At 45.7% G+C, this 72,089-nt stretch overlaps 1 protein-coding gene across 1 annotated transcript; it reads right to left on the bottom strand.

Moving 5' to 3' along the window:
- Positions 1–26,101: 26,101 nt before the first annotated feature.
- On the bottom strand, positions 26,102–53,382 carry DPT (dermatopontin). The gene is made up of 4 exons (XM_006112211.4): positions 53,037–53,382; positions 43,976–44,101; positions 34,210–34,317; positions 26,102–26,403 (listed from the first exon to the last, which is right to left on the bottom strand). Exons 1-4 carry the CDS (start codon positions 53,339–53,341, stop codon positions 26,337–26,339), a joined length of 606 nt encoding a protein of 201 aa, XP_006112273.1. The 5' UTR covers positions 53,342–53,382; the 3' UTR covers positions 26,102–26,336.
- Positions 53,383–72,089: the final 18,707 nt, after the last annotated feature.

The raw sequence follows: 72,089 nt of genomic DNA, 5'->3' as shown, positions 1-72,089 counted from the left end.
GTGTGAGCGTCACACCAGCATTGATCTTAGCCATCGGGCTCAGGACTTTGCAGAGTGGAATTCTTCAGATTGATACAGCTGGCTTTTCAAGGGCAGCTTCTGGACTCACTGACACAAGAAGGCACTTTCAAGTCTTCTCTGCCTCCAGTCCCCTACCCCATCTTGCACCTTCTACTTTTCATTACCAATTCCCACCAATACTCCACTGGAACACCACAGCCTCCTGGTACCAACCTCACATGCCCTCAAGGGTTTTTACTGGTGGACTAGCATGAAAAGACACAATGCCCACAAGCATGATGCACGTACTAGGTAATATGCTAAACCTCATCCATTTACTGCTGGAATTGGATTCAGATGGTGCATCTACACTGCACCCTGACTCGAGATAAGATAAGCAATTTCAGCTACGCAAATTGTGTATCTTATTTCGATGCTATTTCAAAATAGCTTATTTCGCCATTTGGTGCTGTCTACACAGCATCAAATTTCCAACTAGAGCGTTATTCCAAAACGTCCCTTACTCATCTTAGAATGAGGTTTACAGGGGTGTCAGAATAGTGAGCCTGAAATAATGGGCTTGCTGGGAAGACACAAGATAGCTCTTAATAGGGTTGCAATGTACATGTACCCAGAGGCAGTTCACTCACTACTCTTGTGGTCATACAAGCTCCCTTTCTTTTGAGGGCCAGAACAGACTCAGTCCTCAATTTCCTCTCAGAAATGCTTCCTAGGCCAAGGATCTTTCCCATATGGGAGGAGTCCCCCACATGTTGGGAGATGTGGGAGAGTGTGCCATGAAAGGTTCCCCCACCCAACCAACCCTGTTAAGCAAATACCTTTTAAGGACTGTTAAACAGATGATGCATCCCACCCTAGAGGTAGCTGCATTTTAGTGGTGGGTGAAGTGATTTGGATGAAAGTGTCTGTAAAGATCCTATCATCCTTTTGAAAAGATAACTTGTTTTTAAAGCTCCTGTTGTTGCGATCCTTAGCTTTGTGGCTCCCCATGCTCATCCTGTGGCCACCTTTTAGGCACAATGTGTGACTCAGCAGAATTCCTAAGAGTTTTGGCAGGCTTCCAGCATTAATAGATTGATTTAACTTTCAGCCGCACTGTGTTTGTAGCAGACACCTATTGAACAGGAGATCCAGAAAAATATCCTTTCTTGATGGCTGTGCCTGTTCCCCTCTCCTTACTAAAAACTAGTACATATTAGCTCAGCCTGCATTTGTGTAGCATCAATATATACCAACATCAGCGATTCTCAACTCTGAGAATGAGACACTAGATGAGACTGATGAGCAGCCTAAGGAAAATTACAGGTACTTGGGATGATTAGCCACTCCCACCACCGCAGCTACACACTATTTTTAGTGCGCTAATTTGATCATCATTAGGACAGGTTTGATCACGTCCCCAGTGCAAAGACATACCTTTAGAGGACACCCAGTGGCTTCACACTGCTGTCCTTGCAGCTCCTGGCATAAAGGGTGGGGGAAGAAAACAGGGCACGGGCTGCTGCACTCCAGCTACCCTTGTCTGCCACCATGACACCTTGAAGCCACAGAGAGCCACATGTAAGTTAGAGCAGCCCCTATGCGCAGGCTGGGCATGTCCCCAGCTGGCCTTTAGAATACAGAGGCACACAGGTGTCAATGGGCATCTTTCACGGCACTAAATATATCCAAACGAAACACGGGGTTATGGCACGTAAAACATCATTAAAAGAAATGGGCGAGTTCTCGGAGTTAATCTTAGAGGACCTATCACATAAGCAGGGAGCAGTACACAGTGTGACACGTTGCACTGAATACTGAGCTACCTCGTGGCACGGATGCCACCGCATTGCCGGCTCAGCTGCACCATGAACAAAGCCTCAGGAACTTTGCTTGTCCTTCACATTTCAGGCATAAAGTACCGGAGCACTGCCCTGACATGAGAATGTGATGATACGACACAAGCATCATCAGAGCCTCATGTCCCATGTTGGGGCCCACTCATCTACCAGTGCCCATGTTAGGATTTAGTCAGTTGCAGTAACCTCAGACAGCCCAGGGCCCATTGAAGTCAATGGGAGATAGGTGTCTACATCCTTTCGAGGCTCTGGGCCCGGGTCTGTAGCTATTTTCCTGGCTCTTATTCCAAGCCCTGATTTGGAAAAGAGTAAAATCCCAACACAACAGGCTGTAAAGTCCCTTTCTAACCACACTGGGCCCAACGTCAATGGGAACTGCTCTCGTGAGCTAGGAAATCTTAGAGCCTGTTGGAAAACCCCAAAGACTTGGGACAGATGGCAAAACTCAGGTTTATTTACTAACCTCCCTTCACCAGGCCCACCAATGTGTGTGTGTGTGGGGGGGGGGGGGGGGGGAGCGAAGGGACAGTTGCCCTGGGCCCCTTTGGTTCGTTGCTGGAACGCAGCACCGCATGCTCTGAGGTACCATGTGTGCTGTGGGATTCTGAGGGCTAGGGGGAAGGAAGGCCTGGGCATCATGATCTGGGCAGTGCTGAGGACTGGCTGCCCTCAGCTGCATGGCCCTTCCGCCTGAGAGCTCATCCCTTCTTGGGGTGCGGAGCCACTTTCCCCCACACACATCTTACCCTGGGCCCGCACCTTTGGTTTCTTGCCCTTCATATGCCCACACCTCTGGTTTCTTGATGACATGTTCGCCTGGGTAGCCTTCCTGCACACCACCCCAGAAGTTGAGGGACTTATTCTGTCTATCGTCAGCATTTGTACAGCTCCCATTGCCATCGAATCTGAACAGCTCGCAGTGTTAAATGCACTGATCTTTGCAGCTTGCTGGTGAAGACTATCACTTCCATTTTGAGATGGAGGTGCGGGGAGACTAGATGAGCTGCCTAAAGCAGGGGTGGCCAAACTTACTGGCCCTCTGATACAACAGTCTTCAGACGTTTGAGAGTCAGGGGCTTCAGCTAGGTGTGATGCGGGTCTGGGGGGGTTTCATCCCTGTGGGAGCTTGGAGCAGAAGCCCTGCTCCTGTTGAAGCTCGCAAGCCAGGCTTTGCCCACCCATGGCCTACAGTTGCATTGGGTGGCTGTGATAGAGCAAATCATTGCACTGGGATTGGCCAACTGCAGACAAGTGCACTAATCCTTGCAACACCCTTTCCAGTCAGGCTATTAACAAAGGGAAAGGTTTGTTTCCAGGGCAACAATCACCTCTCAGGGCCATTGTGGAAGCCTGCCCTCTAGGAATCCCTGAGGAAGTGGGGAGGATTCCTTTCTGCAGCAATTCTCTACCCTCCCCCCCAACCCGCCCGCAGCACCCTGTGCCCTGTGGCATGACTCACACGGACGTTCTCATCGCTCCTCACATGGAACACAAAATGCCACCTGAACATTGATAATTGCAGGATCCACTGACAGAATAATGGTTCTCTCTGCTAGAGTAAGCCACCAACAGTCCTCAAGCCCAGGCAAAGATTGTAGACATGACCTGGTGCCTCTGCCCTTTGGGTAGCAATAAGTTCTGATTATTTTCACTGGCCTTACTTTACTTTCATCACCCCCACCCACCCAGCTACTCTGTCTTTTGTTCTTAAGCTTCAGACAATTGGAAGCATTGCTAGCCAGGACCTGTGATGCATATGCCTCTGCCGTTTGGTTTTAATGGGACATTTCACTGTCCAGGGGTGAGACCTTTAAAGACAACATTAAATCCCTTCCCGCTGCCACTTTGACCTCATTTACATTTTGTTCCTTGAGGCAGATTTCTCCGCATCCCCACTGGCAGGCTTCCCTCATCCCCCTCAGGCCTCATGCATTTCCCGGAGCACAGGCACTCACGGTATGAGCTAGTTAGGTAACACTGGGAGCAGAGGCACTGACAATCACACAGGCCCTCAGCAAGGAGTTAGCATTTACATCAGTTTCCCTCAGGCACTTGTGTGGCCCCCATCACCACAGCATCTGAGCTCCTCATGCTTTGTATGTGTCCTCCCAGTATGCCTGTGAGGTAAGGCACTGCTGTTGGATGGAGAATGAGGTACAGATGGGCACAGCACTGAGCTCTGGCCATTGGACCTCCCTTCCAGGGTCTGGCCACAAAAAACCACAGGCACATCCTAGGATCTTTTTCTCAGGCTGCTCACCACCCCTTCCCCACTACTCTATCAGCCCTATCGTCATCAGCGTGGCTATATGCCACAGTCTCCAAGGCAGCCCGCAAGGGGGGTGAAATCACTCTTTTTATCCCTTGTTAGAACAGGCCAGGAAGGAGCATATTTTAGTGGCAGTCTCTCTTTTCGGGGGCATCAGAAACGTTAATCCATTCCTGGGTTAAACAGTCATAAAGCCACAGTCACGGTTTCAAGAGCTTTGCATGTATTGATAAAACCCATTATGCAAATTCACGTTATTGTGAGCACACAGTGTCTTTGTGGATCCCCTTGCTAATGAATGGCTGTGGGGACGTCTGGAGGCACAGCTGGCTGCGGCTAACGCATGCAATGAGCTCAGGCATGACAGAGAGCAGAGGCGGGAGGGCCCATCCCATCTGTGACCTGTCCCACAGATGCAGGACATGGCTAAAGTCCTAGGAAGGATGTTTCCCAGCAATATGGAAGAAGTAAGTTTACTTGTGTGCCTTTCAAAATATAGGTGAAGTCAGCATTTATATCCCCTTTAGTGAACGTGCTGAGCTGCCACAGCTTCCTCTGATGGTAGGTGGAGCTGTGGGTGGTCTTCACCTCTGAAAATCAGTACATGCTGTCATGATTATGAGGGTTAGCCAGCAGCCTGGGGATTAAGGGGTTAACTACACCTAGCCAGGTGGAGTGACCAATAAGAATGTAGGTGGGATTTTTCAAACTGGGACAAAGGAATTTGGGTTTTTCCTTTGTCCTTTTGTCTCTCTGAGAGCTCTCTGCAGCTACAGAGAGGGACAAGCATGTCTCTCTCTTTCTCCAAGACACCATTCTTCATTTTCTGTAAGTAGGGTAAAGTTTAGGTAGTTTCGTTAGGTTTTATTGTGTTATGGATTGGGTATGGGATCTGATGTCTGGCACTGCTTAAAAGATGTTTTGGCTTTTCTTTGTAACTAAGTTCTAGGCCCATGGAGTTTCTCCATGAGTATATTTTGTTACCTTCCTCTCTAGTCATTATACTTGCAACCAGAATATTGTTGTAATAATAAAAGTTCTTTCTTTTCTTTTATTAACCTGGCAGTGGTTAATGGTGTGCCCTGATTTTTGTTTTAGGGGGAAGATTTCCCAAATGGTCTTTCCCCTGGTTTCTTTAGCAACATTTGGGTGGTGGCAGCGGAAGTTTTATTCCCAAGATCTAGGTTTTTAAGATCTTGGGGGAAGTTTTATACCAAAGCCTGGTAGATAAGGCTTTGGGGTACACTTGCTGACCCCCACTTCTGCATTTATCATGCCAGAGTGGGGAAGGAGTCATGACATGGTGGCAGCGGTGGGATTATTTGGAGAACCCAGGATTTTTAAAAGGGCACAGTTTCTTTTGAGTTGCAAGCTTTGCAGTTTTCCTTTTGTTTTTCTTTTGTTTTTGGGCTGCCTCAGGGAGGGGCAGACCTTAAGCCAGACACAGACCTACCCAAACAGTTTGTTTTTTTCTAGCTTTCGGAACAACTGGATAGCTAGGCTAGTTAAGACAGGATGTCCAACTCTAGGACAGATTCATTCCCCAAGGGGAGGGCAGGAGCAATGTATAGCAGCGCTTCTCCCCCCTCACCAATGCCTTCTACATGGGAAGTTGCCTGTAAGATCGGCAGGCCTCTAACTGACAAGGAGATGGAGTTTTTCCTACAGCTGGAGGACAGGCGTGCACAACGAGAGGCCGAGGACAGGCGTGCCCAGCAAGAACATCTGGAGAGGCTAGCAGCAATAAAAGCAGAAACAAAGGCAAAGCGTGCACAACGTGAGGCCGAGGAGGAGCGCAACGAACGAGAATACCAGGCGAGGCTAGCAGCAGCACAGGCGAGACTAGCGGAAACAAAGACTGAGACCAGGCGAATCGAAGTGGAAACACAGGAGAGGATTGCTAAAGCGAAGGCCCCATCAACTGACCATCTTGCTCCCATGAATGTTCCAGTCCCTGTTCAATATCCCAGGAAACTCCAGATCCAGGGAGTGGAAGAACAACAGAGACTGTATCCTCATGGGGGTTCAGTGGAGAACCATGTGGGGATGGGGTGTGATTATGGCATGAATAGTATGTATAATCAGGCGGGTACCTTAACCCAGCCCCAGAACATGCATGAGGTTTGGGAAGGGGGTGAGTGTGAATCTGGGAAGTTGTCTGTGGCTAGTCAGGCCTATGGGGAACCAGGTAAAAGTTTTCTTCAGTGTTTGCCTGAGGGAGATAGTTGTGTGTCTGTGAGTGAGGCCTCTACACGTCTGCCTGGAGCCTCAGAGGAGAGGCTAGTGTCAGATTTTTGGGCTCTCCCTGCCCTATTTCAGGAAAGTGCCCCTCTGGTGCAGTCTGGGGTGGCTGGCCAGAGTGAAAGTTTAGTTGGGGAAAAAGATCAAATTCTGGAGGGTGTTCAGTGTGAGCAGCCTCTGTGTGTGGAGCCTGGCAGTTTGGCTGCTGAGGAGGGGGGTATGCATGTGGGGGAAGGGTTTATTCCCAGTTCCTTGTCTACCGGAGGTGCCTGTCAGCCTGGATTGGCTGAGGAGAGTGCTGTGGGCCCAGATTTAGCTCTGGGGGCAGCTGAAGCCCAGAAGGGGGAGGGAGAGGTCTCTGATCTCCCCCCAGAAGAGTCTGTGTGTTTTCCTGAAGGGGGGTTGTGTGAAGACCTGTCTGTTCAGGGAGTTAATGGAATTCCAAGGGAGTTGGTGGAGGTTCAGCTGGGTGATGATGCTGTAGAGACCGGGGAAGATGAGCTTTTGCTTGCGGAAGGTCATAAGGAAGAGGATCCTTATGGTGAGGTGGGCCAGCAGTTTGCTGTGCCTGAGGGGGGTAAAAGTGACTTAGGGTTAGAAAGGTCCAGTGGGGACAAGGGTAAGGAAGTTGCAGAGGGATTGGAGGTTGTTTCAGATGGAGGGGGGATAGCCAGGGAGATGAACCAGCCCTCTGGTGACCAAGTGACTGTGTTTGACCAGCTTGCTGGAGAGTGTGTGGGGCTGAGACATGCATGTTTCCAGTCTGATTCGGTGAAGGGACCAGAGATCCATAAGTCTATCAGGCCAGGACACCTAGGCCCTGTCTCTGGGAAGCAATGGCCCACTTGGAAAACTAGATTGAAAGCAGGGTGCCAGGGTACTGTCTGGACAGATTGCCTCATGACTAGCCGTGGAGAAAAAGAAAATCCCATTGCTATTGTGAGTGGGGGAGGCACACCCAGACAAGCCTTTGTCTTTGGAAGAGGGAGAGTTGAACTTAACCCCACAGGGCAAGGGGGAGGGGCAAGACTTGTGTTCACCAAGGAAGGCTGCAATTTTTTAAATCTAAAAGGCCAGAATTGTCAGTGTACACTTAGGATGTATTTGTTCCTGTTACTGATGTTAACTTTCATGACCACTGTACTGCTGTTACTAAGAATTGTAACAATGTTCAATATGCATGATTTTGTACCAAAACCCTGGAAATTGTTAAGAAATGTACCCAAGGACACACTGTATGTTCAAAAGCCTTGTGACCCTGGTATTTCACTGTTAATACTTGTAATTAGTGTTGGAGCTTCTCACCTGAGAAGGGGCATTCCAGAATTGATATACTGTGTGGGAAGGGAAACTGAGGCACGGCAACATTTTGTGCTAAGGGACCCATTAAGGTGTCTAATGAAAGCTTGTTCACTGTTGACTCTATGTATGAGATGTGTGTACATGTGTGATGTTTATATATGAAGGTTCTCATTAACAATCTTACTCTCGACATTTTCTTTCTTTCATTAATGTATCTTTAGAGTTTAGATTCTAAAGGATTGGCCCAGCGTGATCTTGTGGGTAAGATCTAAAGGGAAATTGGCTTGGGACTGTGGCTGAGTCCTTTGGACCAGGAGGATCTGTTGGAGTTGGTGAGTGGGTTTTGGTAACGTCTCACCTGTGTATGGAGGCCTAAGTCTGGTGATGGCACCGGGAAGCTGGAGTGTCTAAGGGGTTTTGCTGGTGAGGCTTGCGGCTGACCGGGGAGGCAGCTGAAGTGCTCGGTGTAATTTGAGGGGTGCCTAGGGAAGGACCCCAGTTGAGGGCGGTAAGTAGCCCTGGTTTTTAGCAATTCGCCCTGAGCTGACACCCTCAGTGGTGCCAAGACCTGGCCTGGTGTATGACAGTGGTGTATTTCGCAAGAGACACAGAACCTGGTCAATTGAACTTTAGATCAAGACCCCACGCTATTCTAAATTTGATTTTGAGACTGAGAGTTTGATTGGTTAATGAGGCATTTCTGGACTCAACTACTTAATATTCTCTGTATAGCTGTGATGGTACTCTATGGATATGGAAGCCTTTGCTTACTTTTTATATCTTCAAGCGTTTAGTCAAGTGTGCATAATGTATTTACTATGTTTTATCTTAAGACCTACAGGAAGAAATCACAGCCAGTGTGGCCAGAAGCTGTCCAGCACCGTCTGTGATTTGGTGGGCATGTCATGATTATGAGGGTTAGCCAGCAGCCTGGGGATTAAGGGGTTAACTACACCTAGCCAGGTGGAGTGACCAATAAGAATGTAGGTGGGATTTTTCAAACTGGGACAAAGGAATTTGGGTTTTTCCTTTGTCCTTTTGTCTCTCTGAGAGCTCTCTGCAGCTACAGAGAGGGACAAGCATGTCTCTCTCTCTCTCCAAGACACCATTCTTCATTTTCTGTAAGTAGGGTAAAGTTTAGGTAGTTTCGTTAGGTTTTATTGTGTTATGGATTGGGTATGGGATCTGATGTCTGGCACTGCTTAAAAGATGTTTTGGCTTTTCTTTGTAACTAAGTTCTAGGCCCATGGAGTTTCTCCATGAGTATATTTTGTTACCTTCCTCTCTAGTCATTATACTTGCAACCAGAATATTGTTGTAATAATAAAAGTTCTTTCTTTTCTTTTATTAACCTGGCAGTGGTTAATGGTGTGCCCTGATTTTTGTTTTAGGGGGAAGATTTCCCAAATGGTCTTTCCCCTGGTTTCTTTAGCAACATTTGGGTGGTGGCAGCGGAAGTTTTATTCCCAAGATCTAGGTTTTTAAGATCTTGGGGGAAGTTTTCTACCAAAGCCTGGTAGATAAGGCTTTGGGGTACACTTGCTGACCCCCACTTCTGCATTTATCATGCCAGAGTGGGGAAGGAGTCATGACACATGCTTTAGGAAAGTGGTGAGCAAATAACAGTGGCTTGAGTCAGGAAGCTGCTTTGCCTATACAGAGACATCAATATACGGGATCTACAGATCATCCTCCTACCCTCCTCAGGATCGCCACTACACTTTGGTTCCAGTCCTACACCCTCCCAGGTCTAAACAGTGCACTCACTCCAGACCTGCAGCGCCGACGGCTAGTCTAGTCCTGGATCCTTGCTAGCTGGGGAGCTGCTTTGAGATGTGGACAAATGGGAACTAACAGAAAACTCAGAGAGGTCAAGAGGCCAGTCATCAGCTAGGTCAAAACAGGATCGCTTTATTGGCATCAGTGAATGTACATCCACTTACTGTAAGGACTACAGAAGTGAGAGGCGAATGAACTGTGCCATTCGATCCCCGTGGAAATTCAATTCTAAATAAGGATGCTAAGGAGCGGTTATTGGCTAATTGTGTAATCGATACAATTTGTATCGACTACATGATAAGACAATAAGGGCCGCTCTGCAGAGCTGCAGCATGGGTATCTCCCGGAGCTAGCTTGAGCTCTTACTACATTTAAAATGCAGAGGTGCAGTGTCCCAGACCGACACAAGCTGGGACAGCTCGGTCCCAGCTCACACCAGGTCAGCAGCCCCTGTTTGTGGTGACCGGGGCTGGTGGTAGCAGCCCCTGTCCGTGGGGGGGATGGGCTCAGCTCCTCGCTGGAACCTCCACGGACAGGGGCTGCTGCCGGAGCAGCCTCCCCTATCCCCCTTCCCCAGCTGCCTCTGATAGAGGCAGCAAAGAGGGGGAAGCAAGTAGTCGATACTGCATTCGACTACCCAGTAAGCTTATGCTTATCAAATAGTCGACTACTCGCTTGCATCCTTTGTTCTATAACACGGCCCTATAAGTCCTTGGTATTCCTATGAAACAGAGCCCAAAGTACAATCTCAAAGCACATATGTTCCATTCTTCAAAAATGGGACTGGTAAAGACTAATGCCACAGTGATCCAGGCATTTATGCTAGCTGCCAAGTTGCTTTTCATTTCTCCCTGCCTTCCTCCTCCAACCTGCCTTGTACAAAGAACGATAGCGCTTGTTGTTGGATTGATGTTTGAATGCCTTTGTGCACTGTGTGTCAGGCTGGCATATTAAACACAGATTCTGAGGCCATGTTTTAGTCTCTGTCTGCAAGGGCAGATGAGAATTGAATGAGTCTGTGCAGCTGATAACATGGAATCAGATACACCAACGCTGTGGCCAGGGATGCTGCTTTAAACAGTTTCCAAATATATGGGAGGGGGCAGGCTGAATTATGCTGTCTTCCAGTTCTGTGCCTGGGGCATCATAAAAGGAATTAGGCAGGGTAACATATCCAAATCCAGCACCCTGGGATCAATGCTAAAATACAGCAAATAATATCCCTGAAAAAAAATACAGCATTCTTGCTACATATCCAGCCTAAGACCTGCAATAGCTGCAAGTTACTAATGTTCAATGGCTGTTTAGTGGCTTATGTGAAATAAATTTATGATCTCAAGGCAGTTTCTAGTGATAAACCACAACAACTTGCAATAATTGGGCCCTTTGTTATTAGAATCAGTAGAACATGTAGTGAGTGAATGTATCATAGAGACACAACTGTTAGTTTGAATTAAGTAATTCGAACTAACAGCTGTTAGTTCGAATTAACTTTAATAGGGGCTACACATACAAACCGCTAGTTCGAATTTAAATCAAACTAGCGGAGCGCTTAATTTGAACTAGGTAAACCTCATTCTACGAGGAGTAATGCCTAGTTCGAATTAAGTAGTTTGAATTAAGGGCTGTGTAGCCAATTAATTCAAACTAGTTGGAGGCTAGTCCTTCCCAGGTTGCCCTGGTGGCCACTCTGGGCACAACCAGGGAAACACTTCTGCCCCCCTCCCAGCCCCGGAGCCCTTAAAGGGGCATGGTCTGGCTACTGTGCTTGTGCCAGTTGCAAGCCTGCCAGCACCCAGCCGACCCTGCACCTGGCACAGCATGAGCCAGCCACCCACTGCCACCCAGCCCTCTGCCTCTTCCCAGGATCAGGCTGGCGGCTCCCAGGAGCCTGCCCAGGGCCACAAGAGGTGGGCATCCGCCTGGTCTAGTGCGGAGATCGTGGACCTCATCAAGGTTTGGGGGGAGGCCTCCAACGTCCACAATCTCCGCACTAGCCACAGGAAGCGGCTGTCTAAGGCAGGATAGCTGCTAGCCTGGCCACCAAAGGCCACATGCGAACCCAGGAGCAGGTTTGCATGAAAATCAAGTTGGTCCAGTGAGACACCCGACCCTGAGCCCTGAGCTTAGAACATAAGAACATAAGAATGGCCGTACTGGGTCAGACCAAAGGTCCATCTAGCCCAGTAGCCTGTCTGCCAACAGCGACCAGCACCAGGTACCCCGGAGGAGATGGACCGAAGACAATGACCAAGCAATTTGTCTCGTGCCATCTATCTCCAGCCTTCCACAAACAGAGACCAGGGACACCGTTCCTACCCCCTGGCTAATAGCACTCCATGGACCCAACCTCCATGAATTTATCTAACCTCTCCTTAAACTCTGTTATAGTTCTACCCTTCACAGCCTCCTGTGGCAAGGAGTTCCACAGGTTGATTATGTGCTGTGTGAAAAAGAACTTTCGCTTATTAGTTTTAAACCTGCTGCCCATTAATTTCATTTGGTGTCCTCTAGTCCTTATATTATGGGAACTAATGAAGAACTTTTCTGTATTCACCCTCTCCACACCACTCATGATTTTATAGACCTCTATCATATCCCCCCTCAGTCTCCTCTTTTCTAAGCTGAAAAGTCCCAGTCTCTTTTGCCTCTCTTCATATGGGACCTGTTCCAAACCCCTAATCATTTTAGTTGCCCTTTTCTGAACCCTTTCCAAGGCCAAAATATCTTTTTGAGGTGAGGAGACCACATCTGTGCACAGTACTGAAGATATGGCGTACTATAGTGTTATAGTTCCCCTCCTCCTTCTTCCCCTGGATTCCCCCTTCCATCTCCTTCCTCCCAAGTTTCCCCCTCCCTTCTCTCACCCTCTCTCTTCCCCTCTCCCACCTCCTTTTCCCAGTCTCCCCAGAGGTTAATCCCTCCCCCCCCCCCAGTTTTTTTAAATAAAGAGAGTTTCTATTTTTGAACACACGTGTCCTTCATTTTTTATATCAGGAAGGGGGGCTAAGGAGGGGTAAGTGGAAGGAGGTGAGGGAGGAATGGGGCACAAGCCCCCGATGGGGAGGACTGGGGTGGCTCTGCGGGCTCCTCGGGTGGAAGCTCTCCTGCAGGGCCTCCTGGATCCTGACAGCCCCCCGATTGACACCCCTCCCCCGGATGGCAGGCTGTGGCAAGTGCAGCTGGGCTAATGGCCGAGTGCTGTGATGTGCTGAGTGCGGGCACTCAGGGCACTCCAAGACAGGACTGCTTTGCTGTCCCTCATCGAGTTAGACAAACAAGCAGGGAACCCTGAGAACTGCCTGTGGGGTTCGGGTCCCTTTAAGCACAGCCCTCGGCTAGTCTGAGGCAGCAGCTCCACACTCTAAGTCCTAACCTGATGCCCTGCCGGCACTGGTTCCAGCCAGCCTTAACTTCGGTTCAGGGTCCACTCAATGTGGACATGCTATTTCAAATTAGCAAAACGCTAATTCGAATTAGTTTTTAGGTCTAGATGCACTAATTCGAATTAGCTTATTTCGAATTAACTAATTTGAATTAAGTTAGTTTGAATTAGTGCTGTAGTGTAGACGTACCCTAGGTGAGTCTTGAAAGGTATGGCTGGTGGATCATAGGAAAAGCAGACAATGCTACTGCCCACGCTGTACCCATTCTGGGGATAAGACTGCCACGGCTCTCCATCTTGAACTTTTCCCTGGTGCTGAATCACACCAAACATCTAAAATAAAATAAGGAAATGATCTATAGGACCAAACTGATTTGTTTATTATTACGAAAAATATATAGTTGAAGTCAATATCCCAGTGTGTGGTTATGACTGTTCTACTCCAAAACCAAAAAACACCCTAAAGTCTTAGAGGACTGGTGGAGAACTTGGGGCCAGAGTTGATGAGGGGAAGGAAAATTTCTCCACGGCTGGTGGCTCCACTCCCTCATCCAAGGCCCGCTGAAGTCAAGGGAAAGTTCAGTGGACTTTGGGTCAGGCCTTCAGGCAGTGGGGTCATGTAGATAATTGAGTCCCAAATTAGAGGAAACATGACATGCATTTCTGAGGCACTGCCTTTTATTACTTTAGATAGTTTCATAAAGTAGGCGCATGTGGTTCTTGGCAAACAAAGCAAGGGAGACTGGGTCACTGCCCCAGAAACCTTGCAATCAGCATGAGCTAAAATGCAAATAGCGAATGCACTGAGAAAGTAGGTGCATGCATTTCCAGAGCAGAAATTTGTGAAGCTAAATAACAGATGGATATTTTGATGGGAGACAAGGAAGAGGTTGCTTGTCCTTTGGGAAAGGGTCTGGAATGATATTCATTCTCCCAGGTAATGACTCCTGAAAGGAGACCCATACAATTCACATCATCTTTAATGGCCCAGATTCCCTGACTCCCACAATAAATCTGGAGGTAGGGGAAAGAAGGAGGAAATTTCTGGGAGGTTCCCCTTGTGAATACTGCCCTTCATCATTTCATCAGGAGTGTGGGGTTTACATTTCCCCATGAAATCAACTATGGAACCTACTACCACATGCTGGAGCGTAGAGATGATTAATAGTGGATGATTTATGCTTTTATCATATTATTTTGGTTGACTGAACGCATCAGTTTGCTGGGTCAGTGTTTGCTCATCAGGGATGGGATGAACCCAAAACTCAGACCTGGACAACCACTCCAAACTATGAAGATGTTTGAATCTAAGTTTAGGTTTGAATTTTGTAGTTGGCCCAATATACCTCTAGTGGACTGAATCAAGCCCTGGATGCATTCTCTTACAAAAATGGAAGTTCAGATTTGTATCTAATTTTGTAGCTGAGGTCCATTTCTTTTGCTTGCTGGAGATGTTTGGTAAAGGGTTTCATTTTAATTCATTTCTCTATTATCTGTTCATGTGTCCTTTCCTGATTTATGATCATTCTTCCTGCTTCTATGCACACCTCCTTGTTGCCTGGTTCCTTTCTGTTCTTTTTTCTATCCATTTTTCTTTTCTCTGTGGACAAGCACTGTTAACACAGACGAAAATCGACATTACCAGCTGGCTTGGATTCACCAGGTACAGTGCCTGTCTTTCTGGAGGTTTTTGATATACTGTGGTAGCTTTTTTATTTGAAAAGTTACGCGGGATGTTATTGCCAATTTCTTGCCTTGTTTATTGAATTAGTCATCACAGCTTGACTCCGAGCATACAATATTGCACGTGATTTCACATAATTTCACCACCAGATATTTGTAATATTCATAGAATCATAGAATTATAGGACTGGAAGGGACCTCGAGAGGTCATCGAGTCCAGTCCCCTGCCCTCAAGGCAGGACCAAGCTCCGTCTACACCATCCCTGACAGATGTCTATCTAACCTGTTCTTAAATATCTCCAGAGAGGGAGATTCCACCACCTCCCTTGGCAATTTATTCCAATATTTGATCACCCTGACAGTTAGGAATTTTTTCCTAATGTCCAATCTAAACCTCCCCTGCTGCACTTTAAGCCCATTACTCCTTGTCCTGTCCTCAGAAACCAAGAGGAACAAATTTTCTCCTTCCTCCTTGTGACACCCTTTTAGATATTTGAAAACCGCTATCATGTCCCCCCTTAATCTTCTTTTTTCCAAACTAAACAATCCCAGTTCATGAAGCCTGGCTTCATAGGTCATGTTCTCTAGACCTTTAATCATTCTTGTCGCTCTTCTCTGTACCCTTTCCAATTTCTCCACATCTTTCTTGAAATGTGGCGCCCAGAACTGGACACAGTATTCCAGCTGAGGCCTAACTAGTGCAGAGTAGAGCGGCAGAATGACTTCACGAGTTTTGCTTACAACACACCTGTTGATACAACCTAGAACCATATTTGCTTTTTTTGCAACAGCATCACACTGTTGACTCATATTCAACTTGTGGTCCACTATGACCCCTAGATCCCTTTCCGCCATGCTCCTTCCTAGACAGTCGCTTCCCATCTTGTATGTATGGAACTGATTGTTCCTTCCTAAGTGGAGCACTTTGCATTTCTCTTTATTAAAATTCATCCTGTTTACCTCTGACCATTTCTCTAACTTGCTAAGGTCATTTTGAATTATGTCCCTATCCTCCAAAGAAGTTGCAACCCCACCCAGTTTGGTATCATCTGCAAACTTAATAAGCGTACTCTCTATCCCAATATCTACATCATTGATGAAGATATTGAACAGTACGGGTCCCAAAACAGACCCTTGCGGAACTCCACTTGTTATCCCTTTCCAGCAGGATTTAGCACCGTTAACAACAACTCTCTGACTACGGTTATCCAGCCAATTATGCACCCACCTTATCGTGGCCCTATCTAAGTTATATTTGCCTAGTTTATCAATAAGAATATCATGCGAGACCGTATCAAATGCCTTACTAAAGTCTACGTATATGACATCCACCGCTTCTCCCTTATCCACAAGGCTCGTTATCCTATCAAAGAAAGCTATCAGATTAGTTTGGCATGACTTGTTCTTCACAAACCCATGCTGGCTATCCACCATCACTTTATTACCTTCCAAGTGTTTGCATATGATTTCCTTAATTACCTGCTCCATTATCTTCTCTGGGACAGACGTTAAACTGACCGGTCTGTAGTTTCCTGGGTTCTTCTTATTCCCCTTTTTATAGATGGGCACAATATTTGCCCTTTTCCAGTCTTCTGGAATCTCCCGTCTTCCATGATTTTTCAAAGATCATAGTTAAAGGCTCAGATACCTCCTCTATCAGCACCTTGAGTATCCTGGGATGCATTTCATCAGGACCTGGTGACTTGCTGACATCTAACTTTCCTAAGTGATTTTTAACTTGTTCTTTGTGTATCCTATCTTCTAAACTTACCCTCTCTCTGCTTGTATTCACTACGTTAGGCACACCTCCAGACTTCTCGGTGAAGACCGAAACAAAGAAGTCATTGAGCATCTCCACCATTTCCAAGTTTCCTGTTACTGCTTCTCCCTCCTCACTGAGCAGTGGGCCTACCCTGTCCTTGGTCTTCCTCTTGCTTTTAATGTATTTATAAAAGGTCTTCTTGTTTCCCTTTATGCCTGTAGCTAGTTTGATCTCATTTTGTGCCTTTGCCTTTCTAATCTTGCCCCTGCATTCCCATGTTGCTTGCCTATATTCATCCTTTGTTAGTTGTCCTAGTTTCCATTTTTTATAGGACTCCTTTTTTATTTTGAGATCATGCAAGATCTCCTTGTTAAGCCAAGCTGGTCTTTTGCCATATTTTCTATCTTTCCTACACAGCGGAATTGTTTGCTTTTGGGCCCTTAACAACGTCCCTTTGAAATACTTCCAACTCTCCTCAGTTGTTTTTCCCTTCAGTCTTGCTTCCCATGGGACCTTACCTACAAGTTCTCTGAGCTTATCAAAATCTGCCTTCCTGAAATCCATTACCTCAATTGTGCTGGTCTCCCTTCTACCTTTCCTTAAGATCATGAACTCTATTATTTCATGATCACTGTCCCCCATACTGTCTTCCACTTTCAAATTCTCAACTAGTTCCTCCCTATTTGTTAAAATCAAATCCAGAACAGCTTCTCCTCTGGTAGCTTTTTCAACCTTCTGAAACAGAAAGTTGTCTCCAATGCAGTCCAGAAACTTATTGGATAGCCTGTGCCACGCTGTGTTAGTTTCCCAACATATGTCTGGATAGTTGAAGTCCCCCATCACCACCAAATCTTGGGCATTGGATAGTTTTGTTAATTGTTTAAAAAAGACCTCATCCACCTCTTCCACCTGGCTAGGTGGCCTGTAGTAGACTCCTAGCATGACATCACCCTCATTTTTTACCCCTTTTAGCTTAACCCAGAGACTCTCTACACAGCTATCTCCTACGTTCATCTCCACTTCAGTCCAAGTGTGTACATTTTTAATATACAAGGCAACCCCTCCTCCCTTTTTTCCCTGTCTGTCCTTCCTGAGCAAGCCGTACCCTTCCATACCAACATTCCAATCATGCGTCCCATCCCACCAGGTTTCTGTAATAACAATGATATCATAGTTGTATTTATTTGTTAGCAATTCCAGTTCTTCCTGCTTATTACCCATACTTCTCGCATTTGTATATAAGCATCTAAGATACTGATTTGATCTTGCCTCCCTGTTGTGCCCTGACCCTCCTTTCTCCTTGCCATTATAGACCGTAGTCCCCCCCATTTCCAACCCATCTCCCAGTCCCACACATTCAGCACTTACCTGTGGGCTTTGCTCACCTGTCCCCGTCGAACCTAGTTTAAAGCCCTCCTCACAAGGTTAGCCAGTCTGTGTCCAAACAAGGCCTTCCCGCTCCTGGAAAGGTGAACTCCATCTCTGCCAAGCAGTCCTTCCTGGAAGAGCACCCCGTGGTCAAGGAAGCCGAAGCCCTCCTGGCGACACCATCTTCGCAGCCAGGCATTCACCTCCAGGATGCACCTCTCTCTGCCCGGGCCCCTACCTTTGACAGGAAGGATCGAAGAGAATACCACCTGCGCTCCGAACTCCTTCACCCGTACTCCCAAAGCCCTGTAGTCACACTTGATCCGCTCAGTGTCACACCTGGCAGTATCATTTGTGCCCACATGGATGAGTAGCATGGGGTAGTAGTCAGAGGGCCGGATAATCCTCGACAATGCTTCCGTAACATCTCGGATACGGGCCCCTGGCAGACAGCATACCTCTCGAGATGAACTGTCAGGGCGACAGATGGGCGCCTCCGTTCCCCTCAGAAGAGAGTCTCCAACCTCCACTACCCTACGTTTCTTCCTCGCAGTGGTGGCAGGAGACTGCTCAACCTTGGTGGTGCAAGGCTTGGTCTCCTCCACTGTGGGGGGTGACTCCTTGTCTCCTGCAGAAAGTAAAGTGTAACGGTTATGTAACAACACAGTGGGAGGGTTAGGAGCAGGGGTGGAACACTGCCTGCTGCCAGAAGTAACCAGCTGCCAGTGCTCACCCTGCACCACCTCCTCCTCCATAAGTGGCGGGTCAGCAGTCCCACATCCTAGGACAGTGACCTCAGTGGACTCCACAGGAATACTGTCCAGGAATTCCTTATGGCCTCGAATGCTCCTCAGCCTGGCCACCTCCTCCTGTAGCTCTCCCACCTGCTGCCTGAGAGATTCCACCAGCAGGCACCTTTCACAATGGTTGTCTCCCCCAGCCTGGATATCAGTCACTGGGAATTGCAAGCCACAAATACTGCAACACCACACCAGGACCTGGGTAGAGGCATCCATGCTCAGGTTCTCTGTCTGGATACAGGCACAGGTGGAGGAGACAGGAGAAGTACTGGCACAAGCGCTTCGGGTCTTCATCACCATCAGACACTCCCTCTGCTCAACTCCCTCTTCAATTCCCCTGTCCGCTTCGCTCCGTGGTCGCTCTGCTCTGGCTTTTTAAAGCCTGCTTGCCTAGGTCAGGCCTGCCCCCTTCTGAGTCACACAGGGGAAGGCTGAGCCTGAGGCTAATCAGAGGCAATCAAGGGAACAATGGCAGGCTCTCAGTCCCAACTGCCACGGAAGCTGAAACTGAAACTGCTAGCACTCACCTGGAATCAGACTCACAATTCACACTTCAAACTTTAAAATTCAAACAGTCAGGCGCACACACACACTCACACCACAGCTAGTACTCTCACCAGGTAGCCTCTTCAGTGGTGGGGTCGCTTTGCTCTCCCTCTTCAACTCCCCTGTCTGCAGTCCCCTGTCCGCTTCGCTTGATAGTTCTCTTCGCTCCTGTTCTTAGCATTCCATAAGCAAGAAAAATGCTGAGTTAACTCAGGGAGCTGGTAGGTAAGATCCCATGGGAAGCAAGATTAAGAGGAAAAACAATTGAAGACAGTTGGCAGTTTTTCAAAGGGGCACTATTAAAGGTGCAAGAGCACACTATTCCACAGTGTAGAAAAGATAGGAAGTATAGCAAGAGACCTCCTGGCTTAACCCAGAGATCTTGCATGATTTAAAAATCAAAAAGGGGTCATATAAAAAATGGAAACTAGGTCAAAGTAGAATGGATGAATATAAACAAATAGCACAAGTAGGTTGTGGCAAAATTGGAAAGCCACAGGCACAAAATGAGTTCAATCTAGCAGAAACATAAAGGGTAACAAGAAAACATTCTACAAATATATTAGAAGCAAGAAGACCAAGGACTGGGTAGGCCCATTGCTCAACGAAGAGGGAGAAACAATATCAGAACATGTGGAAATGGCAGACACATTTAACAATTTCTTTGTTTTGATTTTCACCAAGAAGGTTGGTGGTGACTGGATGCCTAACACAGTAAATGCTACTGAAAATGGCGTAAGTTCAGAAGCAAAAATAGGAAAAGATCTTCTTATCAATAAACTGGAGAATTACAACCTAGATGGGGCTACTATAAGGTCGGTGCATAATTGGTTGGATAACCATTCTCAGAGAGTAGTTATCAATTGTTCACAGTCTTGCTGGAAGGGTAAAACAAGTGGGGTTCTGCTGGGATCAGTTCTGGGACAAGTTCTGTTCAATATTTTCATCAACTATTTAGATGATGGCATAGAGAGTACTCTTATAAATTTGTGGATGATGCCAAGCTGGGAGGGGTTTCAAATGTTTTGGAGGATAGGGTCATAATTCAAAATGATCTGGACAAACTAGAGAAATTGACAGAGGCTAAAAGGGTAAAGTTCAAATGCAAAGAGCTCCATTTAGGGAGGCACAATCAGTTTCATACATATGAAATGGGAAGTGACTGTCTAGGAAAGAGTCCTGCAGAAAGGGATCTAGGGGTCATGTGGACGACAAGTTAAATATCAATCAACACTGTTACACTGTTACAAGAAAAGCAAACATCATTCTGGGATGTGTTAACAGGAGTGTTGTGAGCAAAACGGAAGAAGTCATTCTTCTGCTCTACTCTGTGCTGATTAGGCCTCAGTTGGAGTGTGGTGTCCAGTTCTGGGTACCACGTTTCAGGAAAAATGTGGAGAAATTGGAGAATGTCCAGAGAAGAGCAACAGAAATGATTAAAGGTCTAGAAAACATGAGCTATGAGGGAAGACTGAAAGAATTGGGCTTGTTTAGTTTAGAAAAGAGAAGACTGAGAGGGGACATGATAGCGGTTTTCAAGTATCTAAAAGGGTGTTACAAACTAACTAACTGTCAGGGTGGTCAAACACTGGAATAAATTGCCCAGGGAGGTTGTGGAATCCCCATCTCAGGAGATATTTAAGAGTAGGTTAGATAAATGTCTATCAGGGATGGTCTAGACAGTATTTGGTCCTGCCATGAGGGCAGGGGACTGGACTCGATGACCTCTCAAGGTCCCTTCCAGTCCTAGTATTCTATGATCCTATGATTCTAAGAGGAGGGAGAAAAATTGTTCTCCTTGGCCTCTGAGGATAGGACAAGAAGCAATAGTCTTAAATTGCAGCAAGGAAGGTTTGGGTTAGACATTTAGTAAAAACTTCCTGTCAGAGTGGTTAAACACTGGAATAAATTGCCTACGGCGGTTGTAGAATCTCCATCACTGAAGATTACTCCATTTAAGAGCAGGTTGGATAGACATCTGTCAGGGATGATCTAGATGGTGCTTGGTCCTGTCGTGAGGGCAGGGGACTGGACTTGATGATTTCTTCAGGTCCCTTCCAGTTCTAGTATTTTATGATTCTATGATTTGGGGATTGGCAATACTGTTCATATCCTCTTCAATCACCCTGCTATCTTTCTTGTCTATATCTTCATGAGGACAACACCAGAACATAAGAATAGCCATACTGGGTCAGACCAATTGTCCATCCAGCCCAGTATCTTGTGTGCTGACAGTAGCCAATACCAGATGCCTCAGAGGGAGGGAACACAACAGGTACTTCTCATGTGATCTCTCTCCTGTCGCCCATTTCCAGACAGAGGCTAGGGACACCTTTCCTACCCATCCTGGCTAATAGCCATTGATGGACCTAACTTCAACGAATCTATCTAGCTCTTTTTTGAACCCTGTTAAAGTCCTAGCCTTGACCACATCCTCTGGCAAGGAGTCCCACAGGTTTACTGTGCATTGAGTGAAGAAAAACTTCCTTTTGTTTGCTTTAAACCTGCTGCCTACTAATTTCATTTGGTGACCCTTAGTTCTTATATTGTGGGAACAAGTAAATAACTTTTCCTTATTCACTTTTTCTACACCAGTCATGATTTTATAGACCTCTATCATATCCCCCCGTAGTCTCCTCTTTTCTAAGCTGAAAAGTCCCAGTCTCTTTAATCTCTCTTCATAAAATATCACAGGCCATGAACAATGCTTCATTACAACGGAATTTAGTCTGAATTAGGGCTGAGTTTGACATAGCTTCACTGACATCAATGGAATGACTCCTGATTACGATGAGTGTTGGCGAGAGGAGAATGAGCCTGGGGTGGACACAGTCAGAGTGAGCTAAGCAGCTGTGATTGTGACAGTAAAAGCTCTTCTTTTCCGAAACAGCCACCCAGAGCACCCAGCAATTCTGATCAGTTTCTGATGTCAGGATGACATTTGTTTGTGCACAGTTTCCATGTCTCTCTATGCTCACTGATTCTAGCAGGGTGCAAAGCTTTGAAATCTCTAGTTTCCAGCTGCAGCTAGAAGTAGCAGGCGTAAGTTGTTCAGATAACACTCCATTAAACCTCAAGCACTTATTTGAACCAAACTTCTGCACCTTTTGAAGTGTGTCTTTAGCAAGCCCATCATCTTGTTATGCATGGATTTGACATTGCATGTACCACAATCTATTTGCTGCCACCGTTTCTTCTGTCAGAGGGAGGATTGCAGTGTGTACAGAAATACCCAAAGAGACCTGGTAGCAAGGTACCCTTCTCCATAACAATCTTCCCATCTCTCCTGCCAAGAAGGCCTCTCCCCCAGTAGGGTGTATGAGCTAAATATGGAGTGTGGTGGCTAGGACTTAGTGCTGGAATGGGTTCTATTCCAAGTTCTCGGTGCGATATTGGTAAAGTCATTACACCTCTGCCTCAATTTCCTCTCTAGGTATCATGGCTGCTGCCTTTGAGACCTGCTGCCAATTAGGAGGGCTAAGCATTATTATAAAGAGATGGGACCAAATGGAAAATGCACCTTAAAATGTAAATGGACCCCAGGATAATAAAAAATAAAGGGGTAAGATATGATACAATGTGATTTTCTGTTTTCTGCAGGAGCTTCCATTTTCAATCCCTTTGCCATACATTACATAGAGTTAGAACCACATTGGTGGAACAGGGCAGTAGCCATCATGGAATAGAACACGGTAGGGGCTACTGAACTAAGAAAAATCTCTTCGGCCTTTTATACCACTCCAGCAGCAAAAGGGAACCATCAAGTAATATGGTATCAGGTTTAAAACAATAGGCACCAAGTTTAAAATAAAAGGAAATCTTTCTTCACCCAGCGCACAGTCAATCCGTGGAACTCCATGCCAGGGGACGTTGTGAAGACTAGAACTTTAACTGGGTTCAAAAAAGAACTAGATACATTTTTGGAGGTTAGGTTCATCGATGCTTTTTAGCCAAGATGGGTAGGAATGGTGTCCCTTGCCTCTGTCGGAGTCTGGAAATGGGTGACAGGGGCTGGATCACTTGATGATTACCTGTTCTCTTCACTCCCTCTGGGGCACCAGGCATGGGCCACTGTCAGAAGACAGGATACTGGGCAAGATGGACCTTTGGTCCATTCTTATGTTCTTAAGTTCTTACGTGTGTGAAAATAGCTCCTGTGCAGGTGGTTTGCTTAGCCAGTGTAAAACTAGCAAGAGAGTCTGCTGCCTTCCCCCAGCCCCTGGCAGATCAGGACTATGTCAGGAAGGTGCCTGCAATGTACTGTACTAAGCTATTCTCTTCTTCCCATGACCTATACTGGAAAGTAGAGGGTAAGTTAGAGTATCTGTAAGGCTATTCAGTGGTGTCCCCCAGTGTCCCTCCCCATTAAATATATTCATAATGATCTGAAAGAAGGAAGCAATGAGTAAGGTGGGAAAATTTGCAGATGATACAAAACTTCTCAAAATAATTAAGTTCAAACTAGACCACAAAGGGATATCACAAAACTGGATAACTGGGCAACAAAATAGCAGATGAAATTCAAATTGAAAAGCGCAAAGTACTGCATATTGGAAAATATACTATGCACATATATCCCAACCAGACATATAAAATTTTGTGGTCTAAATTAGCTGTTATTGCTCAAGAAAGAGATTTTGGAGTCACTGTGGATGGTGCTCTGAAAACATCCATTCAATGTGCAGCAGCAGTCCAAAAAAAAAAAAAAAAAAAACTAATGGAAAGTTAGGAATTATTAGGAAAGGGATAGATAAGAGAGAAAATATCATACTGCTTCTATATAAATCCATGGTACACCCACATCTTGACCATTGTGTGCAGATCCGATCATCCAATCTATCTATATCTATATCTAGGATTTGGAAAAGGGAGAGAAAAGGGCAAAACATGTTTAGAAGCAGGGAACAGCTTCCATATGAGGCGAGATTAAATAAAATTGGGACTGTTCAGTTTGTAAAAGAGACAATTAAGGGGGTATATGATAAAAGTCTATAAAATCATGGCTTGTTGTGGAGCAAGTACATAAGGAAGTGTTATTTACAACTGCTCATAACACAAGAACTAAGGGTCTCCAAATGAAATTAATAGGCACAAGATGGCCAGAAACAAAAACCTTGTTGCTGCACAGAAAAGAGATTAAGGTGGGTAGAACGCTACAGTGATCTTATTGTGGGTAGGAAAAGAGGGGAACCCGAAAGCCCAGCACATAGATTCATTTTACCCTTTGCACTGGCTTCTGCAAACCTTTTATTTGGAAATGTACGATGCTAGCGTCCCTTTAAAATGTGAGCATAGACAGCGGTAGGAGACTGTGATGATGATGATGATGATGGTTTGTATTACAGGATACTTATAGGGGGGGCACAGATCAGGACCTAATTATTCTAGTTGCTGTACATACACATAGTAAGAGGCAGTCACTGCTCCAGAGAATTTAAAATCTAAGTAGACAAGAGGGACAAAGGTGGGTGGAAGCAGATTGGACATAAACGAGACTAATAGGTGTCTCTCAAAGAGAGATGTTCCTGCAGAGGACCAAGAATTCTATGAGCTTGATTTAACTTCATAACCTTTCCCATCACTGCTCTGGTGTGAGGGCTTTTTTCCTCTGATGTGCGTTACACTCTGTTTCAGCATCTCCCCAACGCTTACGATGTCAGCTAAAACTTTATTTCCCTTTCCTGTGCCTCTCAGATTTCTCTTCCTCTCTGCTACTTATTATTTGGCCTAATAACTGGCCATCACAGAACCTCACTAATTACTGTACCACGCTCGGAGGATTTTTTTTTTTTTTTTTGCAGATTAGTGAGTTAATTGAACAAGCTGTTTAAAAGAGAATAACACAGGCTATCACATCGCAAAAGTGTCATTTTAATTATAACTCTTCATAGAATACTATTAGATACCTAACATAAGAGAGATGTTTGTGATGGGGTAATTGAATGATTGACTCCATACATATCCATGTTTCCCTCAATCTTAGAATCTTGAGTTTGGTGCACATCTTCATGATGAACCTGATCATATACCCCTGGAGACAGTGGGAACTTTGTTGTTGATTTCATTTTCTGAGTTTGAAAAATCCAATATTTGACCTGTCTGGTGGAAGTCATCAGAAAGTCATCTGTCTGGACTGCAACTACACAAATGTCCTTTTGAGCTACACTCTTGAAATCTGGCAGGCTCATGAACTGCCGACTTTGTGGGGAGGGGAAAACATACACTCAAAAGTGAAAGCGGCGAGGAGTCCTGTGGCATCTTATAGACTAACTGAAGTGTAGGAGCATAAGCTTTCGTGGGCAAAGACCCACTTCGTCAGATGAACATTTCTAAACATCACTCTGAGGCTATGTCTACACTGTACTTGGATGTTGTGACTGGAGCTCATGTGGGCACACTCACACAATCTTTAATCTAGCAAGCATGGTCAATCTAGAAGACATGGCAGCATGGACTCTGATGTGGTCTAGGATCACCCGGGGTTCTAACCCTACACTAATTTACACTGCTGTTCTTACACTATTTTTAGCTGCATCTCAATCAGTATTTTTAGCCTGGTAGCTCATTTGGAACTAACACAAGTGTATCTTCTCAATCTGGGAATCAGAGCCCCCGTTGGAAGTGTAGACATATCCTAAGTCTAAAGGAGATCCAGGCTCCTAATATAAACAGATATAGCTCCTGTTTGCACTGGTGGAACTTACTCTGATTTCAATCAGGTAAATTCTTCTACTGCAAATAGTGGCTTTGCGGGTCTACACAAGGGATTTGCACTAGTGCAGTTACACCAGCATCTGGAACTGGGGTAAAACCTCAATATGGACAAAGTCAAAGTCTTTGCACTGTGAAATCTCTCCACAGCGCAGTTATTAAATGGTGAGAAGTGGGGAAGAGACCATTGCGGGGGTTGTGTGCCAACTAGAAGGTGTGAAAGAGAATAACAAAGACCACACTGGAGAACTTCTATTATATTTTAACCTTGTGTGCAGTGGTTTGGGAGAAGAGAAGCATTTGGCACAAAGGTGCTAGGCAAAATAATGTTGCACATGTATGAAGTGGATACATACAAAAAGAAATAACTGCTAATAAAAGGCTCGTGTATGAAAAGCATTTTAGCTGTGAGATGCAGCGGCACGTAGCATTCAAGGGCGTCCTCCAAAGTTGCAGCTGCAATCGTGTTACTTGGCTCACAGGTGCCGTGAGCTGATACTGCAGTTAACAGCTCCACAGGCTAAAGAACTGTAACTTTGGCAGCCAGCTGGTGATGCGTGATGTGAGTTTCATGGCCCCTTTCCCTCCCACCTACCCCCCAGCCTCCCCAAGTTTGGTGTAGTCAATATGTCTACAGGTTTTGAAATTGGCAGTCAAAGTCTGTCATCCTGCAGATGATGAACTTCCATTGACGATCCCTGTGGGGGAAGAGAGACAAACGATAGACATTAATGAGGCAAGGGCAACCGCAGAGGACAAACAAATTATACAAATGAGGACAACTTTTCACTAAGGGCACCTCCAGCTAGCAACTCTGACTGTCTGCCACTAGCCCAATCAGTTTTCCTCCAGGTGTTACCTGTTACATGACAGAAGGCAACGGAACATTTCAAAAGATTGATAAATGCCTACCCTGCCCCCGACAAACTAAAAGCATCAAGCCCCCGAATTACCCATCAGAAGATAATGACTTTTCATCATGATCTATCTCCAGTAAGCTTCAGAGCAGTGATCTAGAGGAGAAAAGCCAGGCAGGTTATGATCAAAAGTCACCTGCAGGTGATGAGTTGCTCTGTAAGCTGCAGTACGTGAAATGGGTTGGTAAGCTTCAGCTGTCATATGCTGGCGGGCAACTGAATTCAGGTACAGAATAAAATATTGGTAGATGGGACTTGTAATTTAAATGAGTGGTGAGTGACTCTCCAAAGTCTGGAGGTTTTCAGAAGCTCTGCTGCAGCTAGTTGTCTGAGCTTGAGTCTGAACGCTGTGGTCGTAACGTTGTGAGAGCTAGTTGAAGGGGAGAGTTCCTTGCCAGATCTATGCGCACTATCTGTCATGTGCTGGTCACCCCATACACAGCACGCACCTCTGAAGTACTGCTTCTGGGCATTCATAGAAGACAGGAGGTGCTGTAGAGAAGATACTGACCTCTCATTCGCTGCTGGGATATGACTCAACTGACTTCAGCTGTCTCTGCAGTCTAGGCATAGCCTCACGTGCTCCAGTGTAAGTCAAGAACGACTCAACTGACTTCAGCTGAGTCGTTCTTGACTTACACTGGAGCACACGAGGCTTTGCCTCGACTGCAAAAATTTTTTGGGAAGTATCCCTGTGTCCAGGGAACACATCTGCTTTTTCGGAACAGTTTCCGAAAAAGTGGGCGCATTCTTTCAGCATCCCTGTATTCCTCATTTTATGAGGAATAAGGGATGTTCTAAAAGAGGAGTTTTTCCCAATATTTGGCACTGTATAGACGGGCCAAATGTCCGAAAAGCTTCTTGTGAAAAAAACAGCAGAAAAAGATACACAAATTGTAAACTGCAATTTGCGTATCTTTTTACGAAAACGCCCCCCCCCCCCCCCCCCCCCAGAAGTATAGACATAGCCTAAGAGAAGAATTTTGCCCCCTGGAGTCTCTATAAATAAAAATAAAAGTACTTTCAATTCAATTTTAATTTACGGTGCACATTATGTTGGTAGTTTACCTTATTTTAACAGTGTTATTTAGAACAGTGCATCTCTCACATCACCCAGCAGTGTATATTCTTTTTTTTTCTTTCAATGTTGCCTTGATAGGTAGTTTTCATTGTTATTTGCTTACAGAGGGCCAATACAATGCCAAACTTATTTTCAGATTCAGTTTAAGAAATCATCATCCATGGTACATGTGTGCCTATCACAGACATTTGTTACTTCCCCGGTCACTTGGATACCCAGAGATACAAATCAATCATGCTGCAGTAAGGTTTTACAGCTCAGCATTATGGCCTATTAAATTCACACCTGTTGTAACAGAGGCTCTTAACTCAAAGTCTTAGATCCAGTACTTTTGCCATGAAAGAACATTGCCAAGATAAAAATCAAGCATGTTTAACAAACATGTGCTTTTAGTTCATGTATTAATAATACAATCTATGATAATAAAAACAGAAATGTTATTTAAGATCTCATTCTGTCAAACCATGAAATGAACTTAATTTTAAACCCCATCAACTTTATTTGGGACGTCTCAGGGCCATACTTTGTACCTTTTGTCATGTAAAAGGGATGCATGAGTGGCCCTTATCTCAGTGGGCCAAAAGATTGTCCTGACGGTTGGTTTCTTGGGATAGGGTAGTTTTGCTAGCTGCACTTGTGTACCTAGAATTTGTGGGGTATGCTGATTGAACCACAGCAGCTCTTTGATTGACTGCTGTCATGAGTAGGAGCTGCTAAGGAGAGTCTGATTTCCCTGGAAATTGAGGAAAGGGTTAAGCAACTCTGGGAATGCACCTGAGGGAGGGAGCTTTGGGCATTTAGCCAATGAAATGCAGAAAGGAATTTCAAACCCAGAGAAGTTTTTTCTTCTCACATCTTTTGTTTGGAGACCAGAGCAGTTTTCCCCAGGTAACAAGGGAGATGGGCTCTCCCAGGAATGGACTCCTTGAAATATATAAGTAGGGAAAAATTTAGATAGTCCATCAGGTTTTATTATTTTTCTTGTTTGGGGGTTTGGAAATCATGTCTGAGCTGGTTAATTGTTTTTCTCTTTTGTAACTAAGGATTATGACACATGGATTTCCCCAAGTCTATTTCACTGCATGGCTTTTAACACCTAGTCATTTACTATCATTGCCACAGTAGTCTTATTTTGATAATAAAAGTGTTTTTATGGGAGGAGCAGAGCCCCATTGTTTTCTGCGGATTCCTTCTGTTAGTTCTCCCAACTCCAAGCGAAATGGAGGTTGGAGTTGGGGGGAGAGCGTTGCCTCAGGGAGGGGATTCCCAAGTGATCTCTTCTCTGGAAAAGGGTTTATTTTATATATTTTTAATTACACTTGGATGGTGGCAGCATTTTTTTTCTTAGATCTCAGGGAAACTGAGACCAGACAAGTTTGTTTCTGGGAGTACAGAGACAGGTTCCTATAGAGTTTATTATGCTAGCTGGCCCCCATATCTACACTCAGGCTATGTCTGTACTGCACCCTTCTTCTGCAAAAGCTTATGCAAATGAAGCGTGGAGTAGAATATCACTACACTTCATTTGCATAATTAATTAGGGGCCATTTTTGCACAAGAGGCTTTTGCGCAAAAAGGAGCTGTGTAAATGGCTTCTTTTTGCACAAAACCCCCCTCTTGCGCAAGAGCCGTTCTTCCTCATTTTTTCATTAGTGGCAATATGCTAATCCATGCTTCATTTGCATAGGCTTTTGAGCAAGAGAGGTGTAGTGTAGACATAGCCTCAGAGTGCCAGGTTGGGGATCTGAGCCATGCTCAGGGAGGGATGCAGAAGGAGCACAAGGCTCTCACAAATTGTTTTATGTGCATTTTGCTTTTGTAATGCCGGTAGGGGAAAAAACCTACATGGATGGAAACCAGCAGAGTCTGGCAACCTTGTGCGCGGACAACAGTAATCAAAATGTTGCATGGGCCACACATAGAAACCTGATGAGCCACATGTAGCCCTTAGGCCACAGACTGCCCACCACTGGTTAGAGTATGTCTACCTTGCAAAAAAAGGAGTATTTTAAGCTCAGGTTAGCGCATGCAAATTAAACTAGCAGTGAGAACATAGTAATTTGACATCTAGCTCAAATTCAATCCCAAACTTCTCTAATCTGAGTTAACGCTGAATTTTTGTGTCTTAACATGAGGTAAGAGCACAGCAGTTTTTGGAGTGTAGACATACCCCTAGGTAAGGAAGCGAAGCTTTTCTGGCCCCTTTCACTCTCTGGCTCTCACGTACCTGGTGTTGTTGTATTCAGCGTTCCAACACTGCAGGGAAATATTTAAATCCTCAAATAATTTGTTTCCAATTAAATGAAAACTGTCCACTATTTCTCATCCGATTAGATCTGATTTGTTGTTTTTGTATGAAACCTAATGGAGGCCTAAAACAGCTGATTGTTTAGCTGATCTATCTGGGTACCACACAGGTAGCTGCATGCCAAGGTGTCTTTAATCATGATTCTCACAGCAGTGAAGAGCTTGCTCATGATTCAGATCACTCGAGCAAAGACACAGGAGAACAGATAACAAAAACCTTGGTATGCCACATCTTTGAGCTTTGTGTAAGGTGTGTTCCAGAAAAGCTGTGGCAGGGAGTGACTCTTGTGCCCCACAACTCTGCTGGGCTCCCACCCGCGCTGCAGCTGCAAAGGATGGCAGAGGAGGACATGCTCTGTGCACGTTTTCATGTACACCTTGCAGTACAACATGTACACCTTGCAGTACAACCCACTCCATGACTGCTGATTCCAAACCAGGATTTAGGGAGACCTAGGCTGGTAACACTTGACAGAACAGCTTGGATTAATCATTTTGGCAAGCAGGGAGCTGGAAAAAACAGTGAGGCCATGGGCGGCGGATAATGTAGGCAAGGCAAGGCACAGCCTTCCCAAAACTACCTACCGGCCCATGCAACATTTTGATTACTGTTGTCTACTGGGGAGGGCTGGGGCCACAGTGTGGCTTCACTGGCCACCAGGGAGGGATGGGGCAGTGCGGTGGCAGCCCTTCTCCCAAGTAAGTCGAGGGCTAGGGCTGCAGCAGGGCAAGCCTGGACCTCCAGGTGGCCTGTGAGGATCAGGCTGGTGTGGGCGGGGCTTGGCTCCAGGGGCAGGGTCTCAGACAGAAGGGGTGGGGCTTGGGCTTGCCTTCCCCAGCGGGGCCTTCACCCGCCTCCCAGTGAGTGAGGTCCATCTGTGTCCAACAGCCTCTCTAACGATTCCTAGACTGTGTCTCCATTAGCCCGTTTTTCTCTAAAATCCCCTACTGCTGCTACTGTAGGTTCAGCTGCCTGAATGATAATGGGATGGGGCTTCTTGTGGTAGCTGCCATTTTAAGCACCGTGTCATCCAACCCTGCTCAAAGGTGTTCCAGCCAGTACCTTGTCTACACTGCTGCTCCCACTGCTACGATCCGTGGGGACGGCAGCAATGGGAAATGACAGAGAAGACCCCAGTGTAGCCAAGACGCTGGAGTCCTGCCTCTTCTCTTCCACAAGGGAGACAGGCACCTCTGGGCCAACTGCCTATCTTTTGCACAGGTAACTTCTGCCTCTGTGGGGAATAATCTGTGCACAAGGTTGCCAGTGAGCAATAACCAGCCCCCAGGAATTTTGTCAGAAATGATCATTTCTGGGACTGTACAATCCTGGGAGTCTATTATCATTTCTGCAAAGCCACGACTCCCTTGGCCTCCTATGGACAACGTTGGCTGGGGGGAATTCCTAGTGTGCTGCCAGGGAGCTGGGAGGGCCACCATGGCAAAACCATCTCTTCTTTACCCCCTACTGTACATATGGGCGGGCGGGAGAAGTGTTTGCATTGCTAATGATCCTCCCCAACCAGGCGTGGCAACAACTAGCTGCCTCAGGGCACCCCAACTCAGTATCTACCATGGTATCCCATAATGCTGGGCTAGCATGTTGGCTTGGTGTCACTTAAGAAAGATCCGGCAGTGACATAGTTAAGAGTGTTGCCAGGTAAACTGACCTCATTATACTTCAGAGTAATTCAACACCACCAACTGGATTAATGGGAACTGTTTACACTTCTCAGGTCTGTTTTTTCAGACTATCTACAAGCTCAGGCAAGCAGCACTGCACTGTTCTACATCCCGTTCATAGTTTGAAGGTTATCTCTGCAACCACGATGGCTAGAGAGATCATTTGTTTTAAACTGAAGATTTTGGAGCATAGTAATGCAGCAGTTCGAAAAGGCCAGTGGTATCCATTTGCATGGTGTATAATCTCATTATACACAGAGCCCTGCTCAGAAGGCGGTAACAAATGCTAATGAGAAATAATGGTCCGGCATGATTGATAACAAAGTAATTAACACATTCTCTGGAAAGGAATCAGTGTTCTATTTCATTAAGCTTAATTCTCTATGCCTGGCTTTGCAGCATGCTTCAAGCTACAGGACCTGAATCTGATCACTTGTGCCTTGTTTTTATCAGTAACTGCTGATTTCAGGGAATTTATTCTGCATTAACAGTTACATCAAAGAGGTGGAAGAATCAGTCCCCTTATAAGTAAAGTTCTTTTTATTAAACCTCTTCAGATGGGGCCTTATGAAACACCAAGAGTTCTATGCTCCTTTTTTTGGGAGATCCCCTTCCAATTCCTCAGTAGATTAAGAGGGTTTCCCTTTGCTGTGGGTCTATTTGCCTGAAACTCAGCTTCTGTTTCACCATGCTGTTTGTGACTCAGTCTGACATTATTGAACAACTTTGCTCTATGGCACAGAATAGTCACTACTTTTTGACCCAATCCGCTGGGGCTGGGGCTATTTGGTTACATTATCATGGTCTATGTAGCTAAGTTGTTGGGCCTTTGCTTTCTATTCCTGTACCTTTAAACTACTAAGGAATTGTCTACGCTAGTCAGTGGACCAATGCTGCAGTGATCGATTTATTGCGTCTGTTTAGATGTGATAAATCGACCTCCGAGCACTCCCCCATCAACTCTAGTACTCCACCAGGATAAGAAGAGTAGTCAGAGGCAACAGGAAAGGAACCCCCACTGACCTTATTGAGTGGAAGATGCCTCATTGACTTCAGCAACATTATTTGCAGAGCTGAAGTTGTGTAGGTTAGAGCAACAGAGGGGTGTAGTGTAGAGTAGACCTAAGAACTCTCCCTGTGTGTATAATTCATGCACTGAACCATCTCCCTGAATGGAAGAGATGCACATACTGTCTGTCTTCTCTCATGAAGAATTTACTTTTGTTCCTTTCTGTTGTTTTTCTTAATCTAAAATAAAACTACTTTTAGACTGAATGTACAGTGTTGCTTTTCGCATATGGAAATACATACAATTGGAATACCCTCAATTTGTTAACAGCAGTTCCCTGAATGTCCACAGACACAGACATTTTGGTCCCTTTTAAGTGACTGCAAATGATAAAAATTGGTTTTGGGGAATAATCTGAAGTCATGTCTATAATATAGAAATTAGTGTAAAGGGTCAGACCAATGATCTGGTTCACTCCTCAAATCTCTACTCGATGTCTCAAAGAAAAGAATCATATCAACAACATATATAAAAAAGTGGGGGCGATCAGATGTTAGGACTGCTGTGAGGTTTCAGAGGGGAGATATCTACAGTAATAAAAGGGTTAGGGGGTTGGGGGTGGAAGGAAGGTCCTAGTCCTCTTCTCCTTGCATCCCCAATGATAGCACATAAAACCTGTTTACTTAATCAAGCTAAAGATGACAAATGTGGTCTTCAGTGACAATTGACACCTGATGAGGGTCTGCCTGTGTTCTTAGTGAGTCTACAACACACAGCATAACAGTGGATCGAGGGTGATGTATTCTTGAGATCAGGACTCCATCCTGAAAAGGGCTTCCAATATGTCAGGATGCCACATATATCTAATGTTCAATTACCTACAACTGATACAGTGTGCAGCATGAAGACAGAGCATGCATGTGAGCAGGTGAACCCCTAGATGTGTCTGCGCCTCTCTGCACACTGCATACAGCGGTTGGCAGTATCGTGTAGCCTGATGAAACTCCTAGTGAGCTACACACCTGCTGGCTGCCATTTTGCTTTCCTGAAGGATGTGCTGAAATAAGCTCCTCTGTCCTTCCAGGGGTAGAGGATACCCCATGTGGAATTTTAAAGATCTTGATAATTTTATAAACAATGGTATCCAGAGCTAGGCCAGAACCAAACCTCTAGACCAAGATACCAGTCAATCTAGGGAAGAGGGGCAGATCTACAGGTGAACCTTTTGGCTAAGCTCGCTGCTAATAACACTCGTAGCTATCCCTAGTTATCAGATCTCATAGATGATCCTCAGTGAGGACAGGGAGGTTGGCCCCATGTACATCCCTGGTGCATGATGGACTTAGGCCCGATCTCTGAAGAATCAGATAGGTATTTTTATTAATCACTATCTGGGAGTGCATTTGATAGATCATCGTTAGATCCAGTATGGCAGTCCTATATTCCAGATGGGAGGGACCCCACTTTTTCTACAACTTCTAATAACAACACAAAGCAAAAAGCAAACCTGTCCACAGCAGAGAAAGTAGTAGTTGCTCCCCGGATGTAATGATCATAAGTGTACATCATCATGTCCATATCTTCTCCATAGTGTCCTGGATGTTCCGTTGTCATGCTTTATACCAAGGGAAAAGAAAACACAATTTACCTTTTGGTAGAAACAGGGAATGAAACAGAATTGACTGAGTGCAGCTCAAATGCCAGAATCTTCACCTCTATTTCTTTGAAAGTTTTTACTCTTTGAAAGTTTTTATTCTTTGACAACATAATAATGCAGAGTCCTACACATAATATGGTTTTGTTTCTCTTGCATGCAATTTGTTCTTGGAATCCTTTGGGTAATTACAAAGAATTTAGCTTATGTGGAGCAGGTCTGTTGTTAAAGATTGCAGCAACTCTGACAGAAAGACAATCTGAATTTAGAATGTAATGCCTGTCTATTTCTTCAGCTTGTCGCAAGGATTTTCACTTTCCTCCTATCAGTTTTTTTTGGTTTACTACTGCAAAGTGTCCTAAATATTGCCAAGTCAAATAAATACAATCCGGTCCATTTATGACTTATGCTTATGAACGTAACAGCTGTTGTGTTCCTCTTTCTTCTCTTTCTTCCTGCTTTGTATTCAGGCTTTAAGAGAGAATGACCTGGATAAAATGTGAACTGTGTAATTTATCCAAGGATCTCAAAGTGTTTCTGCAAACATTATTGAATAATAGTTACAAGCAACTCTCTCTGGGAAGTAGAAAAGTATTATGATTCCCATTTTACAGATGAATAAACAGAGGCACAGAGAAGTTAGGTAGCATGCCTACGGTCACCCATCAAGACTCTGGTTAGGAATGGAGACAAGAGGCTGAATTCATCACTGGGTTTATGCATGTGTAAGTGGAGTTACATTGTTGTGAATCTGGAGTAACATAGTGAAGAATTAGGGTGAAGTTTTGGCCCCATCGAAGTCAATAGCAAAACTACTGCTGACTTCCATAGGAGCAAGACTTCACCCCATGAATTCTAACTCCCAATTCCCATATAAGGCCCAATTCAGCACAGACTTTAAGCACATTCTCACACATATAACTAGTCCCCTCCCTATTTAGCAATGCACTCAACTATGTGCTTGAAATCTATTAAAGTTAATGGAATTGAAGCATAGCCTTAAATGATTTTTTTCTGAATAGGGATATTATTATTGGGATTCCTTGCATGTTTAAAATTAAGAACATGCTTACGTGATGCATCAGGGCACTAATCTGTAACTATTGGAACAATCAGAAATTGAAAAACTGTTTTAAGGCAAATGTATCTGATTGTTCAAAAAAAAAAAAAAGATTGTGTTCACATATTATCTTTGGCTGCTTTATTCCAGAGCTGTTTCTGTGATTAAAAATTCACTGAAATTATCACCAGTGGCTATATAATTAAAAGCATGTTACATTACTTTGTTTACCATATTATTGGGCTGTTTATTTTCTCTGTACATAGCAGATGTGCCTTAATTACAGGTCATTTTTTGCTCTTGAAAATGAAAGGGAAAGACCAGTGAAACATCATAGTTGGCAAAATATTATTCCCAGGCAAATGAAAATAAGACTCAAGTTAGAATTCTGATGCTGCTGTTTAAAACCCTACAGGCATCAGGAGTTGATTCCTTTGTACCCCACAGGCATTCTTCTGCCACCTAACTCCACGTCACCATCAAACCAATGAGTGATTGCAGCATAAGTGCGATACTGCTTCGTCTTATCTGGGAAGTGGGGATCAGGTCAGTGTGACAGCATCAGTGACAGCATCAGCGTCAGTGCTCCAGCCACAGAGCTGGTGATCAGTCCAGTCTCTGTGGTGCTATGTTGTTAAGTGGTGAGACATGGAGAATACCATGTCATCACTAATACAGGCAACTGCTGCAGAGAGCTAAACAGAATACTGGTTTGAAAGGAGAAACAACACAGTTGAAGGAATGGAGATTGCTGAGCTGGGTTTTCTGCTAGAAGGAAGAAGACAGAGATGTTCCCTGTGGATGAGGGAGTTTGGGCGATAGGCTTCAATCCACCTCCCACTGTACTCCTTAAAGAGACTCTCCAATTTCAGTGGGATCTGGATCAGGACCAGAGTCTTAGCATATGTGCAACATGTCTCAGGTGACACTTACTCAAGAGTGCATCAGTGAATTTGGTCCCCTGGTTGGATCATTAGCTTCTCCAGCTTGGGCTGGGTACTGACAGGGAGTGTGATATAAATGCTGATCCATGCTTCCCCCTCCCCTCCAGTCCAGACTGAACAAATGTGAGTGCAGTATATGTGGGCAAATCTCTTTTCAGTCATCCCCAAGTGAGATGACAGCTTGTCTTAGATTATGTGACATAATTTGCATCCCCTGTAAACCGAGGCAAATGCTGTTGGACTATTATTGTGATTGAGAGCTGACACTGTGTTATTTCTACTTTAGGGGCATCTGCCTTCATGCTCTTAAAATATATATCTAGTGCTTCTGTTTTTCAGGGGTTATTAATATCTTTAGCAGGGGTATTTTTAGCAATTTTTGAGCTAAAGATATCCACTCTCTCTCTCTCTCTCTCTCTCTCTCTCTCTCTCTTTCTCTCTCTCTCTCTGTGTGTGTGTGTGTGTGTGTGTGAGAGAGAGAGAGAGAGAGAGAGATCCATCTCCGGGACAGTGTTAGAATGTAGAAATGCACAAAAAAAAAGCAGGTAACAGTGTATGTATGTGTATGTGCAGCATGGCAGGAGTAGATTAATATATTTTTTGTAATGGATTTTCTCTGTGTCTTTCATGCTACCATACAGATATTTTTCTAGAGTTTAGTTTGCTTGTTTTTGGTGTATTGTGATGTAAATTCTACAAGTCTTAGGGTGGGCCAGGAAATAGGTTGCATAAAAGCATGTTTAAAGATCTGTATCTTTAACAGGATTTTTATTTTAGTCTGGAAGTAGGGTTTTGTTCTCCCTGACGAAAAATAAATGCAGAAGAGGCTAATAATACAGGTAATGTGATTTTACTCGACATAGGGAGAGCTCTGTAATAGCAAACAATAATTACTAGCATGTCTCATCCACAGATCTCAGAGCAGTTTACCAGGTTGGGTCAGAAGCATTATCTGCATTTTGTAGATGTGATAGTGATGATGGCCTGATCCTCAGAAGTACTGAGCACCCACAAACCCAGGAAAGTCAACGGGACAGCAGGTGTGCAGCATGTTTGAAAAGTAGGACACAAGGATTTTAATGGCTCACTTAAATGCACACACAGAGTTAATAGCAGAGTCAGTTAATATAAGCAGAGAATATAATCAGGAGTCCTTGACTCACATTGTACAGTTCTATCCACTGCACAGACTCCCTGCTCCCCTCCAAACAGTGACTATATGGCTAATGGTGTCTTATCTTGTAAACTGCAGATTTATTATACAACCATATGGCCAGTGAATGAGATAGAAGCTGCTTTTTAACTTGGTCTTTTCTCATCATCATGCAGAACTTCCTCCAAATGAGCCATGACCAAAAATTGGGGCTGTTTATTCTATGTGGGCACATGAACTTTGACCTTATCCTTGTGATCTCTCAGGAGAAGTAGCCGCCCTCGGATGGTCATGTTGCTTCAGCTGCCATGTGTAGTTGCTAACATAATGTGGTTTCACTCCGGGGAATATTGTAGTACCAGCAGCGATGGCTTCTTGTGGCATGTTTGCAGAAAATGAGAGGTAATTGTTTAACAGAGAGGAAGATGTTCATGCTTTTAGGGTTGAGAACTATGGATATCCCCTCCTAGCAAGCTGGCTGTGTTGAAAAGCCAAGGGAGGTCTCCTTTCAGTAATGCTTCAAGAGAGGCTCTAGCCTAGCCCATGATTTTAGCGGAGCTCCAGGAGAAGAATGCTTTCTAAGATCTCAAGAGCTATCCAGGACCTGGAACTGCTGCAAAGACAGAAGCCTTCTCTGGGGCCAGCATAGCTGGGACATTGGATTGGGAATCAGGAATCCTTGCCCCTGTATTCAGATCTGCTGGGTTACTGTAGGCAAATTACTTCCCCTCGCTTGTCTAGTTAAACTATAAATTCATTGGCGCAGGAACCATGTCTGAGAATGTGTAGGCAGTAGGCACAGTGTCTAACTCAGCAAGTCACCGTCTCAGCTGAAGGCCTGCTAGTAGGAGTCAAACCTCTGTGTGATCTGAGCATCGCTGTCCATTCTGCAAAGGGGGAAGGAAGCAGATTAGGTAGTTCTTCAATGTTCAGCGAGTCAAGCTCTCTGGCAAGGAGGCTGACGGATAGCCCTGAGGACAGAAGTGTCAGGTTGCATTCACTGGGATATATGTCAGGAACCAGACTTGACTTTTGGCTGAAAATAACCTCATTCAACCGGAAGGTATTGAGAGCATGAATGGGGTTTCCAATTCTGCAGAGATCTTTTTCTGACTCTCAACTGCTCTACTCATAATCTCAGAAGGGTCAGTCAAAGCCCCCATGAACGAATGAGCATATGGTTTTGATTGCAGCTTGGGTAAAGGAAACAGACACTTTTTTTAGGGCTCATAAACTATAAACATGTGGAAAATGGTGTCGTTGCCTGGTCAGTCTAACGGAGAGAAAGCAGCCACAGCACAAGCCAAACCTTCTGGCACTTAGCAATGCTGATTGTTTGGAAAAGGGAAACAAGCATAAACAGTCTGTGCAGATTTTTGGCTGTTCTGGTGACATGTGTTTGCTTTTGAGAGTATCGAGTCAAACTCTTCAATTACCCTGCAAAAAGAAAAATATGAAGTCTAATGGGAGTAGTCAGTGATGACGTGTCCGCATCTGCAAAGGATTTGTTGCCTTTCCAGTAAAATTATATTTGGTTCCTTCCAAAGAGATGGCCGACAACTGGTCTCCCACTGCAAAATGTACTTTACTTTTATAGCACTTTCCTAGGCAGGTAAAGTTACTTGTGTTTTTTCCATCTCCTGTAATCAATTTAACTATCTTCAGTATGGTAGAAATGCATGCAATCCAAGCACAAGGATTATCATGGAAGGAAAAAAACAAGAACTCCCAAAAAATATCAAGTTAACAAATCTGAGAATGGAACAGGCTACGGTTGGAGCTTGCAAAGGGTGCATAGAATCATAGAACACTAGAACTGGAAGGGATCTCAAGAGATCATCAAGTCTAACCTCAGAGCAGGACCAAACACCATCTAGATCATTCCTGACAGATGTCTATCCAACCCGCTCTTAAATGTCTCCAGTGATGGAGAGTCCACAACACCCCTAGGCAATTTATTCCAGTGTTTCACCACCTCAACAGTTAGGAAGTGTTTCCTAATGTCCAATATAAACCTCCCTTGCTGCAATTTAAGCCCATTGCTTCTTGTCCTGTCATTAGAGGCCAAGAAGAACAATTTTTCTCCCTCCTCCTTGTAACACCCTTTTAGATACTTGAAAACTGGTATCATGTTCCCCCTCAGTCTTCTCTTTTCTAAACTAAACAAGCTCAATTCTTTCAATCTTTCCTCATAGCTCATGTTTTCTAAGCCTTTAATCATTTTTGTTGCTCTTCTCTGGACCTTCTCCAATTTTTCCACATCTTTCTTGAAATGTGGTACACAGAACTGGACACTATATTCCAGTTGAGGCCTAATCAGCGCAGAGTAGAGTGGAAGAATGACTTCTTGTGTCTTGCTCACAACATTCCTGTTAATGCAACCCAGAGTCATGTTTGCTTTTTTTCAAGAGTGTCACACTGTTGGCTCATATTTAGCCTGTGATCCACTATGACCCCTAGATCGCTTTCTGCCGTACTCCTTCCTAGACAGTTGCTTCCCTTTCAGTATGTGTGAAACTGATTGTTCCTTCCTAAATGGAGTACTTTGCATTTGTCCTTATTAAACTTAACCCTATTTACCTATGGATGTGTTTCACTGGGCATTGGTGGTGAGCACATAAGTGCAGCTTTAAGCCCGTGCTTTAGTCCACCCCTAGTCGGCAAAGCACTGAAGCACGAGCCTAAGTTATTGCAATGGTGCTTTAACAAGTATTCTAATAGGGTGTGTATATGATCCAAAGAAGTGAAAGGTAAGTGAACTTCATATGTGGTCTGAGAAGCTGGAAAGATTCTACCAACTTGTGTGCCAGCCTCACACATATTGGGAGGACTCTGTCTCTTTTCCTTTTGGGAAAGAACTTTTCATTTCACAAGAAGCATTAGGATAGGATAGGATAGGATAGGATAGGATAGGATAGGATAGGATAGGATAGGATAGGATTATTGATCATTTTCCCCTTCAGGTGAAACACAGCTGCAGTCTACAGTGAAACCCAAAATATGAACGATAGACATATTGCTTATAGCTTTGCAAGGTACAATGGAGAAATGGGCATGAAACATTTCGAGTAGGGAGGGGGTCAGGCAAATGAGATAAGAAAACCTTAATTTTCAAATTACACAGTGAATTTTTAGTTCCTATTAGTTTTCCTTAGAGATCTCCCTGTGCTCAGGTACCATAGTGAAGAGTTCATTTTGATTTAGATGTGAGTAGATGAGGGATTCTCAGATATTTTGGGGGGATGTGCACCCTATTTTCCTGTGGCTCGCACATTGTCCATGTGGCAGCGGCAGCAATTTATACATGGAAAACATGGAAAAGGAGTATTAGGAAAATATGCCTGCATTAGTAGATGCCTTTTAATGCAATTGAGCAACTAAAAGCAAGAAGGAGGAGCCATGTGAACAGTTAATTCTCCACATGACAGCCAGAATTTATTCCATTGACTAGGCCACAGTTTAGGAGCCTCCTACAGAGAGAAACAATCAGTATTGGGCAGGTATTGAAATTAATAATTAATTTTGCATTATCATTACTATTACTTAAGTAGCTCCAACAGTGGGCGAGATGCTTCATGGATAATTCAGAAGATATGGTCCTGCATCAAATGCATTAAATTAGTCCGAATGGCTGGGAGATGAAAAAAAAAGGAAAAACAAGTGGCTGAGCGGTGATGTTTAGCGGGGTCTTGTTAGTTTCACTTTTTCTGCTGGAGTCATAGAGTTCAAGGCCAGAATGGGCGATGTGATGGAGTAGCACTGCCCTGCTCCAGGCAAGAAGAGATTAACCCTACTCTATGGACCAAGGAAGCCAGGCCCCCTTGCCGCGGCTGGGCATGCTCCAACTGGAACCAGAGTATAAAAGGGAGCAGCTCAGCTCAGCCTGCTCTGATGACTGAGAAGTGGATGTGCATTGCAGGCTCCTTTCTGCGGGATGCCAGAGCTCCAGACAGCAGAGGCCAGGCATGCCAAGATACAGGTGAATGCCCAGTGGGCTGTGAAAGCCTATCAGGAGGAGCTGTCTAGAGCGTTGCCTGCCAACTACCCCAGAGAACCAGAGAGCCTGTGGACTCTAGAGCAGGTAGTCAGGGTAAGAAGTGGCCCTGGACTGGGACCCGGTAGCGAAGAGGAGGTCTGGGTTCCTTTAGCCCAGCTGTCAGCCCACACAGCCCTGTGCAGAATGGTGGGGCCACCGACTCTGGCTATAAGGTCCTACTGCCATGCCTGCGAGGGTAGCTCTGTTGACTTGGCCACAGGACCATAACTCCCCCCAGAGGGTTAATAGATCCACCAGATCCTCTAGACTGGCCTTCTGCATATCACGGGCCTCTAAATGTCATCTAGTCACCCCCACACTAAGCCAACACCCAGAATTAGACCTGAGTATTACAGCCCTCAGGAGATTAAGCTAGTGCATGCTACAGAGGACAGGCGGGACCAAAGTACATCAATTCCCAAGGCCCTTGCATTGGTTCTGTGGGATTCTTCTATTACTGTAGCTTGTATCAGTCTGGCTAACACTACTTTGAGGGGAGAACTAGGGCTTATAGGCCACTTGGGGGAAAACATAACTAAGGAGGGACATTAAGGAGCAGTGTGTCAGTGGGCATGACACACTGGATTGAGACGGGGTGCCAGGCTGAGGGAGCCACATGGGAGATGGCAGAAGAGTGGAAGAAAGACATGAAAGTAGGAGGCTAGACATGTAGCTTAAACAGAGTAAATCGAACCCTGTAGTGAATGACCAGAGATGAAAGCACTGAGTCAGGCAGGAGACAGACTTGCAGGGCTATCTTTATATCATCCCTGTTCCCCTGGAGGATCCCAAAGCTCTTTAGTAAACTGCAGGCAGGTCTGCCCAGTCTCTCTCTACTGTTGTGTCCCTGCTCTGTTTAGATGAATGGCTCTCTAGAGTGGATATCCACTTAATAGTCACAGGTATCCACATCCGTGCATATGGATGTGGATATTCGGGGCTCATTTTTGCAGATACAGATGAGGATTTTGTATCCATGCAGGGCTCTCTGGATCTCTAATCACAGTCCCTGGGGACTCTAAGCACAGAGAACAGAACAGAAAAGGGAACTAAGATTTGTTGCATAGATCTGCGAACAGGATTTTACCCAGTTTATGGAGGAAGCACTTCATCCTCTTTAAAATGCTTCCACTTCTGCATTGGGATATGACTGTTCTTTAATAGTGCAATCAACAATACACAACAGCTGACAACAAGAAACGGAGAATGCCAGGTCTTTTTCAAATAGGTAGGCAGTCTTCAGTGTAAGAAAGAACCACAAGACATGAAGAACCCACGACTATTATTTTAGAGCTAATCTGCCTTCAGATTAGCCATGTGGCTAGCAATATCAAGACTGTTTGAATGAGAGTCATTTGATAATCAGTCTTATCGCTACAATTCTCTCTCCTTCCCTTCCTCCCTCCTGCTGCCAGTCAGAGACTTTAAAATCTGCCTAAAAATGAGATCTAATCAAGGCAAGTGCCCTTAGACTTGCCTGGCCTGCTAGGACCATTTGTGAGCTCAGAGCATCTGCAGACTGTAGAAAGTAGGAAGGGCACAGAGGGGAGTTTACAGATTTGCTCTAGTCCCTGTTACTTAGGCTTTTAAAGTGCAGTTTCTTGTCCTCCTTGCTGCAAGAAGATTGGATCCTGAAAATTAATGCACTGCTGTTGCATTTGGTCGATAGCCAGCCAGCCAAACAGGAAGGCCTGCTAGCCTTGAACATCTCACATGCCTCTCAATGAAGAATGCACCTCAAAAACTAGTTCAGTATACAAAAGTATATGCACACTGTTTCTTTAAAAAAAATGTCAGAGAATTACATGGTTGTGCCAGCGAAAAAAAGGTTGGATTAACATTAACATGGAGATGGAAGTCCCCTGTTTTGCCTCAGAGCAGGTAGGAGCAATGCAAGCTTGCCTTCTAGTTCTAAAATTCTGTTCATAAGCTTTCACCATGATTTAGGACCACACCATGACCCTGTTAGTCCTTAGTCTCCCTTGCTGATGAGACTGCCAGCATGGAGACCAGCAAATGCCAGCTGTGATGATCTTTTCTGAGAGGTAGACATCTCTTCACCAGGCCTGGTATTGTCATCACTTATTCATTTCCATAGAGGCACCCAAATGGCTTTCACATGGGAACAATTTTCATGTACTACAAAAAATGTGGAGGATGAGTTGAGTAAGGTGACTAGAAATGGCAAGTTCCCTGCCCCAGTCCCAAATCCACTGAGCCATGCAGCCTCCAGGGGATACTACTTGGTCAGAATGGAAATATACGTGGTTCACCTCGGTATACAGAACCAACTTCTTCTCAGTGTGTCAGACAACAGAGCTCTTGACTTCCTGGGCCCAATGGTCAGTTGTGCCACACAACACTTCTGAATGCTTTGCAGCAAGAGTTGAGCGGATTTGGGCTGTAGTAAATCTTATGGGACTCACCTACAGGAATATGGGCATCTCCGGCTGTAGCGGCAGCAGTAAAATTGCCACTCCCGATCAAGCACAGATGGAAAATACTGGCTCTGGAATCCTGCCACCAGCCCATTATTGGAACAGGTCTGATACCTGTGAAAAACAAAACAGAAGAATAAGTAACGTCAGTTCCCCGATATCCTCAAGCACCTCCTGAAGCCCACGCTCTCGCCTATTGATGCACCGCTCGGCCAACAGACAGGAAACGGGAAATTGTAAAGACAAAGACATCAGAGATGGAAAAGTGGTATTTAGTCCAGCCCCCTAAACCAACACTGTTGGACTGTACCCTGACTGTTGGACACTGACCCATGATTTCTCCAATCTAGTTTTAGATAATGGAGGTACCTGGTGTCATGGATATTCCTTTAATGCCGTTCAAAATTCAGAGCTGGTGTTGCGTGAGTCTGGGCATCACCCATGATCCATTTGCTAACGCCATTCCCCTTGGTGACTGTAGCACCTCATGCTGCACCATAGAAATCAGTGACCTGATTCGAAGGTGACCCCTGTTACATTGGTAGAGTGGAGTAATAGGGCCTTAGGTGTAAACAAGACCCCTAATGGGAATTTTGCTGTTACTGACATCCCTGTGAGCAGGGTCAGACATTAACCAGTGTCATTGTTCAGGAAGTTTTCTACAGAAGCACCATGGCTGAAATCATGACTTCCTGAAGTCAATAGCAAAACTCTCATTGACTTTACTGGAACCTAAATTTCACCCCCACTCTCTGCTTCTGCAGTAGAGCAAGCACATTCTTTCCTAGAAGGAAAAGAATTGGGATTTGAGAGCTGAGACAGCAATGCATAAAAAATTGACTCACAAAAATACATTTTTGTCTGTGGTATGGCATTAACCTATGGAACTCATTGCTCCAGGCATTACTGAGAAACACTTTCACGTGCCTCCATCACAACGGTTCCCTGGGTTTTCTCCTTCCATTCCCGAGTGAGTGCTTCTTCCATGTTGCCCCTTTCACTTTTAGCAGCCTCACAGCTATACTCCCAAAGTCTGTCTACCCTAGAACAATTAGTACATTCATTCCAGCAACTGCTATCAATGGTGCATCTATGGAGAATCTATCTTAGCGCTCAGCTTGACAGGGCTGAGGATTTTTTTTTTACCAAGGTAGTTTGATAACAAAGACCATTATCGCTTACCCCGTTGCTCCCACAGGTGGAGCTGCATCGTTACGAGTACAGATAGGACTTCTCTGCTCCGGGACTTTCTGCTCCAGCAATATCCGTGGTCTGGCAGGGTCACTGATGTTGCCAGACCAGAGAATCCCGGTGACTGGGTACCGAGGCTGACCAGCAGTCCAGCGACAGAATGGCCGGCGGCTGGGTGCAGAGCTGGGGCTGGCAGCAGGGCAAGGAATGCAGTCGGGGCCGGCAACTGGGTCAGGGCCGCAGCTGGGACCATGACCGGAGCCAGAGCTGGGAGCATTGCTGGGGCCAGCAGCCAGGGTTGGGGCCAGGAGCATGGCCATGGTTGACAACCAGGGCCATTAGCATTGGCCAGGATTGCAGCTGCAAGGGAAGCCCAGCAGCCAGGAGGCTGCCGGCACCTCCTCCCCTAAGAAAACCTGGAGGCTAGCAGCAGGGGGCCAAAATTGACCTCCCTGGGTCTGACAAACTCCCTCATTCAGAACCAGCTAGGTCCCCAGGGTGCCAGACCAGGGAGGTCCAATCTGTCGTTGCTGAAATATGAGTTCCAATAGCTTCCATACAGACAAGACTCAAATGCCCTGCCTCTTCTCTTTCAAAATGCTGCTGTTAACTCACAAGCATGCTGAAAGCGATGAGCATGCCTGTGAATTTACTTTGTGCGGCATCGTTCAGCATAATTCCTGTTTACAGCAGGAGACTCCCTGGGGCACGGAATATATGAATTTTGTAGATCTATATCTAAAAACACTGTATGTGCTTACTGTACATTATTAAGTTATATTTTAAAAAAGAAAGTGGCACTAATATAGCAATTTACATCGCTAAGGCACTGAGCAAACACTTAACTAATTATCACATATGAGGCAAGGAAATGATATCAGCATTGCTAACCCAAAATATTTAAAAAACACAAATCAGGTGAAGATGGGCTTTAAAACATTCAATCAATGCTTCTTTTTCTTTTCCCTCTGGTATCTGATCATTTAGGTTTCTCGGGGGAGGGAGGGTCACATTTTCAAGCATTCCTCTGCAACCCTGTGGGCTAGAAACTGACTGATTAAAAGAAAAGTTGAGTTTCTCATGTAATCACCTGACTCCGGGAACTGGAGCTTTAACAGAAGCATCAAATATTGTGCAATGAAGTCCCAAGAGTTGATAACAATATTACAATATTATTTTGCATGGGGGGAAACTGGGGATTAAAAGACTTCAAGAGTTTAAGTTTGGATTTACAAAATGAAACTTTTGCTAAATTTACTGAAACAAACCCTGCTGCATATGCTGTTTGTGCTCTGTGGTCTGACTGCCAGCCCTTAGTTCATTAGCAAATAAATCAAAGTCCTTTTCATGGAATATACAGGCTCTCTAAATCACAGACATACCACCTCTGCTGCAGTGTGTCCCAGAAGCATTTGCACACAGAATCCAGAAGCAGATGAAGTGTTGATTGTAATGTACATCATTTGCTTCTTAGAACTGATTAGGAATAAACTGTTGTATTATTTCAATGGCACCTGATCCTGCAGCAATGAAGTCAAAGGGAGCTTTGTCATTAACTTCAATGAACATAGGCTTAAGTGTCTAGAACATAATCTTTGAGAGCCAAGAGGCTATATATGTAGTAGGGAACTAATCAATGTGGGTATGTCTACACTACCCCGCTAGTTCGAACTAGCGGGGTAATGTAGGCATACCGCAATTGCAAATGAAACCCGGGATTTGAATTTCCCGGGCTTCATTTGCATAAGCGGGGAGCCGCCATTTTAAAATCCCCGCTCGTTCGAACCCCGTGCCGCATGGCTACACGCGGCACGAACTAGGTAGTTCGAACTAGGCTTCCTGTTTGAACTACCGTTACTCCTCATTCCTGTAAATCTGGTCTATTCCAACTGGGAAGTGCTCAGCCATTTAACTTTAGTATTTTCTCAACCTCATTTTCTCCAATGGAACTATTAGTAGTATTTCATTTCAGAGGGGTAGCCATGTTAGTCTATTTCAACAAAAAGAATGAGGAGTCCTGTAAAGACTAACTTCTGTTATACTTCTGATATACTTCTGTTCAAAAGTTTCAGAGGGGTAGCCAAGTTAGTCTGTAACAGGAAAAACTGAATAGACTAGTAGCACCTTAAAGACTAACAAGACATGCAGATGGCATCATGAGCTTTCGTGGGTGCAACCCACTTCTTCAGATGACTGGAGTGCTAATATGCTTCTGTGTGCTGGAACAAACTTTGTCAGATGCATCCTGTGAAGTGGCAGATCCCCACTGAAATCCCATCTCCGCATCAGGTAGAGTGGAAACTTGAACCAGGGGTCTCTCACATCCCAGGTAAGTACCCAAATCATAGGCCAGAAGCTATCAGGGAGCCCTCCCCTTGACCACTTCTGTTTACAGAACAACTCAGCTTTCCTTGTACAGCAGCTGATACCCGAATACCATCAGCAGCCCGCTCTTCTGAGCCAGCTTAGAAAAGATGGACTCGCTCACCAGGAAGACGTCAGTCACAACAAACTAGCGCAGTAGGAAAAGCACCACATTCTCAGTCCCTGGCTCCACTTCCTATAGTACCTCAGACATTCAAGCAGGGAACAGGCCCGACCCAGTTTAGCAGGTGAGGTCGCAGCCTAGAATAATGGAACTGCTGCCTATGATGAGCAGATGAGCGGATTCTCTTCTATCAAGGACAGTATTTTCCCAGGAAGAAAAAAGACAGGCCTTAGTAACTTTGTTTTTCAAAAAAACTTTCTTTCCTGCAGTGGCACTTCACAAAGATCTATTCTTTTTAATATCCCAAGCAAGATTTCTTACAAGTGGAGCAGTAGGAAAGAGTTGTGTGTCCGCTGGTTTGGCTGATGGAGACCTTGTTTTACAGAAAGCCATTACCTCAGCGATGCGGCCCAACAACATGATTCTTTATCTGCCCACTAAGAACAAGAAGGGAAAGGTAAGCGCCAGAGGGAAAGCTGAGAGCATGAGAAGCACTGCAGCTCAGGCCAAGAGGGGCTCTCACGTTACTCAGCTGCACTGAGGTTATGCAACATCTTCCTGTCATCTGCTTCTGCCAGGGCTGCAGGAAACCCCACCATCCATTTCCTCTAAGGCCTTAGGAATCCTGTCACGCACTTCCCTGTGGCCATGGGCAACAAGGCTGTTCAGTTGGCCTGCTGCCACTAGCAACCCTGCTTCCCTCACGTGACCCACTTGTTTCTCACACAGCCTCGCTGCCCTTTGAGAAGGCAAGCTCCCCTTCCCCACAGCCTCACACTTTGTTCAGGGTAACGGGTGAGAACCATACACAGATCTAAGCAGCCTGGCTCCCGTTTCCATCTATCCAAATAACCGCACAGGATTCAATACAGTGGATCTGTGTAAAAATGCACCCTGCTGTCCTTTAAAATAAAGCTACAACTGTGAGGAAAACCAGCTTGCTTATGGCAGCTAGGGCAAATGGGAACGTTTGTAAAGGGCAGTTTAAAAGGCAGGCAGTCTGATTCCTGGGTTTGTGTAATCTAATGCTTCCCAAGAATCGGTCATAGAGTCTGCCCAAAAACAGTCCTCTGCGTGCGTGTGTGTGTGTGTGTGTGTGAGAGGGGGGGGAACTGGGGAATCTGTTCACTAAAACAGATTCTCAAAATCCTCAGAAATAGCGGCAACAAACTTACATTAAACTACACTTTTGTGAGAAAAGTTTGTACACTGTTCCTGAAAAATAAACTGAGTTTGCTGAGGATAGGCACAGCAATCAGTCTATGTAATATGAAGAGGGCCTGGGGGTTGAAGACTTCATCAAGGGTCTTCCCCTCCCAGGTTACAGTTGTTTGGTTGGCTATTTTAATCCCTGCCATTGGATGCAATTTAGTTCCTTTCATACATACGGTTGCTCTTCCTAATTTTTTTTTAAAATCATTTCTGCCAGAGAAGACACAGAAGTGGACAGAGAAGATGTGAACATCACCAGATGCAGAGAAAACACCCAAAACTTCCTTTCATTTGGGTGGAAAAATTTTAAACCAGAACTCCCAGGGCCTTCTCCATTGTAAAAGGAACAGGATGGACATTCATCACCCTTAGATTTCACATCCCTGTTCAAAACACATCACTGTATAGTGCCACAATGAAGACAAACAGGGTTTAACTTATTAATTATTAGAAACTGACACTGTCCCCCAGACTTCTCATTACTCCAATGCCTTGCCAGTGTCTACCAACCAGTCATTAAGGGCCAGACTCTGCTGCCCAAGCACTGAGTAATATTCTTGTTCCCAGACAGTCCCAGAGAAGCCAGGGGAGCCACTTATGAAGTAAGGGGCAGCATGAGTAAAGGTGTCAGAATCTTTCCCTTCAAAAATAGGCCACATTTCAGCAAAGCCCCTAAGCACATGCTTAAATTTAAACACATGCATAGATTTGAAGCTCTGAAGGGTCTATCTCAGTGGTTCTCAAACTTTTCGGCATCACGCCCCCTTTTTGATTTTTGAGAAACCTTCACACCCCCTCCCCCCCCAAAAAATAGCAGCAAAACTTGGGGTGGGATTGATGGGGTGTGTGGGGCTGGGTTGCCTCACGCCCCCCGTGGAAGTTCTTCATGCCCCCTGGTTTGGGAACCCATGGCCTATCAGATCATCTAGTCTGGCCCCTTGTATATCACAGGCTATAGAATTTCATCCTATTACTCCTGTACTGAGCTTATGTCCATCCCTATTCAGCAATATGCTTAGGCCAGTGATGGGCAACCAAGATTAGTGAGTGGGCCTCCTTCATCTCAGTGGGCCACAAGATTGAAATCCTAAGGTGGGCAACCTGCGGCCACTGGGGTTCCAACTGCGGCCTATGCACTGCGGCCTCTATGCCTCCTTCCCCTACACCTCTCATGCTCTGGGGCACCCGACCTTCCGCACTTACTTGTGCCTCCTCCCTGTCCCTCCCTCCCAGCACTCTTGGAGCCCCATAAATTGCCTGATTCACGCTCCATCCCCACTAATCTCCCTCCCAGAGCTTGAAGACAGCGAATCATCTGATTCACAGTGGGGCATTTCTAAGCCAGAAACATAGGGTATGTCTACACTTCATTTCTCTCACTCTCTCTCTCTCGCTCTCTCTCGGAATGCAAATGCAGACACCCAAAATTGCAAATGAAGCGGGGATTTAAATATCCTGCGTTTCATTTGCATAATCGCATTATGGCGCTATTGCGAAATAGCGCTATTTCGAGAGAGAAAACGGGGTTATTTCGAGATAAAACCCATCCCTCGAAATAAACCTTACTCCCTCATTTTCGAGGGAAGGGTTTTATCTCTAAATAACCCCATTTTTTCTCTCGCAATAGTGCCATAACGTGATCATGCAAATGAAGCACGGGATATTTAAATCCCGCTTCATTTGCAATTTCGGGTGTCTGCATTTGCATTCCTCTCTCTCGAGAGCGAGAGAAAGGAATGAAGTGTAGGCATACCGATAGTCAACATGGACTCTGAGTGCTACTACAATTAACCTATAATTTATTCTCATTAGTCAGTGAAGGCAAGGTAAGAAATAATAGGCATCAGATTCAGCAGGGAAAATATAGATTAATATTAGGAAGAACTTTGCAGCTTTATGTTTGTCAATAGAGCAGGTTGTCAATGGAAGCTGTGAAATCTCTGTTGTTGGTGATTCGCAAGGGGAGGCCAGACACCCATCTCTCAGGGCTGATGTAGGGATAATAAAAATCATCTTGCCACAATGTGAAATGGATTAGCTAATCCTGCAGAGATTGTTGCCAATTAAAATGAATCTAATTTGTCCCTTAGAAGCGGAACTGAACAATCAGTAGACCAAAAGGGACACAGAGATCACCAGAAAGAGACCCACTGTACTAAAGATTATTATTATTATTTGTGTTCCTACACAGTTCCTGAAAGAATGTATTTTTAGGTCAGGCACTCAAATACCAGGGTGAGGTGCATGGTAGAGAGCTGGAGAAGAGAGACAGATTGATAAATAGAAAGAAGACAGAAGCATTGGATTGTCAAATGCCCGAAGAAAGTCACATAGGAGCAGAAGTCCCCAGGACTTTCAGCAGTCATTTAGGTGTGTTTGAAAATCCCATTTGAATTACATAGGAAAAGAGAAAAGACACACTATACAGATAAGATAGAACAGACAGATAAAAGTGTTAGACAGGACACGTTAGTTAAGAGAGGCACTCCAAAACTGATAAAAAGGACAGAAAAGACAATTCAATAGAAATATCTAAGATATATAAATGATGGAGAGATAAGGTAGGTAAACACAGAAAAGGAGAGAGAGAGAGAGAGAGAGAGAGAGAGAGAGAGAGAGAGAGAGAGAGAGAGAGAGAGAGAGAGAGAGAGAGAGAAATATCTAAGACAGAAAACTAATAGGAAAAAAGAGAAGCAAGAGAGAAAAGAAAGATACAGAGGAGAAAGTGTGAGATACAAAATAGAAAGATCTAAGTGAAAAAAATAAGTCAAGGTTGATATTCAGAGGGTATAGCCAACCGAGGTACAAGAGCTCTGATGATGAATAATGGTTCTGATGGCACAAGAAAACATTTTGTATAGAATTGCACAATATCCTGTTTGTGAGAAATAACTTTACCAATTACTGTCAAGGATTGTTTGAGAGGAAAATAAGTTTCCCTTATTTTTAAACAATAGAAGGAACTCACTCAAAATTATTATGCAATAAATGCAATTTACATCAAAGTATTAAAAGGACTGGGTAATACAACATTATCATAACTATGTCAATCTCCTGCTTATTTTCCTATCTCTTTCTCCTTCCTATCCCCCCCTTTTTCTTTTCAGTCTTATTCCAAAGTGAGTCTAAACGATCAATATTTTTTCTTAGCAATTGCATCAGCCATAGGAACTTATCACAGGGTGAACAGAGGCACATGAATCATTCAAAGCACAATTCAAACTGCTTGAAAATCAAGGGTTCTGAATTTCATTTTGAATTTTTTGAAAATGTTTCTGTCTCATGCAAAACCTGCAAAGATTTTGGTCTTCGCTTAGTTTTTTAAGCCAAGCAATCTAAAATGTTTGAAATATTTCAACTGAATTACATGTACATTTCAACATGGGTTTTCCATTTCACGAAAATAACATAAGAAAATGAAAGTGTGGGGCCGTGATCAGCCGTTGATATTCCTATGAAATTTTGCCCCCTGCCACTCTCAAAATCTGATCACTTTTGCAGAGTGCTTCTCACAAGCACAATATTATATATGATGAACTAAAGCTGATCCTCTTAGGCTTTCCATAACATGTTCAATCATGATCATATAATTAATATTCACTATCATCATCATAGACTGGCATGCATGTTTGGCCCCTGTAATACTGATGTGAGTACTAAACAGTCCTATGCTGGGACCAAGCCAAAGTCTTCACCAACAGAAAGATACAGAGAATAAACAATGCCACATGGAAAAGGCACTTTTTTAATTATTAGGGTAGGAGATTGGTAGTCAGAAATTTGAGGTTCCATTCCTAGTTATGCCATTGACTGTTTCTTTAATCCAGGACAAGTTGCATTCACTCTCTGTGCCTCAGTTTCCCCTCATGTAAAATCAACAACACTGCCAAGCCGCCTCAGAGGTGAGGCTGTGAGGCTAAATCACTTAATGTCCACAAAATGAATTGGACTCCTCCAGTGGGAAAGTGCTCTAGAAGTATAAAGTAGGATCATTATCACATCATCAGTGAGCATCATTACTAATTACTGAGACAGTCATTTGTAATGGCTAAGCAGATAATTAATGTGCCCTTGCATAATTCGAACTCAGCTAATATGCACCTTCCAGCTCTGGGCATTGCAATTGCTCTTTCAAAAGGTAGTTTAACAGTATCCTACCATTCCGTTCCAGCTCTGTTGATCTCTTCCCACCAGCATTCTGTCGGTTCCCCAAGACTCTGGGGCGTAGACATGCATGCATAGTTCCACTGTCTGTCAGAGCCTTCCTTCTTGCTGAACGTGCTCCTTACTGCCGTTATCACCTGGCCATGGGGGCACTGGAAGTTGAAGCCCTGACGATACACATTGACCCACCCATCATTACCCCCATAGTCTCCATACTGGGGTTGATAGTAATAGTCGCCATACTGGCCCCAGGCCATCGTCACCAACGGCAAGAAGACACAGAGAAGAGCAAGGTCCATGTTGACTATGTTTCTGGCTTAGAAATGCCCCACTGGTTTGTTGTGCTGGCCCTTTTATATTGCCTCTAACATGTGGCTTCCAGATGTTTCATATCTAGAGCCAAGTGCAATGTGTCATTGTTTAACAAAAGTTCTCTGACTTAAAATATTGGCTGCAGACACTTTCAAGTACTTTTAAGGTGGAATTCTTCAAACACAGTAATTCTTGAGAGCATAGGAACTGAGTAAACCTTCCTATTGTAACCCTTCTACAATCCCTTACTGTAAAACTACTATCTATAAAGACTGTACATATGTATCACACATGGATAATACACGTGCTGCAGCAAACCGCCATGCAGTAGTTAAGGTTGCAAAACAGTTTCATTCAAAATTAAATCTCTTTTATAATGGACAGAACTTGATGATACAGTGAATTTTGGGTTGCAATTTACCATTCTTGGCACTTGCCCAAGTGTTTTTTTTTTTGTTGTTTTTTTTTGGTTGCTGTTGTTTTTAAACTTGAACCAAAACAGTTCTATTATTTTTGAGTGAGAAGACAGTGGGGGAAAATATACTTTTCCCATTATAAAAATATCTTTTAGACTTTTTGGAGTTCAAATGGCTGACTGTTGATTGTTCTGATCTATCATGGGAATAGTTCTCATTGAGGAGCAGAGCTCAAGCTGTTTCCAGAGGAAAGTGATTTTGCTGTTACTGAGTTAAGAGCATTTGAAAGCTACATATGCCACACATGAAGCAGATATTGTCACTGAAGTTATTAAGTGCACTCCTAGACCCTGATTCAGGAAACCATCCCTTTATAGGAAACCGCTGGACCACCTGTTTTACTTTAAGTCTGTGCTTAAGACTCCTAGGCTTTGTCTACACTACACGTTTTTGCCACAGAAAATATGCTAATGAGGGGCTCATTAGCATGAGTTGTGACTTCATTAGCATATTTTTTGCCATTTCTTTTTGTGCAAGGGGTTTTTGTGCAAAAAAGCAGTGTAGCCACTTCCATTTTGTGCAAACCCCCCTTTTTCCGCAAGATTCTTATGCCGCTCCGGAGCAGCCCCATCCCTCAGTTGCTGCTATCCCCAGAATTCACAATGAAGCAGACCTGCTAATGTGAGTGGGCTGGACATGCTGGAAAAGGCAACTACCTTACAGAGACCCAAGCTCCATGATGGCAGGGTGACTGCTCAGATGGTGCTCCTCCACAGGGCAGGAGTGCTCGTCAGGGAGCCCAAGCTCTGAGAAGTTCCCCGTGAATAGAATAAGAACATAAGAATCTTCTTCCTGCTTCCATCCTCGGGATCTTAGACCTTTTGCAGCAGTAGGGGACATGGATGGCCAGGGTCTTGGAAGAGCGGTGAAGAATCCTGGGGATAAAGAAGACAACGTGCCCCCTTGCGTCTATGCATTACAGTCATCTTTAACTACATGATCTCATCCTATTTCTCAAACAAAACAGTTTTACAATGGCACGTGATTGCACCCGCAGACACATGTGTTCAACATCTTGTAGGGCTGTGCACTACTCTGTATCTGCCTGACAGAAAAAAATAATCTATAGAAGTACATAGTACACCGCACGTATACAACATACCAAGCTCAACTCTCAGATGGTGAACACGGGTGAACATGAATGAAACACCACTGACTTCAGCAGAGTGAGGCTGAATTTCCCCACTTGAAGATACAGCCCAGGACATACATCACAGAACAGCAGCAAAAAAGTACACCTCTGAGGGTGGGACTTATTTCAATGTATGAATGGGGGGAAGAGGGGAGTTATGAATGAATCTTGCTATGAATACACTATCAAATACACTAGTTTGGAAAAAAGAAGATTAAGGGGGGACATGATAGCGGTTTTCAAATATCTAAAAGGGTGTCACAAGGAGGAAGGAGAAAATTTGTTCCTCTTGGTTTCTGAGGACAGGACAAGGAGTAATGGGCTTAAAGTGCAGCAGGGGAGGTTTAGATTGGACATTAGGAAAAAATTCCTAACCGTCAGGGTGGTCAAATATTGGAATAAATTGCCAAGGGAGGTGGTGGAATCTCCCTCTCTGGAGATATTTAAGAACAGGTTAGATAGACATCTGTCAGGGATGGTGTAGATGGAGCTTGGTCCTGCCTTGAGGGCGGGGGGCTGGACTCGATGACCTCTTGAGGTCCCTTCCAGTCCTATTATTCTATGATTCTATGATTCTATGAAATCAGGAAGCCATCATTAGATGTTTTCCCTGGAGTAAACCTGTGATCTAACTCATTCCTAATGTTAGCTTTCCTTATGCAATCAACTCAAAGTCCAGTCTTACCTGCTTCCCAGCTACCAACAGCATCCTCCAGGTGGCGGTCAGGGGAGTGTCCACAAGTGGACAGCACCAAGTAGGGTATGTCTACACTACAAAGTTAATTCGAACTAACAGACGTTAGTTCGAATTAACTTTGATAGGCACTACACTAGCGATCCACTAGTTCGAACTTAATTCGAACTAGCGGAGCGCTTAATTTGAACTAGGTAAACCTCATTTTACGAGAACTAACGCCTAGTTCAAATTAACTAGTTTGAATTAAGGGCTGTGTAGCCACTAAATTCGAACTAGTGGGAGGCTAGTCCTCCCCAGCTTGCCCTGGTGGCCACTCTGGCCAACACCAGGGAAACTCGTCTTCCCCCCTCCCGGCCCCGGAGCCCTTAAAGGGCCACGGGCTGGCTACAGTGTTTGTGCCAGTTGCAAGCCTGCCAGCACCCAGCCAGCAGACCCTGCACCTGCCACAACATGAGCTAGCCACTCGATGCCACCCAGCCCTCCCCCTCTTCCCGGGACCAGCCTGGCGGCTCCCAGGAGCCTGCCCGGGGCCGCAAAAGGCGGGAGCCCGCTTGGTCAGGTGCGGAGATTGTGGACCTCATCGAGGTTTGGGGGGAAGCCTCCAATGTTCACGATCTCCGCACTAGCCACGGAACGCGGCCATGTACAGCCGCATGGTTACCAGCCTGGCTGCCAGAGGCCACCAGCGGACCCGGGAGCTGGTCCGCTGTAAAATCAAGGACCTGCGGCAGTCCTACTCCCGGGCCTGCCCTCTAGGGGCCGACCCGGAGGCCTGCGCCCACTTTCAGGCCCTGGACCGCATCCTGGGTGCTCACGCTGTCCATGCCCCCCAGGTGGTCATCGACCCCAGGGCAGAGGGACACGTCCTGGACACCAAGGAGGAGGAGCCGGAGGACGCCGAGAGCCAGGAGCCTGCCCAGGACCCAGGACCCCTGAGGAACCCCACAGACCACATCACCTGTGTCGTCCGAGGCCGGGGCTCCACATGTGAGTACCATCATGCTCCCCTTATGTGTATGGGGGGGTGGGGAGGAGAGGGAGCCCAGGGACCATGCGCCTGGGCCTTGCCCACCATGGAGCAGCAGCTGGGTGTCATGCAGGGGCCTTGGCCTTGCAGAGGGGGGCTGGGTTTCACCCACCTTGTCCCCAGGGAGAATTGACCGCTGCTCTTATTTCACCACAGCCGCAGCACCTGGGACTGCAGGGTGCACCACCCCGCCTGCAACAGCCACCAGCGCCCGGGCCAGCAGGCGTGCCAGGAACCAGGAGATCAGCGACATGTGAAAAATATAACGGGCATTAATCAAACCCATAATGAAGCCACGTGTTGAAAAGTCCCTTGCTCAAGGCCAGATTAGTAATGAAAATGAGATTCTGAAATGTGAAAAAGAAGCCAAATATATCCGCAGGACCCCCAGAAACCTGGATAGGCCAGCAAATGGTAAAAACTAGTGGGTGCCCAGAAAAGAAAAGAAAAGAAAAGAAAAGAAAAGAAAAGAAAAGAAAAGAAAAGAAAAGAAAAGAAAAGAAAAGAAAAGAAAAGAAAAGAAAAGGAGCAGGGTCTAGAGGGGAGAATGGAGCCATGAAAGATCTGGAAATACAATTCCCATGAGGCACTACAGCCGTTCAAGCAGATGCACAGATTAACGTCAACCCAAAACAATATGTTTCAGAATTTCCAAATAAATTTTTTATGAACTCTTTGTTCAATAGAGAGTTTTGGTATTTTACATTTTCATGGTGATTTGGGGATGAAAACAAATGTTGAAGTATCAGAATTTCTCTTGGGAGGGAAATTCCGTTTCTCTGTCAGCTGTAGGATGAGAACCCTTGTGATGGGTTATAAAGCAAAGCCTACATGTGTGAACTTTCCTTCTGAGTAACACCGAAGTTCACTCAGCTCTGAAGTTCACAGCTGCCTGGTTCATAGGGTGAAACTTAGGCTGTGTGTACACCTGGCTTTTTTCCTCGAGGCGTTCCACTACCGCTGTGATGAAGGCAGTTCTGTTAGCGGCAGCAGCACTGAGAGTTGCTAACATATAGGGCACATCTATACTTAAATATTGTCACTTTAGAGGTCAATCTTCAGGCATTTGATTTAGCGGGTCTAGTATAGACCCATAAATCGAATGCTTAGGGCAGCCCCTGCCAGCATCCAATACTCGTCCTTCTGCGAGGAATAAGGGAAGCCAACAGAAGCGTGTGCTCCCATCAGCCTTCCACCAGGTGAACACTGCCAAGGTTTGAAAATCACCCTGATATCTAACCCTGCTCAAAGCAGTCTAGATGACACAGTGGTTAAAAGAACCAGTGTTTAAAGATCTTGAAACAGGCTCTAGCAGAGCTGAAGTTCAGGCAACTTGACTGACCAAATGACATGATGTGGCCAGCATTATCAGACAAATCTGAGTTCTTTCATTGAGTTCAGCTGGAGTTTCCTTGGGAGAAAAATCTCAGGACCTGGCTCTTTCTGAAATACCTTGTCCTGTAATTTGGCTTTGGAAAAGTCAGTTGCCTGCCTTGCGGTTTGTCACCCTCACACTCTTACACATAAAGCAGCAAAGCAGAAAACAGTATGGTAGGAGACAGAAGAATCTAAAACCTCCCTGTTGTAAAACCTGCCTTACTGTAAACACTCAACAACTCGTAACACTTTTTATCAGTATTTAAAAATGTTGCCGCTTAATCCATCTAAACCACATACCATCTTTCACAGTTGTACTATCTGGCAACTACAATAACACTCCTGTCTGTAAAATGCATTGTTTTGAATCACTGCTTTAAAATACTATAGGATATTTTTAGTGTGTAGAATCACTGCTATGGATCCAGTACTACTTTTTCTAAGGAACATGACTTATGTTTTTTTTTCCAGCAAAGAGTTGGGTGGATATAAGAGCTTTATTTACAGCTTGGTGAACATAAAAAGGATGAGAGAGCAGTAACAGGACTATCAGAAATGCAAACTTGTTCAATTAGGGCCTGATTCTGCAAACCATTACTCATGGGAGTAGCTCCATGTGAGGGTGTGTCTAGACTACATGGCTCCATCAATGGAGCCATGTAAAGTAGTTTACCCGACATAGTCAATGAAGCGGGGATTTAAATAATCCCCGCTTCATTAAAGTAAAAATGGCCACCATGCTGTGCCAACAATCAGCTGATCCGGCACAGCGCGGCAGTCTAGACGCAGATCGGTCGACAAGGGAAGCCTTTGTCAACTGCTCCTGTAAACCCCGTCAATGGAGCCATGTAGTCTAGACACACCCTGAGGGATCAATAGCTAAATATTCTAATTGGAGTTACCAAACAATTCAGTTTAAACATAACACTGGGATAGTTTTGATTAAAGAATAACACCAGATTTAACTACAAAGAGAGAGATTCTAAGTGGTTCAAGTATAAGGCATTAAAGTCAGAAATGATTACAAGAGAAATGAAGATAAAATGTGTTCTAGTAATGAAAACTTAACAAACTAGACTTGGTTCAAGGTGAAAATCCTGCAACACTGCTGACCAAATTTTCAAGTCAGGATCTTTCCCAAAGACCCAAGGCTAGTCCCTTTGGGTATGTCTTCACTGCAGCGTTTTTCTGGGATACCTCTGGTATCCCAGAAAAACTCTGCCACGTCCAGGGAACGCATCTGCTCTTCTTAATTTTTTTCGGAAGAGCAGACGTGCTTTTTTGGCAACCTTATAAACCTTGTTTTATGATGAAGAAGGGATGTTCTGAAAAAGGGTTTTTTTCCAACATTTGGCCCAGTGTAGATGGGCCAAATGTCAGAAAAGACTCTTCCAAAAGCAATTTGCATAGCTTTTTCTGGAAGAGCAATGCAGTGTAAACTTGGCCTGTGTCATCTTAGATGAGAGAGAAAGAGAAAGAGAGATTTGATGTCATAGAATCATAGAACCATAGAACTGGAAGAGACCTCAGAAGGTCATCAAGTCCAGCCCCCTGCTCTAGGCAGGACCAATTCCAACTAAATCAACCCGGCCAGGGCTTTGTCAAGCCGAGACTTAAACACCTCTAGGGATGGAGACTCCACTACTTCCTTAGGTAACCCATTCCAGTGCTTCACTACCCTCCTAGTGAAATAGTTTTTCCTAATATCCAACCTGGACCTCTCCCACCACAACTTGAGACCATTGCTCCTTGTTCTGCCATCTGTCACTACTGAGAACAGCCTCTCTCCATCCTCTTTGGAACCTCCCTTCAGGAAGTTGAAGGCTGCTATCAAATCCCCCCTCACTCTTCGCTTCTGCAGACTAAACAGACCCAAGTCCCTCAGCCTCTCCTCATAAATCATATGCTCCAGCCCCCTAATCATTTTGGTTGCCCTCCGCTGGACCCTCTCCAATGCGTCCACATCCTTTTTGTAGTGGGTGGCCCAGAACTGGACACAATACTCCAGATGTGGCCTCACCAAAGCTGAATAAAGGGGAATAATGACATCTCTGGATCTGCTGGCAATGCTCCTCTTAATGCAACCTAATATGCCATTAGCCTTCTTGGCTACAAGGGCACACTGTTGACTCATATCCAGCTTCTCATCCACTGTAACCCCCAGATCCCTTTCTGCAGAACTACTACTTAACTGGTTGGTCCCCAGTTTGTAACTATGCCTGGGATTCTTCCGTCCCAAGTGCAGGACTCTACACTTGTCCTTGTTGAACCTCATCAGATTTCTTGTGGCCCAATCCTCCAATTTGTCTAAGTCATTCTGGACCCTATCTCTGCCCTTAAGCATATCTACCTCTCCCCCCAGCTTAGTGTCATCCGCAAATTTGCTGAGGGTGCAATCCATCCCCTCATCTAGGTCATTAATAAAGATATTGAACAAAACCGGTCCTAGAACCAAACCTTGGGGCACTCCGCTAGAAACCGACCGCCATCCTGACATCGAGCCATTGATCACTACCCGCTGGGCCCGGTCTTCTAGCCAGCTTTCTATCCATCTTACCGTCCATTTATCTAATCCACATTCCCTTAACTTGCTGGCAAGAATATTGTGGGAGACCGTATCAAAAGCCTTGCTAAAGTCGAAGTATATAACATCCACTCACTTTCCCATGTCCACCGAGCCAGTTACCTCATCATAGAAGCTAATCAGATTGGTCAGGCATGACTTGCCCTTTGTGAATCCATGCTGACTATTCCTAATCACTTTCCTCTCATCCAAGTGCCTCAAAATGGATTCCTTAAGGATCCCTTCCATGATTTTTCCAGGAACCGAGGTAAGACTGACCGGCCTATAGTTCCCTGGATCGTCCTTCTTCCCTTTTTTGAAGATGGGCACTACATTTGCCTTTTTCCAATCATCCGGGATTTCTCCCGATCTCCACGACTTTTCAAAGATAATAGCCAAAGGCTCCTCAATGGCATTTGCCAAATCCCTCAGTACCCGCGGATGCACTAAGTCCGGACCCATGGATTTATGTATGTTTAGCTTTTCTAAATAGTTCCTAACCTGTTCTTTATCCAAGAAGGGCTGTCCATCTTCATCCCATCTTGCGTCACTTAGGTCTGAAGTCCAGGAGCCGACCTTGTCCGTGAATACAGAGGCAAAGAAAGCATTGAGTACTTCAGCTTTCCCCACATCATCTGTCACTAGGTTACCTCCTTCATCCAGTAGGGGCCGCACACCCTCTCTGATCACCTTCTTCTTGTTAACATGCCTGTAGAAACCTTTCTTGTTATCCTTCACATCCTTAGCCAGTCTCAATTCCATTTGCACTTTCGCCTTCCTGATAACCCCGCGGCATTCTCGAGCTATACATTTAAACTCCTCCCTGGTCATTTGTCCAAGTTTCCACTTTTTGTAAGCTTCCTTTTTGTGTTTAAGTTCACCAAGGATTTCCCCTGTAAGCCAATCCGATCTCCTACCATGTTTTCCTCTCTTGCTACGCGTCGGGATGGTTTCTTTCTGTGCCTTCAATAAGGCTTCTTTAAAATACTGCCAGCTGTCCTGGACTCCTTTCCCCTTCATGTTAGCATCCCAGGGGATTCTGCCCATCAGATCTCTGAGGGAGTCAAAATCTGCTTTTTTGAAGTCCAAGGTGTGTATTTTACTACTCTCTTTTCTTCCTTTGGTCAGGATCCTGAAATCTACCATCTCATGATCACTGCTTCCCAGGTTGTCACCCACCTCTACTTTGCCTATTAGTTCCTCCCTGTTTGTGAGCAGAAGGTCAAGCTGCGCATGGCCCCTGGTAGGATCCTTCAGCACTTGTGTCAAGAAGTTATCCCCAACATTCTCCAAAAACTTCCTGGATTGCCTGTGTACTGCCGTATTGGTTTCCCAACAGATGTCAGGGTGATTAAAGTCCCCCACGAGAACCAGGGCCTGCAATCTGGAAGCTTTGCTCAGTTGTCCGAAGAAAGCCTCATCTACCTCATCCACCTGATTCGGTGGCCTGTAGCAGACACCAACCATAACATCACTGCTGTTGTTTGCTCCTTTAAACCTAACCCCTAGACTTTCAACAGGTTTTTCTCCCTCTTTATACTGGAGTTCAGAGCAATCGTAGTGCTCTCTTACATATAGTGCAACTCCTCCTTCTTTTCTCCCCTGCCTGTTCTTCCTGAACAGTCTATACCCTTCCATGACAGTGCTCCAGTCATGCGAGTCATCCCACATGTCTCTTTTATCCCAATTAAATCATATTTCTTGGACTGGGCCAGGGCCTCCAGTTCTTCCTGTTTGTTGCCCAGGCTTCTCGCATTAGTGTACAAACACTTCAGGTAACCAGTTGATTGCCCTATCTTCTCCATTCGAAACAGGGGTCCTCCTTTCTTGCTCCTTCCTCTCTGCATTTCTTCCCGGTATCCGACTTTCCCACTCCCCTCAGGGTTTTGGTCACCGTCCCCCGATGAACCTAGTTTAAAGCCCTCCTCACTAGGTTTGCAAGCCTGCCCGCGAAGATGCTCCTTCCTCCCTTCGTTAGGTGGATCCCATCTCTTCCTAACAATCCTTGTGCCCGGAACAGAGTCCCATGGTCGAAGAAACCAAAGCCCTCTCTGCGACACCACCAGCGCAACCACGCATTTACGTCCTCAATTCAACGATCCCTGCCCAGTCCTTTCCCTTCAACAAGGAGGATGGACGAGAACACCACTTGTGCTCTGAATTCTTGGATCCTTCTTCCCAGCGCTACATAACCGCAGTAACCCGCTCAAGGTCATTCTTGGCCGTATCATTAGTTCCCACGTGGAGAAACAGGAAGGGGTAGCGATTTTAAGGTTTGATCAGCTTGGTAAGCCTCTCAGTGACATCCTGAATGCGAGCTCCCGGTAAGCAGCACACCTCTCAAGATTCCATGTCCGGACGGCAGAGGGATGGCTCAGTCCCTATTAGGAGGGAGTCCCCAACCACCACCACCCGTCGTTTTCTTTTAGGGGTGGTGGCCGTGGAACCCCCATCCCTAGGACTACGCATCCCATGCCTTCCAGTAGATGGTGTTCCCTTCTGGTTTCTTCCTTGTGAGGTCCCTTCCAGAGCTTTCAGCACTGCAGAGCCTGTGGAGAGAGCTTGAAAGCGATTACTTACCTCTATAGCATTGGGGGATTCCCGTGTTGGCCTTTTTCCCCTTCTAGAAGTTACATGCTGCCAGTTCTCTTCTTGGTCGCGTACTGCCCTCTCTGGCTCCTCTGCCTGCCGTGCTTGAAGGATTAAATGCTGCCTTCTATCGAGGAAGTCTTCATCCTCTCTGATCGAGCGTAGGGTCGACACTTGTGTTTTTGTCCCTCGCTTTGCAGTGGATTCTTCTGAGAATTTACCCTCAAAGTAAAGTTTATTCAAATAGTATTGGCTGGAGTCTGGGACTGAAGGTGTTCCCATGCTCTTTCCTCTTTTCTGTGTTCACTGAAATGCCTGGTCTCCCTCTTGCTGTCTCAAGGTCTACTACTTACTTGTAAACTGTAGTAAACACATAATCCTTTGTCCTGCTTACCCACTCCTGCCTAACTGGGGGCTTGAATACATGGTGCCAGCATCACAGAGGGGACATTCCTAACTTTACATATAATGTTGCCACACATACCTCACCCTCAGATTATTCACCAGCAAGCTGTAAGTTTTCAAATGATACTTTAAAAGGCATATTTTGTACAAAGACTACTGAAATAATGTACTGTATAGGGTGTGAAGAGAGGGGTGCATTCAGCCACAGTCATCTCTTCTGTAAGATGACCAGAGCCAATCTTTTTATTCAGCACTTAAATCCTCTTCAAGACCCATTTGGAGGGTATAAATGGGACACAGCCATGGGAGCAGCATAGAAGAGAATTTTACTCCATGTGAATCAGGACTATTCCCATGAGTAAAGTTTTGAATGTCGTTCTGGTGAAGATAGCCAAACTGATAACACTGGAGACTGAAGTCCCCTGATCAAGCCACTGGTGAGGCAAACTCTCACCTCCCCTTCTCTCCCCAACCCCCACGCTATTCCTTTCCAATCTACTGCAGCCATGACATAGCCTCTCAGAGTGATGGGATCAATCTGTTTTCTTGGTCAGTTACTCACTGCAGTAAGGTCACACATTTTGGACATTTTCCCCACATGTAATTGTTGTGTGCTGTCTCGGGACAATTTGTTGGGTCTGATGGAGCAGAGATTTTTCGCATGAGTCAGGAACTGCTGTCAGGTGACCTGGGAGTTCTAACTGGAACCTGATTGCCGACTGCGCTTTCCTGGCCGCTTGTATCCATGACGTTTTTACAAGGTTCTAGGACTGCCACTTCTCATAACAGTGTGAGGATTTAAGGAGCATTGCTGTTTCTGGGAGATGAGACTGTAAAGGCCTCAGTAACGAGGAGACAGACAAAGCTGCTAGCCAGCCATCTTCCAAAAGGAACGTGTACGTCTCACCTCATACACATCATTGTCAGATTTTAGCTGGGCCTCATTACCTGGTGTTAGATTATATTAAGGGCTTTGCTCAGCAAAATGGATTGGAGACATTTGTCAGGGCTTCATCATCTTAATAACAGAGCACTGGTCTCATGCCTTTCACCTGAAGCAGGGGGGCTGATGGAATTGCCCGCTAGACAAGGTGGGGAGATAGTTTTATATTCCAGGAAGGTGCGGGGCCTTAGGCAGAAGGGGTGGGACTGGGGGTTGGCCTTCACCCACCAGCTCTTCAGCACCACCCAGAACTTGCCACCCGAGGCTCTGGCAGCAACTTAAAGGACCTGGGACTCCAGCAGCCGCCAGTGCCATAGTAGGAACGGTCACAGTCAGATGCCCTGGCCTTCTCTGAATCACTGTGTTCCAAGGTAACTGCCTCCTTTGCCTGCTGGCAGCAGACCTGACTTGAAGCTCTCAGACCATTTTGATCAAGGCTCACATTTTCACTGGGAGGTAAGGAAGTATTGTGATCCTTGTTGTACAGACTAGAAGAGGGTGAAGCACCCAGCGTCACACATTAAGGCTACGTGTACATGGCAAGCACTTATAGCAGCACAACTGCAGCGCAGCAACTACCCATCTGTCGTGCCGTAGCATAGACATTTACCACGGCAATGGAAGGGGCTGAAGCATCACTATTGTAAATCCACCCCTTCCCTCGACCTAGCTGAGTCTACAGAGTATGTCTAAGCTGCAAAGAAAGGAATGTGCTTAACTCGGGTTAGCTAACTAAGGCCGTATCTGCAATGCAGACCTTAGAGCAACACAGCTGTACTGTGGCAGCTGCCTCAGTGTAAGGTCTCCCACATAGCCATTGCATGCTGATGGGAGGGAGCTTCGGGGAGCTATGTTGATGGGAGAGCATCTCCCACCTAACATAGCACTGAGTAGTCCTGTAGCCCCTTAGGGTTTGTCTAGGCTACAGGGTTTTGTCAACAAAAGTGGCCTTTTGTCGACAAAACTATATCTGCGTCTACACTTTTGCCGAGTTCTGTCGACATAATGTCGACAGAACTCAGCAGTTTTGTCGATGGTGGTAAACCTCATTCTATGAGGAATAACGCCTTTTGTCGAGAGAGTTCTATCGACAGAAGGCGTTATTGCATCTACACTGTCCTTTGTGTCTACACTCTCATGTCAACAAAGCGGCTTGCTTTGTTGACAGAACTGGATGTAGTCTAGACGCTCTTTGTCGACAGAAGCTTTGTCGACAGAATCTGTCAACAAAGCCTCTGTCAACAAAAGCCTGTAGTCTAGATGTACCCTTAGGGTATGTCTACACTACCACCCTAGTTCGAACTAGGGTGGTAGTGTAGACATACCCTTAGAGACTAACAAAAATATATAGACAGTATCATGAGCTTTCTTGGGCACAACCCACTTCTTCAGATGAGCAGTTGTTTTTTAAAGTTACAGACTAACACAGCTACCCCTCTGGGGGATGTCTACACTACAGAGAAGATCAAAAGGTGCCACTGTTGATCTTCCAGGGTTCAAATTAGCAGGTCTATTTAAGACAGCTAATTCAAACTGAGAGGGGCACTCTCAGTTCACACCCCCGACCGACAAAAGTTTTACTGACAAAGGTGCTAGTGTAGGCAAAGCTTCAGATGATTAAAATAGCAGAGAAGACACAAAACATGGAAAAAGAAGCTACATGATTCACTGAGGCCGGATCTCCACATACAATGAGATCGGCCGAGCTACATTGCTCAGTATTGTGGGAAAATGTCATGGCCTTTGAGAAGCAGATAGGTCAACCTAATCCCCACTGTAGCCATAGCTAGGTTGACAGAGGAATTCTGCCATTGGCCTAGGTTAGGGTTGCTGACAGCCACACCAGACTCAGGCAGGGTGGGAGCGTGGGTCTGCACTCTTGGAAGGGACATAGCCTTAGGTGAAAGAAGCAGGGCAGGGCCAGAGCAACCAGCTCTCAGTGCCACCCAAAGTATGTCACACTATCCTCCTCCCCAACAGCCTTAGAGCCAGCTGGAGCATGCCATGTGGTAGCAATTTAAAGAGCCCAGGGTTCCTGGCTCCGCTGACAGTAGCAGTGGAGGTGGCCGGGAGCCCTGAGCCCTTTGGAATCACTGGTCCACGGGGCAACTGCCCTGTTTCTCCCCACCTCCCTCCGTGTTGGTAGGCCTGGCCTAGCTACCAACCCTTGCAGAGGTGCGTTACCTACTTCAATGAAAAACACCTTCCATCAATGCAGGAAGGCATCTAAGCTCTGGCACTACACGGGCACAGCTGCAATACTCTAGCTATGCAGCTGTCATCACAGCAGTGGAGATGTGCCCCAAGCTTTACTTGCTCAGCTCCAGTGGCCATGAAGCAGTTAGATTATCCCACTCTGAGCCATGCCAGGCCTGGCTGTAATGGCAATGAACTCTTTTGTCTGAGCAGCAGCATGAGGGACCCCAAGGAAGACTCTCTGCATTCCGGTAGCACCTGGCATTCATATCCGGCTAAACCTGCATCTAACTCAGAAGACTGTTGCAATGACAGTGAATCTGCCAGAGTTACGATAATGAAGAAAGGTCAATTGGATTGAGTGAGAAAGCAGAGGCGTGAGACAGCTGCCTGGTTTGAAGCCTGGAGCAAGCTTGTGAAAAGAGCCAACCAGAGACTCCTGGTGTAGGGAGAGAACCTTCAAGCAGCTGGTTCCTTGTAAGAGAGCAGAAGCAGTTCTGGGAGAAGTGCTGACTCTGGGAAGTCTGCAAAGGAGCACTGAGCAGGGCAGACACAAGCCGAACTGCCGAGTGGGTCACCTGTTCTGCAATAAGAACTGATTAGAAGACTGCGGCTTTGTCTATACTGCTGGCTTTTGCTGGCAGAGAGTATGCAAATAAAGCACTGATTAGCATTTCGCCGTGCTTCATTTGCATAATCTATTCAAGCCGTTTTTGTGCAAGGGGTTTTATGTCCTCCCAGGGGATGCATAAAGATCTTGCGCAAAAGGGGGCTTTGGCGCAAAAAGGAAATGTCCACACTGCTTGTTTTTGCGCATAAACCCCTGGCACAAAAACAGTTTGAATAGATTATGCAAATGAAGTGTGACAAAATGCTAATCAGCACTTCATTTGCATACTCTGTGCAGGCAAAAGCCGGCAGCGTAGACACAGCCTCTGTGAAGAAGCCCTTTTGCTCACCCAGGCTCTTGAGGTAAAAGCCAGGCCCTGGGACACCCACAGCCTCATCGGCACCTTCCTCCTCCTCGCCCAACCCTTGCTTTCTGCTCTCCCCCTTCCTCACATCCCACGCTCCTCAAACTCACGCCATCCCACACTCGGCCACGGGAGCCCTTGCCGTTCCAAGCCCTTCCTCAGGGCTACAGATCCTCAGGCCCGCACGGCCTTTCCTTCCGCGCCCAGTCCAAGCACAGCGCTTTCCGGGAGGGAAGGAGCTGCTCACGGACTCTGGCAACAGCCAGAAGGCCCCTGGCTCTCCTTCCCGAGGATCTACTCCACTCCCTGTCCCTTCCCACGCCCGAGACAGGGACAGCTGCTGGCTCGCCGTGCACACCGGGGCCAGCAGGCCGAGCCGGGGCCCGCCGCACTCAAGATCCGTCGCCAAAAAAGCCCTTGCCGTGACTCGGAGTCGAGCCGAGGCTGCCGCGGCCACAGCACAGAGTAGTAACCGGCGTACCATCACGGCCCTCGCCTGTGCACCCCCCGGCAGCTGAGCGAGAGAGCCTCAGCTCTGCGCTCACACAAAGGCCGCCTCCCTCACTCAGCCCGGGGAAGAGTTCGCAGGCCTTCCCGTGACGCTCCCCCTCAACATCATTCTCAAAGGAAAAAGGAGCGGAGGCCGGCCTGCTGCCGCTCCGCGTTTCTCTCTCCCTCGCCACCCCCTTCGGCTGGGCCGTTGTCCTCATGCCCTCGGCCAGAGTCTTTCCCTCTGCCACGTGCGCTTGACAACAGGCATGTCTTGCAGCTGGGCCCAGTGGCAGAAAGCGCTATAGAGGCTTTTCTTAGGGTAAGCTGGTGGGGGTAGCCTTGCAGGGTCATTGTCCGTAGAGTTGAAAAATCAATCCTGTAGGGCAGGAATGCAGGTCACTATGGGGTGAGGGGGCAATCAAAGGTGTGAAACCTGCTGGCTAGGTAGGTAGCCTTTCTTTCTCTCCATGCAAGAGGTTGTCAACCTTCTAATCTGGGAATTGAATCCTAGTCTCCTCCATAACAGGCAGGGATATTCATCACTTTACAGGATATTCACCACTAATGAGGAAAGGTCTATTTCTGCACCACCACCCCCTCAGAGAGACCAGTGTACACCACACCATCAGCTAGATCCACCGATCTAGGTCACTGGGCGACATCCAAAGAAAGCCAGGATATTCTGCAAAAAGTGCTGGTGATTCAATGGAGGGCAGGGACTTCCCTCTGAGAGTATGTCTACGCTTTGTGCTGGGGGTGGAATTCCTAGCTCAAGGAGACACACCTTTATTTGCCTGACAGAGTGTAACTCTGTTGGCACAAGTACTGTCCAAGCATCCTGGATGGGTGCAGACCCAGGTGGCTAGACCCTGAGGCCACCAAAACGATGCTCTATTTTTAGCACACTAACTAAATCAGAGCTAGTGCTGGGATTTCTCTTTGAATGCTGGGCATCTCTGGGGTCCTGGGCAAATCATCAAACTGAAGAGCCTTAAGCTCTTAAGCTTCTCAAGGAAGCATGATTAGAAGGATGGTGAGCAGGGGTCTTGCCTTTTTTCTAGAATTAGCCTTTCATTTCAAAATTTTCACACCGCTCTCCCTAGCATCTCCTGTGAGCTACAGCTCATAAGAATCAAAGTATCACTGCAAAATGCTGGGGGGGGGGGGGGTATTAATTCGGAACAAATCCCTCTTAATGACTCTGCACAGAGCCACAGGGGTAAATTGGAGGTCAGGGCTGGCATGCTCTTTGAAGTTTAATAGCAACGGTAGTTGTAATTCTCAGACCAGGCCTGGGAACGAAACTGAGTCAAAACCGAGTTCCACGGAGTGCTGTAGAGGGAAACATGAGCTTGTAAATAAGAGGCTCAGTTTTAGAAAATATTCCAAGCGCTCTCCTAGCAGCCTTTTGGGCCCAGTGCAAAGTGCATGCTGAGTGAGTGAATTGTGCTTCTCTTCTTACCACACCCAATTTGTGCTCAGTTTGCATTGGCAGAAATGATGGACTGCAGTGGGCCAGGCCCCAAACCTCTTGCCATCACTGTGATGAATAGTTAAATCTCCCTGTTATACTGACATACAGCAATGGTAGCAAGTACTGCAGTTTCTCACGTCCATCTTATCCGCCTTCTGCCAGTGGTGCACGTCCTCCTCTGAAGCGAATGCACTGACTTACGCGGGGCATTGTGGGGGGCTGATTCCTGAGGCCCCATCACTGGGACTGACTGCTGGAGCCCCATTGCCCTGCCCCCCATGTGGGACTGACAGCCCGAGTCATGGTAGCAGCCGGGCTCCAGCTGTGAGCCCAGTGCAGGGCTGACAGCCAACAGGCGATGCAAGTAACGCAGTGTCGGCACAGACACTTCCTTGCACTAATTGCATCAACCCAAGCAGTACGCCTCTCGCAGGGGGAGTTATTACGCTGCTGTAGTAGGTGACTTACATCAGCGGGAGCACCATTGTAGTGTAAACAGAGTTAGGGTGATGTAAGCTGCCTTGCATTGACGTAACTCTGTAGTGTAAAGCAGGCTCAAGACTACCTCGAATTCTGTAGCCCACATTATACAAAAAGTCAGGGCGGGTCTACACTTAACACGCTGCATCGGTCCAGCTGCACGGCTACCGCGCTTTAATGAAGATGCTCTACCCCAGTGGGAGACCTCTCCTGTCGGTATAAGTAATCGACCTCCCCAAGAGAAGGTAGCTATGTCAGTGGGAATAACTGGCGCTCAGGGGTCTGAGCAAGTTATACCAAAGAAATTCTGTAGTGTTGACCTGCCCTCAGACTAGATGTTCTCCAGTCCCTTCTGCCCTTAAAAATCTATGACTCTATCAATTAAAATTGACAAGAAATGCAGTAAAACCCCTCCCCTGGCCACCTGTTCTCTCACGTCCATTCTAGTCAGCTGCACTTTTTCTCTCTGCTGTTGGTGAAACAAAAAGAATTTGAAAATCTCTCTGCTGGATTTGGTCACCGTGGCCCAGATCTTCAAAGGTGTTTCAGTGCATAACTCCCACTGATTACAAAAGTGGCAAGGACCTGAATACCTTGCAGGATTGGGGCCATGCTGCACTGACTGAAGGTTAGCGTTCCCATTGCTGCAGGAGCCTCTGCAAATCATTGTGTCTGATCCTCTGGGTCCTCATCCCTGATCAATGATCCTAGTTCCTTGGGGGACTCTAGCATGGTCTTGTAACCAACACAGCACTACCCACTAAGGCTTTGTCTACATTTACCAGGAGATTGATGCTGCAGAAATCGATCTCCCGGGGGTCGATTTAGCGGGTCTAGCAAGGACCCACTAAGTCGACTGCTGGTCGTGTTCCTGTCAATTCCAGTACTCCACTGGGTTGCGAGGAGAAAGGGGAGTCAACGGATTCTCCTGTCAACCAGAGCCACAGTAAGTCGAAATAAGGTACATCGACTCCAGCTACACCATTCACGTGGCTGGAGTTGCATAGTTTAGTTCAACTTTGCCCCCGAGTAAAGACCTGGCATGACACTTGCCAGTTGAAGTCTCAACCTCCAGGTATCTTCTTGCCAACCTAAAATTGCACCTGCTCCAAATGGATTCTTCTCTCGCTCCTGCTCTAACTCATTGGCTACGTCTACACTGGCCCCTTTTCCGAAAGGGGCATGCTAATTTTCCAGGTCGTAATAGGGAAATCCGTGGGAGATTTAAATATCTCCCGCGGCATTTAAATAAAAATGTCCGCCGCTTTTTTCCGGCTTTTAGAAAAGCCGGAAAAGAGCATCTACACTGGCCCCGATCCTCCGGAAAAAAGCCCTTTTCCAGAGGATCTCTTATTCCTACTTTGAAGTAGGATTCCTACTTTTAATGATTCCTACTTTTCTAAAAGCCGGAAAAAAGCGGCGGACATTTTTATTTAAATGCCGCGGGGGATATTTAAATCCCCCGCGGATTTCCCTATTACGACCTGGAAAATTAGCATGCCCCTTTCGGAAAAGGGGCCAGTGTAGACGTAGCCACTGTTCCCTCTGGCTCATAAAAGCCTGCCTGGCCTGCCCAGCACCAGGAGTGGCTGCTTTTCAGTAGCGGCTGCTTTTCAGTAGCTGGCATCAGATGAGCCCACACTTCTTTTGCTGCAGCCTACCACTTTCATCCTTCCTGTTTTGTTCTCTCTGCATCCTCTCTGCTCCTGCTGCTGTTCCCTGTGCCAATCCCTCCCAGCTGCCTGTGTGCCTTCTGTGAGATGGAGAATAACGAATGAGCCTGAGCTAGCCCACAATCCTGGAGCTTGTGTGGGCGGATGGCAAATGTGGCTCTGCAAGCCTGTGCCAAATTAGGTCCATCTGCCGAAGCTCGGAAAAGGCCCTGTTGCTCATTCTGTGCATGTGTCTCT

This window comes from Pelodiscus sinensis, chromosome 1 (genome assembly GCF_052426305.1).
Source record: "Pelodiscus sinensis isolate ZL-2025 chromosome 1, ASM5242630v1, whole genome shotgun sequence".
In the NCBI taxonomy this organism is placed as follows: domain Eukaryota; kingdom Metazoa; phylum Chordata; order Testudines; family Trionychidae; genus Pelodiscus; species Pelodiscus sinensis.
The sequence above is the reverse complement of the archived record's forward strand: the minus strand, read 5'-3'. Positions and strand labels throughout refer to the sequence as shown.

Excerpts from the sequence above, each read along its gene's own strand:
- DPT (XM_006112211.4), bottom strand. The coding sequence starts at position 53,341 with ATGGACCTTGCTCTTCTCTGTGTCTTCTTGCCGTTGGTGACGATGGCC. Across the intron at positions 34,318-43,975 it reads AGATGCCCATATTCCTGTAG|CATGACAACGGAACATCCAG; the intron begins GTGAGTCCCATA and ends CTTGGTATAAAG. Across the intron at positions 26,404-34,209 it reads ACTTTCTCTGCTGTGGACAG|GGATCGTCAATGGAAGTTCA; the intron begins GTTTGCTTTTTG and ends CTTCCCCCACAG.